Consider the following 72,089-nt stretch of genomic DNA (forward strand, 5'->3'; position numbering starts at 1 on the left):
AGCCGAAAATACAGGGCAGGAGAAGAGCAGAGGGAACGATCCCCCCCATGCTTCTCCTGCCCTGCACTGGATAGGTGGTCATCTCCGAGGTTGGAGGTGGCCGCCTATCTGCACAGGATTGCGCCCTTAATGGAGGACATCAAAGCAAGGCCACCCAGGAAGTGTATAGGTCAGCCCTGCTGTGGCATTCTACAAGGACTCATGAATGTGTTGAGCTCTGGTGAGCAATGTGGGAGGGCTGGGGCAGGGCCCCCAGGGCAAATTGCCCCAAGTAGTCACCCTCTTGTATCAAAGACTTTCCCTCTACTTTTCTTTTCTTTTTAAAGAGGATTTAGTCCTTCCTAGGAGGAGCAGAGCCACCTTGGGAAGTCAACCCAGGAGAAAGGATACTTGGTTTACTGGGGAACCCATGGGGCAGTATCCTATTCAACACTTTTGCTAATGTAAATTACATTACGCTAGCATAGGCAACCAGGAGCGCCATGCCAAAAGTGTTTGCTGGTGTGATGGGTTTCCCTGGAAAACCTGCCATACCAGCACATACTACTGGCAATGCACTAGTGGCCACTTGTGCTAGTGCAATGAAAGTTCCATTAGCAGTAGTGTCAAATTGGATACTGCCTCATGGTCTAGCTTCCGCCTCACTTTAATGTCTCTCCTGTGAGATTGGTAAATGTTAAAGCACTTTAAGGGCTCATTAAACTGAAGTGGGGATGCTTGAGGAATCCAAACATTGCAAGTTATGATGCAGCTTGACCTGTTCTGCACCTCCTGGACTAATGTGTGGACTGGAATGCAATTATCCCTCAGATTTCACACTTCTCTGAATTTTGTGATGCAATTCTCAGGTCATTGAACTCGATGTGGCTTACTTCTGAGTTGAAATATCCAGAATTGCATGGTAAGATTTGTTATACTAAAAAATTTCCTACAGGTATCTTATGTATGAGCCATTCTGCACAATGTGCATTAGTTGTATTAAAGCCAATGGTACTGCTCTGAAGTGAAGGGGCAGAAGATCACAAAAGCTCTAGAGGCTTATTACATTGTCTCTTCAAGCTGGATCAGGAAAGGAATAATAGCAAATCAGGAGGAAAATAATGCATAGTTATCAAGAAGCGCCCAATGCATTATTTATGCAAAAAAAGGAAAATACAAAAAGAAAAGAAAGAAGACTGATGGAAACATGCTCAGTCCCACATCCTGCTAATGTAACACAGTGTTCCATGATGGAGTCATAACTGTTTTTGATGTTCCCACCACATTGCAAGATCAGGGCTTTCCACACATCTTTACAACAACCTCACCATACTGACGGCTTAATATCTCTACCCTATAAACTCCACATTGCAGAACATCTTTGTAATACATTTTAATGTGCGTAGCAGTTTTACAATCCCATTTGTTTTCGGAACATCCTGTGAGGTAAATGGTCTTTAACAAATGGAGGAACTGAAGCCTGAAAGTGAGTCCATGACACAGCTGCACCCCCACCCCCACCCCACTCCTTCTTGGTTCAAGACTAATATTCTCTACATTAGACTACAGCAGCTCTCAACAGCTTTAATCCAGAGCTGCTTATGCTGATTAAACTACAACCCATTTCCTAAAGAAGGCAGCAACCAACACAAGCTCAGCCTAAAAATTGTGTTGCTTTGTATAGTCAGTAGTCACATAACAAATAAACAATTAAAATTGGTGACTACTTGGTACATAAGCATGGGGGAATGCTATTGCTCTCATGTCCTGCTTGTGGGTTTCCAGTTGGTGGCCACTGTGTGAACAGAATGCTGGTCTAGATGGATCTTTGGTCTGATCCAGCATGGCTCTTATGTTCTTATGGGCATTCTTTCCAGATTTTATGAATGATTGTTTTCTCCCATTTGACCAGGTTAGTGTCATTTAACTGTGCATTGAGCCAGTCTAGGCTCCATGTCAACCCTAGATTGACCCAACCTCTTATGAACGTCAAAATTAGCTTATATGGATATCTGCTATAAGGAATGTGCTGCATCTGAGCCATGGTCTGATTTGTTGAAAACCACTTGGGATCTTTGCAACAGCTTCTCTAAGAGCAGCTTCATACTTTATGCAAGAATCACAGGTTCTGGTGGCTACACTATCATTCTATCTGTGTTTATTTTATGAAAGGGAGAGGTGCACCTCCAAGTTTGCAGTAGACATGTACCGGGCAGCTCTGGTCAATTGTGGGTTCCCAGCACATAGGGTGAACCCAAGTGTGAAGCAGCACTGAGGTATAATAATCCAGAGATACTAGTTAAATGAGAAAAAAGAATAAACCTGAGCACATATTACTGAAGAATAACAAGAGTTTACAAGGAAATAATGTAGTTAATGGGTCACATCAAACTCCAAATGAACAGTTTAGGTAAATTAGTTTCAACTTTAATCACAGTACATTTAAAACCAATAGAACCAGTTTCATTTAATTCCATTTATACTCATTGAACGGACAGCTTTGGCCCATTTTGTAACAAATTATGCATTCCTTCCTTGAATCCTTCCACTCAACCTCTAACACTTATTCTCCTTCCTTAAACTAATTCTTTACTTCATTTGCAGCAAAGCGTGAAATAATTTCTCCAAACCAATTAGCATGGCTGTGCGTGAAAAAGAGATTAACAGTGTTCTGCGGTGTAGCAATTTACACCTCAAAGACATCTACCACCTAGACTGCATGTCCAAACAGTGACGTGTAGAATTGTTTATGAAGCTGCCCACTTTGCATGTTATGATGGATTTGGTTCTATTGTTCTTCAAGGCTGCAGCAGGAGTGCCAGCTTCGCATTAGCCATGAAGCATTTGGTCACGTGGATGACTCTTCTGTAATAAAACATAAAGGCAGAAATGTTTTTGGTGGGGGAGAGGCACGAAACAATAAATACATCTTGAGGTTAGAAGGATGAGCTTCAAATTATTTTGGTTTCTGTGACTCTCTAGCACAGGGGTAGGCAACGAGGTGATCGTGGGCACCAATGTACCCCTGGACACCTTTCTTGATGCCCACCAAGTTGCCCTATCCCTCTCACTTAAAGGACATTTTAATTTCCTAATTTGTTTTATGGTTATGAACTGATGTTAGCCCCCCTTTCCTTGCAAGAACCCCCAAAAAGCTATTTAATGGAAAAAGCAATAAATAAACTTGGCCAGTTCTCTTGCCCCCCCCTTTTATTGGGAAGAGGGGAACACATCAATACAGAAGTTAATGAGATTAACTTTAATAAGTTAAAGTTACTTATTTAATTCCATTTATTAAATGTTGGGGGGTTGGACTCGATGGCCTTGTAGGCCCCTTCCAACCCTACTATTCTATGTTTCTACTATGATTCTATGAGATTACTGTGAAATAGGTTTCTATTGGTGCTGAAAACTGTGGATTCAAAGGCATTCTTTAGCATGTTGAGGCTCAGACCCCACCTCTGCCTTGTACTTACCTCTACCTTGCACCTCTCATGGCAGCCATTTTGTGGTGGTGTACAGGAGACTTTTTCAAATTGCCAAATGTTCCCATGGCCCCCAAAGGTTGCCTATCCCTGCTCTAGCAGGTCAGAAACTGACTCAGACTCAGAGGATGTTTCTTTTGCTACCACTAGTTAGCCTTCTTCCCCGTCATAATACTTAGGGTCACATGGTCTTAGTTAGGCCTACACAGTGAGAAGTAGTTTTCCCATTTGCTAAGCATGATTGGATCATAGTAGAAGTCAACTTGGCAAATCTAAACGTAAGCTGTGACACTGCCCAGCTTGGACTGAAAACTAGGGATGGACGAAAGTCACTTACCTGATCCCGAAGCTTGATTCGCGGTCGGGGGGAGGCGCTCCGTTTCTCCCCCTGAAATTCTGGCCGGGGGGGAGGCGCCCCATCCCTCCCCGCCGAAATTCTGGCCGGGGGGGAGCGCCCCGTCTCTCTGGCCGCGAATCCTGTTGTCCTGCTGGGATGCAAATGGCGGCGGCCATAGCCACCGCCGTTTGCGTCCCTGGCCTGCAGTCAGCCGCGATAGGCTACGTAAATGTTTACATAGCCTATCATGGCTGACTTTGAAAAAAAAAAACAAAAAAAGCATGTACGCAAATAGCGTTGCCCTTATTTTCGCCGTAGTCTACATAAATATTTATGTAGACTACCCGTGCCAAAATAAGGAATACAAATGGCGGTGCCCATGGGCGCCGCCATTTGCGTACACACTTTTTTTCTTTCTTTTCAAAGTCAGCCGTGATAGGCTACGTAAACTTTTACATAGCCTATCACGGTGTTTTTTGAAAATCTAGCCGTGATAGGCTATGTAAATATTATTTATTTATTTTATTTATTTCATTTCTATACCGCCCAATATCATGTTTGTTGTTGTTGTTGTTGTTTTTACTTGGAAATGGCGGCGGCAGCAGCCGGTCAGAAGACCAGCCGCTGCCGCCGCCGCTGCACCGCTGCCGCACCGCCACCGGGAGCCGCCGCCACGAGGGAAATTCACCAAAGGTAAGTCCCATCCCGGGGGGGGGGTGGCGGCGGGGTGGCAGACTGTTTCTCCACCAATTTCGGGGGGCTGAATGCATTGGCATTCGGCCTCCCGGAGATTCGTGGAGAAATTCTCTGACATCCCTATAGTGAAAACACAGGGTGCTCCCTGATGAAAGTCTTTGAGAGTTACAGGAGTGCTTGAACCAGCATGCCTGATATAAATCCACAATCCACACTGGAAATTAGCTGTCTTGGTGTTAAGCACTACTAGAAAAAAAAAAAGATTACGGCTGCAATCTTATACTCACTTACTTCAGAGTAAGCCCCATTGAACTCAGTGGGACTTACTTCTGACCCAGAGAGCTTCGGCAATTGGGCGGTGTAGAAATGAAATGAATGAATAAATAAGTTCTGAGTAGTGTAGATTACATCAGTGTGTAGATTACATTGTAGAAGTGTAAACCCCTCTGAATTCCACACAGGATCTGTACCCTGACTAGCACTCAGGACATTTTGCTGCAGTTGTCCAAATCCAAATGCAGAGCTGATCACTCATTTGACTTTCAAAGACATGACCTCCCTGAAGTATTTATTTGGGCTTAAATTGGGAAGGCTAGGAAGGAGATGACCAGCTCAAAGGGCAACGTGACATCATGGGTAGTGATGGACAAATCTGTCAGTTTTGATTTCTCTCAGTTTCTCATTTTTCCAGTCTTAACTATGGTTTATCCTAAACCTGAGAATTTTTCAAAACTTAGGTTTGGTTTGTCCCAAAATTCAAGTTTTTTTTTTTTAAAGTTTGCAGGAAAATCTTTATGCATTTTTGTATGCAATTGGCCCAATATACCATTTTTTTGGCAAGCAACTTTCCTGCTAGAGTGCATTTTTATGGTGTTTTCATTAAAATACACATTTTTATGTGCACTTTCCACTAATGCACATTTTTGTATGCATTTTTGGATTTCATTGGAAAATTCAGAGAAGTGCAAAATTTGAAGGTTAATTGAGTTTCAGTTCATGTATTGGTTCAAAAGTGTGAAATTGGATAAGTTTGCATTAAAATACAAACTCAACCAATTTCTTCCCCAACCCTAATCACAGCAAGGAAAGGACTGTACAGGAAAGGAAAAGGGATCACTTCATGACATAGTACGGAAACAGAGGTAACAATCCTGATTCTAGTCATGCATAGGATGTATAACAGCCTTTCCCAACTTGGTGTTGTCCAGATGTTTTGGACTACAACTCCCATAATTGGAGCCATTGGCCATGCTGGCTGGGAATTATGAGAGTTGCAGTCCAACACATCTGGACAGAGCCAGGTTGGAGGAGACTGATGTGTAACGTGTACAGCCTATTACACATCATCACTTTAGTGATACAGTGTAACTGTCCAGACTACAATTGGATTGAAGATGGTTGGCAAAGCACGGAGAATGATTTCCTGCCAATTCGACTGTGTATATCAAGTAATATCTCCATTTTATCATTTTTTTTGCATCTGAGAGATGAAGAACAATGAAATATGCTCCTGCCATTTCTTAGGAATGGTATTTAAAATGTACAACTACTGCAGTGTATCTTATATTTAACAATGTGCAATGAAGTGTGTAGAAAACAGAATTAATGAAGACCTGACCGAAAAAGCCATGTTGCTAATGAAAAAAGTTAATATACTCACAGAGGCAGCAAAGAACAAGCAAACAAATTCAGGCTGGTTTAGAGAGAGTTAACTACAACTGTTGAGATATTAATAGAGAACATTGCAGACTCTGTGCTTTTTTTTTAACGGACATTTTAATTTCCTAATTTATTTTATGGTTATGAACTGAAGTTAGCTTTCCCCCATTTTCCTTGCAAGATCATGTACAGAACCCAAAAAGCTATTTAATGGAAAAAGCAATAAATAAACTTGGCCAGTTCTCCTGATCTTTTTCTTCTTTTATTTGGAAGAGGGGAACACATCTATACAGAAATTATGACATTTTGTTGTTGTTGTTCAGCATATATATAATATAGATACACACCCACACACAAATATTCAGGCTATTTTCTGCATCAGCTCTTCATACTATTGAGTCAAGACTAGGCCTTGAGAATGCTCAGCAGGTAGAACAATGTCAATCAATATCAATGTCAATCCTTCCCAATGACAGCAGCCATTTCATGTGAGCTTTTATCACCCTTCTTCATCAGATGCATGAAGCAGACAGAGAAAGTGCATGTACATACACATATGTGTCCATTGTGTGTACCTGTGAGTAAGAGAGAAGAAAAAAATAAATGCATCCTGATAGCACAGATGCAGTACATGATCCAATCAACTCAGATCCAATCAACTGCCTCAGACTCAGATGAAAAGAAGATATATGCCCCCTTCCTGCCCTCCCCAACCCCTTCTGAGATTGCAACAGTGATCTCAGAAGAGAAGCTATCATGGAGCTTCCTGCAGCAGCTGCAAGGTGCAGGAGGAGGAAATCCCTATTTGGATTTCACCTCCTGAGTTCCTAGCAATGTCTTTGGCCTTGGGAGGGGAAATCAAAAAAGCATCAGATAGCTTTTCATATTTTAAAAAAATAAGCAGTGTCTTTAATTATCCTTTCATGAGTCCTTCACACTAAAATGTGTAATTTATAGCCTTTCTTATAGCCTTTCTGTATACTTGCATCATACGATGACAAGTGATAGTTGTCACAAAGGAAATCAAGATCAGCAAAACAAAGCTAAACTATGGGATCATCTCATGGGGGCTTAACCTGAAAATCAGTCAAGGGGTTAATCTGTAAATATGTGCAAAGTTAAATTAAATACAGTACTCCCTCCCTCTAGGGTAAGTTCTTATTTTTCCCAGTTTACCCATAAAGTTTCATTAGGAGCACAGAAAAGTTCTCCTCTAATCAACATATTCGTTAGAAAGAAGCCTCTGGTCTTTGTTTTAATTTGCAAAATTCCCATTCCTGTTAGCAGCAAAATCTCTTTTATCCAGTGTGCTCTTTAGTACGTGTTAGATTTCTCAATTATGGTTTGGTTTAGAAACATTCAGATTCTGCTCATAACTAATAGATGAAAAGGAGTTCATGAGAAGGGCCAGGCATAGATCTGACAAGCCATTCTCTGGAATATTGAAATTATAGTGTGGTGTAATGAAGTACAGTTCTTATAACAAGCTTGCCCAAGGTTTGGCCTAAAAAGGATTTGTTGTTCATGAACCAGCAGGTCTGGGAAACAAAAACACACTTTCTAGTTAAATTTATTACATCATAAACGGCTACCCAGCTGGAAAGTAGCCTGGAGTAATTGTGGAAGTCCATTAGGGCAGATGCCTTGCTGAAGGTTTCTTCTTTCTTTTGGCTCATCCAGCTGATGAAGTTTATAGGCAAGTCCGTTTCTGTCATCTGTGGTATACAAGATAATGGTGTAGCCAAGTCCAAGTCATACTGCTTTTGACTTCTCCATACTAGTGGATCACACCACTAGAAGTTGGGCAGACTAAAAGCAGTCACCCACTAACTCAGGGGTGGGGAATCCTAGGCCTGGAGGCCAAATCTGGCCCTCCTGGGATCCCAAACCAGTCATCCTGGGTTTCCCAGATGGCCACGCCACCTTCCTATGGCCACACCCCTTCCCCCAACTACTGATTATTGTGTGGTTTCCTGCTTTTGTGCAGTTTCTCCCCCCCCCCATTCTTAACGGTTGAAATGCCTCTCCTAAGGCTTACTTAGTGCCAGCAAGATCTTTAAGCTACAATAAGTGGGTATTTTTTTTTGTATTTTTGGCCCCACTCTTTTGCCTTTGACCCTGCCCTCTTTGTTTTTGGTCCCACTCACAGCTGGAATACAGCCCCAGAGAGTTTCTCTGAAATGGAATTTGGCCCTTGGGCTGAAAGAGGTTCCTCACCCCTGCACCGTGAGAACACATGAAACCGAGAACACAGTCAAGTAGCCCAACCTCCAACCCTCAACATGGGGGGTTGAGGAGAACATGGACATGTCACTCATGATGATTCATATAATAAACTAGCTTAACTGAAAAGGAATGCTTTTGAGATACTGTGTGGTGGAAACCATTTTAACTCTACAAATTATGTTTTTCCTTATCAGTTCCCCACATCCATTATCTGCCCCTTCCAGATATAAGTGCAGCACCACGATATATCAAAGAATGTATATAATAATATTTTTATACTTAGATAGCAAATTCCTAGAATCATGCTTCAATTGCCAAGAGATGCTGCCAGGGAAATGCTGCTTCTTGACAGCTTTGAGGTAATGGTCAGAACTTCCTGTTCAGGTGACTATTTAGTATGTCTCTCATTTACCAAAGAATTACACTATTCATTTACTTGATATTCTAAGGGGGAAAAGTTTATACAGAAAAATTGCAGAAAGCAAACTGGCTAATAGTTACAGACATCTGCATTCAAACTTACATTGTTTGGTGAAGATTTGTAAATGATGTAGGCTTGGATGCAGAGTCTGATCGCTGCCTGTGGACAGAAGGGCTCCCTCCATCTGTGGAAGGCTTACAGTCCAGTGGAGCATTTTCACTGGTGGAATGGGAGAAGAATCTATCTTTGCCAATTTCCCAGTCCCTCTGCGGTCCCTTAAGCCGTTGAAAATCTGCTCTGGAGGGGGACCATATGGAAGAGCATGAGAAATGGCGCTGGGGGCTGCTGAGGAAGAGGGAATCTGGGAAGATTACCTCCCCCTCTTCCCAACAACCTAGGTATCCTGAGCAGAATTCTGCTCTGGGAATGTTCCCACTAGTGATCGTGGAGGACCCCTGACTCCAAACCATGGTTAGGCGGGGAGTTTAGTGACTGAATATTTCAACCCAACAGAGGGGAAGAAAGATGTTACAGTTAAGGGAATTTGATTATATCTCTGAAGATTGTTTCAGACTTGCTTGATCTACCACAAGATTATCAGTTCCAATCTATTCACTGATGATAACTGCTCCGTTTAGAGCATTAGAGAGTGGTTCTGGCTTGTTGCTTCCTTAAATACCCACCATAATTAGTGAGCCTTACCAATAAAAGACAAACATCTTGTGCTGGAATTTTACTTGTCATTATAGCCGCCTCATGTCCCTCAAGTACATAGTTAAACTATGGAATTTGCTACCACAAGACATAGTGATGGCCACCAATTTGCATGGCTTTAAAGGGGGGTTGGACAAATTCCTGGAGGAGAAGGCTATCAATGGCTAATAGTCCTGATGCCTCTATGCAACTTCCAGTATCAGAAGCAGTAAGCCTATGTACACAAGTTGCTGGGGATCATGGGTGGGAGGGGGTTGCTGTTGCCCTCATGTCCTGCTTGTGGGTTTCCCATGGGCAGCTGGCTGGCCACTGTGTGAACAGAATGCTGGACTAGCTGGACCCTTGGTCTGATCCAGCAGGGCTCTTCTTATGTTGTTAAGTTAACTACCCCACATTCACCTACTAAAGAAACTTCATAGAAGGTAAAAAGAACAACAAAGACTCTTATACACCTTAAAGACCAACATATTTATCATGGCATAAGCTTTCGTAGACTAGAATCCACTTCCTCAGATGAAGTGCCTCTGTCTGAGGAAGAAGAATCTAACCACAAAACCTGACTCCATAATCAGTTTGTTAGTTGTCAAGGTGCCACAAGACTCGTCATTGTTTTTGCTGCAACGGACTAACACAGCAATCCCTCTGCTTCCCCGAAGGTGTGTTCACACACTCAGCATTTACCTCTAATCAAAAAGAAAACAAAAATAGTACTGGAGACCCTAAACGGGTGCGGAATCTTGTGGCCCTCCAAATGTTGGTGAACTACAACTCCCATCATGCTGTCCGGAGCTGAGAGAGTTCAATGACATCTGGAGGGCCATAGGTTCCCTGCAATATATCTGGCCTGTAACATTAGGCTCTGAAAAGTCTATGTAAGTACTGAGCTACATTTCTAACTGAAATTCTAAGGGAATCTAGTGAAAGATTTCCTGGAAAAACGGTATCCTGATTCTGAGAAGAAGTGACACTTCTTCCTCCCAGATGCGATTCCCTTGGACCATTCTTTTCTGACTGACCTCCCACACACAGCTTCAGCAGGGTACTATTCTTTAAATATTAATAAAACAAACTTTACACTTCTTATTGCCAGTGTTCACAGTTTTCAGCAATTATGCCATTAAACTATAATTGTAGTTAAAACTTTATTTTCAGATTGCTCATTGTTTAGCAAGATGAGCCAGTGCTAGTAGCAGGGAATACATTTCTGCTTGTATCTCTGCAGTGATATTAACCATATGTAGTTTTGCTCTTCTCTTTTCTAAGTGAATGGGAGAATATCAGCATGCATCAAAGAAGCCAAATTACTGGCTTTAAATGACGTAATTAAAAATGGTGTTAGCAGAAAAGTAATTAAGAAAGTTATCAACAGCTGTGCATCATTATTACCTTAGTCAGAATAGAATGAGAATTTGGATAAAACACTGTGGTTTCTTTGTGTTTCACTACCCAACAACTTGCACAGGAAGAATTTGCCACTAGATTTGTCAACCAACCAGAACTTTACAGCCCACAGAATTTCATTTCTGAATCTAGGCTAGTTGATGAGGGGTGGGTACGAGTAAAGTCGGGTGGAGTAATTCTTGGGAGGCAGGTATTTTCAGTTGCAGATCTCTTTTTCTATTAGTTAAAGAATACAATAATGTATCCTGAAGAGAAGACTGAGGGGAGAGATGATAGCACTCGTCAAGCACTTGAAAGGTTGTCACAGAGAGGAAGGTCAGGATCTCTTCTCAATCATCCCAGAGTGCAGGACACGGAATAATGGGCTCAAGTTACAGGAAGCCAGTTTCCAGCTGAACATCAGGAGAAACTTCCTGACTGTTAGAGCAATACGACAATGGAACCAATTACCTAGGGAGGTGGTGGGCTGGTCTTGTGCACAAGATGAGGCTGGACAGCCATCTGTCAGGGATGCTCTGACTTGGATTCCTGCATTGAGCAGGGGGTTGGACTAGGGTTGGCGGAGAATTTCTCCCCGAAACTTCGGGAGGCCAAGCGCCAACGTGTTCGGCCCCCCGAACAAGTTTCGGGGAGAAATCCTCCAAACCCCCCTGCCCCCCGCACCCCCCCGGGACGGGACTTACCTTCACCGAATGTCCCTCCCGGTGGCGGGTCCGGCCGGCGGTTCGGTGGGTGTTCGAGCGGGGCGGGAGCGGCAGCCGGTCTTTCGACCGGCTTCCGCCGCCGCCATTGCAATCAAAGAAAAAAAAAAAACGCCCCCTGATAGGCTACGTGACGATTCACGTAGCCTATCACGGCTAGATTTGCAAAGTCAGCCGTGATAGGCTACGTCAATCGTCACGTAGCCTATCACGGGTGACTTAAAAAAAAAAAAAAAAGCACGTACGGATAATGGCGGCCCCCATAGGGAGCCGCCATTCCCGTTCCTTATTTGGTCGCTGTATTCTACGTAAATGTTTACGTAGACTACGGCGAAAATAAGGGCAACGCTATTTGTGTTGCCCTTATTTTCGCTGTAGTCTACGTAAACATTTACGTTGACTACAGCGACTAAATAAGGAACGCGAATGGCGGCTCCCTATGGGGGCCGCCATTAGCGTACACGCTTTTTTTTTTTTTTTAAAGTCACCCGTGATAGGCTACGTGACGATTGATGTAGCCTATCACGGCTGACTTTGCAGATCTAGCCGTGATAGGCTACGTGAATCGTCACGTAGCCTATCAGGGGGCGTTTTTTTTTTTAACAAAAACTTTTGCGTTCGTGGCCGGGCGAGGCGGGAAGCCTCCTCCCCGGCCTGAATTTCGGCCGGGGCGAGGCGAGAAGCCTCCCCCCCCGGCCTGAACTTCGCAGGGGGAGCAGCGAAGCACCTCCCCCCCACCGCGAACGTCCTTCGACGACAGGTAGGGGACTTTCGTCCACCCCTAGGTTGGACTTAATGGTCTTATAGGCCCCTTCCAACCCTACGATTCTATGATTCTATCTGATAGAGAGACGCTTAACCCTTACACTGATTTCATTATAAACCACTAGTGGGGAAAGGCATTTTCAAAATTCTCAGAGGGTGCTGTACCCCCGAGGAAGGAGACTCTGCTCATGCTCAGAGACACCTTGCCTTTAAGTCTTTTGTTGAAGAGATTGTAGCTCCTTTAAGGGGTAGGGTGGCCAGATGCGAAAGAGGACAGGGCATTTGCACCTTTCATAGACAGGGGAATTTCAGCAGCTGTAGCTTGCATGACAAACAGCACCTGCTCAGTGGGCTGGTGGCTCCGATTTTGGTGGGGCTTTGAATCCCTTCTGGGCTTCACTCAGAACCAGCCAGAATTCTAAAAGAGCTGCCAAGGTGCTGAGCCCTACCCACAAATAGGTTCAGCACCTTGGATAGCTCCTTTACAGTCCTGGCTGGTTCTGACTGAAACCCAGAAAAGATCACAGCCCCACCAAAATTGGAGCAACCAGCCCCCACTGCACCCTCTGACATTCCTTCTTCTACACAGTTGCTAAAGGTGCTGGAAGTTGGTCCTCTTTTCTGTCTGCCACTCTGTTGATGCCTGGACGTGCTTATGGGGCAGAATTGTTCAAAGCTAAAGTGAGCAACTCTGCTGGAAGCCACCGTACTGCTGTATTATTCAATGTAGAGCTTATTTGGCCACTCTCTGTCAGCTAACCACACCGACTCAGCCCTATACATGCACTAAATTGTTAGTACAACCTATTAAGCATAATGAGACTCACACAGTTCCTTGTGTGCACAATTAGCAACCACTTCATTGAAAACTTTAACAGATGTAGCCTTAATTAGTCCAGGACTCCTGGGAGGCAAAATGATAATTTATCTCCAGAACAGGGAAAGGACAGAGAGACCCAGATAGGGGCATCATTACTGAGGAACATTTCTTTTCTAAGTAAAAACTTCATAGAATTGCCACTTTTTTTCTGGCATGGCTCCTGTGTCTTTAATAGTTACATGAACAGTGGTAAACCTTTTCCCGGCATGGGGATGCAGTATGGGGAAATGCTTGACCTGTTAAATTTCTGCTTGTCAAGAAGCTGTTAATAGCACAGGAGCCCTGCTAAGGAAGGTAGCAATCCTATATCATTATTTCTTTAATTAGCACATTACAGCAAGTCATAAGATACGGTTGCAGGTACTTATGCCAGACAGCCACATACAACTTCATCCCTAGAATGTCTTTATTTAGATTGGGTTGGGTCCACATTTAGTTCTGTGCAACTGGGCTGGCAGAAGCAGACCTCCCCAAACTCTCCTCTCCACAGCAGCTTCTCCAGCCCCCTGGAAATGCTACATGGAGGGTCAGTGGACCATGCGGAATGGGGTGAGCTATGGTGTGAGGGGAAGGTGAGATGCCTGAAAAGGAGGTGGATGTATCTTCCATGAGCAGAGCCCTTCCATCAACAGAAGGCAAATCCTAGATTCAAACCACTAAAAGGCATAGCGTAGGCTCTGTTTTGTTAGACAAACAGTGGCGCAACCAGGGCCAAACCTCTGGGGAAAAGTTTGGGGTCTTCACAGCCCAAGACCCCCAAAAGACACTGGCAGTGGCAATTCCTTTCTGTCCTTTAATTTTGTTTTACTTTTTCTAGGGTAGGCATGCTGCTGCAGAATGACACTGCCTAGTTGCACCTGCCATCTTCATTTCCTGAGAGTCACTCTGGGAAATTAAGATGGTGGGTGCAACTGGGGAGCCTCATTCTACAACAGTGTGCTCACCTTAGAAAGAGTAAAAAAAGGAAGTCAGAAGAAAAGACTGCTGCTATGATCATCGCCAGTGCCCCAATATGCTCGGTGTGCGTGTGTGTGCTTTAACAGGTCCTTCCTCCTTTAAAAACTTTTATGACAGGTTATGGGGCATCCAATAACTTGTCTAAAGAGTTTTAAAAGCAGAAGAAAGAAGGACCTCTTTGATCCTTTTGTGCCGCCCCCGCCCAGTAAGGTGAGTGAACAAGTGAGTCCCTTTTCTTTCTTTCTCTTTTTCTTTCTTTCTTTCTTTCTTTCTTTCTTTCTTTCTTTCTTTCATCTTTAAAGCGATGAAAACAACATTTGTTCAATCTCTCTCTCCCCCCCCCCCGCTAATAACAAATAGCATGAACAGAAAGAACAGAGCCCCCTTTCTTACTTTGAAAACGCTTTGGACAGATTATCAGGTGTAAAGAGTTTTAAAAGGAAGAAATAGGGACTCCTTTGATTCTTTCCTGCTGCCTGGTGAGGTGCAGGGTGGAGCAGGGGAGGTCTCCTTTTCTTTGTTTTAAAGAAACAAAAAAGGGACCTGTTTGTACTCTCTCCCTCCCTTCACTTATCAGCTGGCAGGAAGAGAACAAATGGATCACTCTTTCTTCCTTTCAAAGGTCTTTGGATAGGGTGTTGGGCATGACTCCAGGCTGGAGCAGGCACACCCAACAACTTGGGTAAAGCATTTTAAAATGGGGGGGGGGATGGACTCTATCCAAGCTTTCCTGCGGCCTGTAAGGGGGTGGGGGAAAGAACAAATAGGTTTCCTTTTCTTTGTTTAAAGACAGGGGGAAAGGACCTATTTGTTCCCTTTCCCTCACCTGGGCCCCATCTAGGGATGTATGAAAATCACTTACCTTTCACGGATTATGCTGATGGTGGTCGGGGAGGCGTTCCGTCCCTCCCTCCGGAATCCTGGCCGGGGGGGGGAGGTGCTCCGTTCCTCCCCCCCCGGAATCCTCCGTGGTCGGCTGTGCTCCGCGGCAGCTCCGTGGAGCAGCTGACCAGGCCCAGCCAGGATTTCCAGCTGCAGAGGGCTCTGGGTAATAATAATTAAAAAAACCCTGCGTATGCAAATGGCGGCGGCTACGGCCGCCGCCATTTGCGTTCCTTCTTTTTGGCCGTCTTAATCTACGTAAATATTCACGTAGACTATGACGGCGAAAATAAGGGGAACGCAAATAGCGTAGCGGACGCTATTTGCGTTCCCCTTATTTTCGCCGTCTTAGTCTACGTAATTATTTACATAGAGTAAGACGGCCCAAAATAAGGAAAGCAAATGGCGGCGGCCATAGCCGCCGCCATTTGCGTATGCTTTTTTTTTTTTTACCCAGTCGTTTTAGGCTACGTAAGTTTTTACGTAGCCTAAAACGTCTGGGTAAAAAAAAAAAAAAAAGGCATACGCAAATGGCGCCGGCTGGCCATAGCTGCCACCATTTGCGTACGCCTTTTTTTTTTTTTTACCCAGACATTTTAAGCTACGTAAAAACTTATGTAGCCTATCACATCTGTGTAAAAAAACAAAACAAAACTGCAAATGGCGGCGGTGGCATGGATGGGGGGACAGGGGAGAGATGGTGGTGCAGGGTCCCCCCAAAAGGCATCTTACCCAGGGCCCCCATAGACTGAGCTGCACCACTGTAGACAAGGTCCTAAAATGCTATGTTATCATATAAAAAATACAATATAAATAAACAATAGCATTTAAAAACTGAGCTGCATCAAAATATCATCAGAGCACAATCCATAGGAGAGCCAGATACAAACCAACATGTGGGTTTTAAAAATAAAAAATCTGTTGATAAATCTATGACAAATTCAACCAGCACACTTACCACATTACTACACATGAATTTTATTATGCAGTTTTATGAACTTTCTTCCCATGACAGGTACTATACTATCCCATTCTTGACTGGTAAAACTAAGAAGTTGGTACAAATGATCCATGCCATGTATCATGGAAAGTCATAGGAATCTTAATTCAGTTTAGGACAATTTAATAAATCCTTTATGATAGTAGATTTGCTTTTAAGATCAAACTATACAGAACAGCAAGTTTGTGATATTTCAGAACACATTTCATACATTACAAAGACCTACTGTATGTTATTGGGTGGCTAATATAAAATACTGCAAATAAAATTAAGATGAACGCAAGGAAAGAAAGCGGGATCATGTGAAGTGGCTCTGCTCTTGACGTCAACGAGTTCAGTGGAACATCTGCATAGATCAGCGCATAGTTAAACTATGGAATTTGCTTGCACAAGATATATTGATGGTCACCAGCTTAGATGGCTTGTTGAGTTTAGATGAATTCACGGAGAATAAGTCTATCAGTGGCTAGTAGTCATGATGGCTGTATACCACTTCTAGGGCTGGCCCTAGGATAAACAGTGCCCTGGCCTTTGGTGCCCCTGCTATCCCATGGTCAGCTTTGTAGGGTTACCCAGAGGGTTTATGGGGCCTGGTACAGGTGTGATGTTGGGGGCCCTGCTGCTGCCCCCTACAAGGACCTATGCATATATGTACAAAGCTGGAGGCCACATGCGAGAATTATTGCATGCACTGACAACCTGAGAAGTCTCGTCCGCAGATCCTTCTTGCTCTGGCATCAAGCAGAATGACAGATGTGCTTAATTTTTTCTTTCATGGAGTAAAGGAATAGGGATCGGGTTGTGTTTCTCGTGAGCACCTCCTCCAAATTCCAAATGCCTTGCAGAGCTTCTTTCTGCTTCCTGGGGCTCAATCACACAGGTCTTCTGGCTGGAAGACCTGCTGTCCTATCCATTGAGAATGACACTGCTCAAAACCTTGATCTCTCAGACACTGTTGTGCAGTTTGCACAAGCCAAAGTTCGAAAAGCCACATTCTGAGCAGTGGGAGTGCACCATGCAACACAGCAGAACTATCACAGGTTTCAACTTTTAATATTTTTTGTTTTGTAGCAGTTCCTATCTTTTGGCAAGCATTCTTTATTTTAGAATATCCATTATTTTTATCTTTAAAAATAATAAAGAAAAGATATAAATAAAAAAGGTACCCAATTGACCTCTTACAGCTTATGGCTTTATTTTATTATTATTTATATACTGCTTATAGTGTTTACAGTATTTGAAGTGCCAAGTGCTCAGTAAGGTTGACTCAAAGCTGCATTCCACTCATTTTTACCTAGTAGAAATGACATCAAAGTGGAAAATGAAATAGAAGTATACTTTAAAGTTAACTGAAAGAAGATCATTTTTGTAGTTAGCATCCAGACAACCTGTAGAACCTTGAAAGAAAGGTACAGACACTTGCTTTTTGCCACCCTAGCTCACTGCAGACAGTACATTAAAAAAATAAATAGCCACTGAGCTCAGCTCGGTGCCCTCCTCAGCTCAGCTTGGCACCCCCTTTAGCTCAGCGCCCTGGGAGACTGCCCAGCTCGCCCACCCCTAAGGCCAGCCCTGACCATCTCCAGTATCAGGGTCAGTATGCCTCTGACTACTAGATGCTGAGAGATAGCTTTTGTGCTCATGTTCTGCTTGCGGACTTCCCACATGCATCTGGTTGGCCAGTGTGGCAACAGAATGACAGACTAGATAGGCCTTTGGTCTGACCCAGTAGGGCTGTTCTTATGTTATGTTCTTACATACGTAGAATTATGTGTAAGCAAGGGGACACAATCATAAATCTTAAAGCATAATATCTGAACGCATAGGTTTCATCCAGCTATTAAACTGAGCATGTGAAACAGTACGCACAACCCCATTAACCCCTTCATTGGAGCCTTAATAGAGAGATCTGTAGGACAAGAGGGCATGGCTACTCCTAGTCCTAGCACATTACATTATAAGTTGAACATCATATTGGAAAAGTGATGATGTAGTGTCCCTGCAGTGGTGCTAAAAGATGCACTTGCCAGAATTCTCCCTTCTGTGAAATACTTATTAAGGTAGTGAAATCCTCTTAAGGTTTGGTCTGGACAGCTCTGCTTGCCCTAATATATACTTATTATATTTGTGCCTAATGTTGCTTATCTGTCAAAGACACAGGCTGGCTCTGGATTTCCACTGAAGCATCCCTCCTCTCTCTCCCCCCACCCCAATTACATTTCAAATTATTATTCAACCCAATACCTCAAGCAATTCTGAGGGAATTATTTCAGAGGCCATTACTCTGGTGGGTTGAATGGGTGTAATTAACACAAATGAGATAACATCCCTTCAGCTAACCTACTGAGATGTAGAGCATCTAATTTACACCTACTCTTTTGATGTACTAATAAATCAAGCTTTTTTTTTTTTAAACAACCTTCACTTGGGTAAATCCTCAAGACAACTTGGCTTCCTTCTTTCCCCGAACTTCCCTTTTCTAGATGTAATAAAACTACTAGCTAGTATTTATAGTAATCCAGCCATTTAGATTCTTTAAAAAACAACACCTTTTTTTCATTTGTAAAGACTTTCAAACAAAGGTTTTCACATATATTTTTTTCAAACAAATATAAAACGGAATAAAAAGCAGATGTGGATATTAACAAAAAGAAAATGATTAGAGCTTCGACATAAAACAAGCAGGCAACGAATCTACAGTACAGATAATAAAGTCAGTGGGTTGGATCCAAACTTAGGATAAAATCCTATGGCCCTGGGAAGGTGGCCCAGGGGCCACTGTTTTTTTTTTTTGGATCTACCTCTCCAAGGAAGAGTAGAGAGGTCTTGTCTCAGGGAGGAAGATCCAGAAACTCTTCTTAGGAAAGGTCTCAGTTGGCGATCTCTGAAGTTGAAACTCTGAGAGAACAAAAAACACTCATGTAGAAGCAGGCTGTGGATCTGTAGGATAAAGCCCTCCAGGACCCCTCCTGTTCCCCTGAAAGATCCCCAAGAATGGTGGTGGTGGGGAAACTATGTCAGCCCTGAGCTGGTATAGCTTAGTTCTCTCTCATTGGGAGCAATGGGAGGGAAAGATTTAAAAACAACTACAACAAAAAGGCAATGTTTTTAAAAAAGGGGGGGAGCTGTGCACCCCTGTTCTGCCTTGCCAACACCAGCCAGCAGGGCAAAGAACCTCCACCTCACTTTCACCTCCTCCCTCCCCCATAGCATAGGATTGTGGTGACTCATGCTTAGAGTAGACTCATTGAAATGAATGGGACAAGTTAGCCATGATTCTAAGCATATCTCAATCTTGTCATATATGTAAATAAAGCAAGTTATGGACCAATGATGAGGAAGGTATGGACTGGTGAACCCTTTTGATAGTGAGAGTAAACTAGAAAGTTACGTCAGGGGCTGAAATTACAGGGCTTTAATATATGTATACATATATATACATATGTGGATATGGTAGGTGCTCCCAATGAAATCATAAATATTCCTATGGGAAAATGCTTTTGAAGCATCTATGTGATTTATGAGAATAACTGTCATTTCAAAATGACTGGCAATACATATTATTTACTTAAAGATAAGCCCTGCTGCCTCCATTGCTTTGCCCTTCCCTCCCTCCCTCCCTCCCTCCTTTCTTTCTTTCTTTCTTTCTTTCTTTCTTTCTTCTTTCTTAATACACTTTTTTTAGGGTTACAACTTTAGGGGCTTAGGTTTATTAAGAAACTGGAATAAAAATTCTGCAACATTTAAACTGAATGGTAAAGTTCAGCACCTTCAGTGAAGCCATATCAGGAATTTATCAGACATCGCTTTTGAAAATGCAACCCATTCATCAGTAAAGTTGCTTCCAGGCACAGAAACAGTCTATAAAGTATAGCAAATTTTAAGGGCCTTTTAAACTTCCTTTGCCCACTTTGTCCCATCCTATATGAGTCCTTCTGTGGTCAAAATCCACTCACAAGAGGGAGGTCTCAGCTGGCTAGAGACCCTTCAAGCTTTGTGGAAGTACAAAAAACATAAAAACAACCCCAAGGGGGAAGGGGAAACCCAAAGCATCCCAATGAGGGCTGAGCATGCTCAATGGCTATGGCATGCTGACTGACTGTTGGAAGTGGGAAAATGGGAAAGGAAATGGAATGAAGAGCTCTAGAAAAGGACACGGCTGCCAGGCTGGAACTCTGAACAGGAGTACTCCACACTGGGATATACTGCTGCAGGTCTACATGTTTTAACTGAAGGCCAATATCTGCTTAGTCACAACTTATGACCCCCTCCCCCATGCCCCCTTTGTATGACTTATTGTGTGGAAGGTCCCAGATTTATGTGAAGGCTACGGCAATTAGTAAATGTCAGATCTGTACAACATGCTACCATTTTGCTAAATCGTCCTGTCATCAGTTGCCTTTGCTCTGTTTTCACTGACAGTTGGCTACTGTAGTGTAGTGACTGAGGGTGCTTCCAGATAGTTGGCTTCTAGGCCTACCAACCAAAAGGCATTGTGCAGCCATTCGGCCTTTTCCTCCTTAAGAGATATTTTCTGGTAAGGAAAAAGATGGCAGAAGCAATGGGGAAACATGGGAAGGTTACAAATGGAAGACAATGATGTCCAACCCCTGTACAATCCCATGTTTGGGGCAGGACGATTGCATGTTAAAAGCTTCATCTCAGATCTGTGAACCAGGACGTGCCTAGTTAAAATCTTATCTCTCTTATGAACTCAGCAAGTGAAGCAGATCTGCTTTCTTCCCAGCCCTGCTTTACATGCACGCCATTGTCTTTACAATAAGAAACTTCATTCTTTATTATTACATTTATATCCTGCCTTTTTTCCTCCAAGGAGCCTGAGTTGGTGCACATAATCCTCCTCCTCTCCATTTTATCCTCACAACAACCCTGTGAGGTAGGTTAGTTAGTGACTGGCCCAAAGCTATCTAGCGAGCTTCATGGCCCACTGAAAGTCCAGGTTCAACACTCGAACAACTACCCCATACTAAGTTCTGTGACTTCTGCGAACATCTTGACAGTGAAGGGGAGGGGTTTGCCTACTCTTCCACAGGTCTCCTTCATGTAACCTAAAAAAATATGCTGAGATTATTCAGAGATTTTAGTATTAAGTTACTGAAGGACACACTTATGGTGGCAGAGTCGAGGAATGCTTTCTTTATGTATTCACAAAGCAAAAAGAAGCAGAGGCTGAAAGCCGATGAAGTAGATAGGGTTAGATAGGAAAGTAGATAACACCCTGAAAGAAAAATATAGGCATGAAGTGGATAGTGGCTACGGGTGACTTCCAGTTAGAGGGGTCCTAACACCAACAATAGGAGGGCATTGGACAGCCATTCCATCTTTTGTTCCTTAACAGATTTCCTATGGTAAGAAAAACCAGTGAGAAAACATCTGGCAAAACTTACTATTATAATTAAAGAAGGATCAACAACGAAATTTTTGTTAGATTGGAAACCTTTTATAGAATTTGTACAAGAAATAGAGAAAAATGAGGTGAGGTGTAGGACAGCCCTGTACTGAAGTCAAATTCAACTAACATTCCTGTCTGCTTCAATTAGGGATGTATGAAATTGGCCTTACCTGGCTCTGCCAGGTTCCGCTGGGGGGGGGGAAGCGCTCCATCCCTCCCCCCGGAATCCACGCCGGCCGGCTGTGCTCCGCAGGGATTTGGCGGAGCCGCCGGCCGGCTCCGCCAGCAGCCGGACATCCAGTCGCTGGCTAGCAGGGATGCAAATGGTGGCAGCCATAGCCACCGCCGTTTGCGTCCCTGTAGTCAGCTGTGATAGGCTACGTAAATCTTTACGTAGCCTATCACGTCTGACTTAAAAAAACAAACAAACGCACGTACGCAAATGGCGGTGGCTATGGCCGCCGCCATTTACGTTCCTTATTTTGGCCCGTCTTAGTCTACGTAAATATTTACGTAGACTAAGACGGCGAAATTAAGGGGAATGCAAATAGCGTAGCAGACGCTATTTGCGTTCCCCTTATTTTGGCCGTCTTAGTCTACGTAAATATTTACGTAGACTAAGATGGGCCAAAATAAAGAACGCAAATGGCGGCGGCCATAGCCGCCGCCATTTGCGTATGTGTGTTTTTTTTTAAAAAGTCAGACGTGATAGGCTACGTAAGGATTTATGTAGCCTATCACATTTTTTTTAACCTAGCCATGATAGGCTACATAAATCTTTACGTAGCCTATCACGTCTTTTTTTTTTTTACACGGGAAATGGCGGTGGCGGCAGCCGGTCGGAAGACTGGCCGCCGCCGCCGCCGCACCACCGCCGCCGGAGCCGCCGCCACCTGGAAGATCCGCCCCAGGTTGTCTCATCCCGGGGGGATCCGCGGGGGGGCGGCCGTTCCGCCACAGATTTGGGGGGGCTGAATGCGTTGGCATTTGGCCTCCCCGAGATCCATGGCGGAATTCTCTGCCGTCCCTAGCTTCAATACAGTGAAGGCTGATGGCTTTGCACCTTTGATAACAACTGAAACCCAGAGTGGATTCACCACCCCACTGACATCGGAGTCACTAGCCTCCACTGCTTCAGTATATGGCATGGAGAGTGTGGGGGAAGCTCTCTTGTCCTCTGATTCAGGCAGCAATATGTGTGGGACGGGCTCTGTACTTTTATTTTGGTGTACATTTTGAAAGGAAATAAAAGTCAGATTTGGGTCTTCCATGAAGAGAACATCTGTGGATGGATTAGTGTTGAATTTTGTTAGAAGTATGCATAATTTAATTTCTTTTTATACTTCTGACAAATTGCAAATCACGCTATGACATTTTTTCCCTCAGAATGACATTTCCATTTGTCATAGAAAAATGCTTGTTTTACAGAAGCACTATTATGTTCTTTCTTGTTTGAGACATGTAGAATTATTCTTCCTCTGGGGCTTTTCTTCAATGAAATTGAATAATGAGGAGCAATCCTACTAACTGAAATCCTTAAATATAGCTCATATGCTTAATTGAAATTCTTTATATGCAAAAATAGTGGGCGTGGGTATGAATGCAGCATTTAAGTATCACATTGAACATGAACAGTAGGGAAGGCAGTTAATTACTTCGGGCTTGCGTAGTGCTTTGATTAGAAAATGCTAAGTGTGATCATTTCTTTTTTATTTTTAAATAGCTCTCAAAGTAGTTTTGTATTGGAATAAGTGTAAAAATCCTTCTGTGAGAGGATCAATAGAATTGCAATTTTGGTTTAGAATGATAACATGCCGGACAAACTGCAGTGCTCCTGTCTTTCCTGTTGCTTATAGCTGATGAGCAATTATCTGATTGTGTTGCAAATGGAAGTTTAGGGGAAGTGCTTAGTCATAGGACTTTTCTACATGAGGCTTTTAACCCAACTACTTTACTAAGGCTTCTGCTTCCGGATTCTTTGTGGGATTAAGATTGGCTCCTTTACACATTTTTTCCAAGGTTTTTCATTCTGTTTTTCTATATATTCCATTACACAACCACTAGGTGGCACTGTGGTAGAGCAGAATTGTGGAAATACATTAGAGTTTCATGCTGACATTATGGATATACCAGACTTTCCTCATTAGAAATACCCCCCCCTCCAGTGGTTGCAAATCACGGTAGAGGCCCTGGAGGATGATGACGCCATGTAAAACTACTGTGAGTGAGGAATCGCAAGTGCACAATAAATGCCTCATGCAGAAAGGTTCATATACCACATGCATTGAGTGCAAAAAGTCTGAGATATTGGTTTGAAGCCACCTGATAAGGTCTAACTTCAGTAGCCAGGTTTGTTTGTTTTTTTAGGGGATGGGTGAGTCTTGCCTTTAGTAGTGTCTGGATCACAAACTAGCATTGTGGATTGGCATCACCAGGCACCTGCCAAGGCCCCAACCCCAGAAGGGCCCCCACTATTGATCTCATGTCCCCTAGTCAGGTTGGCTTCTTCTCTTCCTCCCTCACTATCTTTGTCCGTTCACCTGTCCTGTCCAAGCAAGTGAGCAGTGACAAGACCAAGGAGCAGTGTAGATTATGCCCAGGGAGAGAGAGAATGCAAATGGGCAAGAGTGATGGTGAGAAGGACGTGGGCCCACTCAGGGAGAGGAACCCACTGATGGCATCTTGCCTAAGCCCCCTCCCCCAATCTGGAGGTGAAAGTGCCTGGAACCTCCAATCTAGTCACTGAGGATGCTAGTACTGGCTCTAGGTTTTTGAGGGCCCTTGGGCAAGACACCTGCAATGGCCTCCTTCCCTCAGTGAGTCTACTTTCTCATCACCATTGTCAGCATCTGCTATTGCTCCTCCTCTTCTTTCTCATCATTGCTGCCACTTGACAGAACCAGTGAGCAAGTAGGCAGTGGTATCTACTGCTTCCTCTTTCTCACCATCTCCATTATCTGTGTGAGAGTGAGAGGCAGCAGGTGAACAACCAGTTTGTAATGGTGAAGAGGAGGAACAACTCCAGGGGGCTCCTGTTAGCAGGCCCCTCCGGGGATGTGGACCCTTGGCAGGTGCCCAACCTTGCCTAGCCTTGACGCCAGCCCTGGAGGGAGCACAAGGGAAGGTACATTAAGAATTCCAGAAGATGATGCACATGTTATACAAAATTGCAGAAAGAACTGTATTATTTATATTTATTTATATATTTATATATTTATTCTAAGTATGACAGAACTGAGTAAGCGCTCATACTGTCCCTGAAGGCTGGGCAAGCCTCTCATCCAAGGGACCTGCTAGAAGTCTTTGTCTTGGGGTCCACAAGAGATCTGGGACTAGCACCACCACTCAGCCCACATTTGGGGAAGTTCACAGCGGCCTTCAAAATTTCACGTCCTGCTCATGGTGCGTGAGTCAGAAGACCAGCTTGCCATAAGACAGCAGATACCACAAAAAGACAAAAAGAGAAGAGCAGCCATTATAAACAGGGTAGCTGTGTGCAGTAGCCCTAAGAGAAAGAACACTCCCATGTGGGTGTAGATGGGCCTTCTACCATGCACAGGGAGACATTTATCTTCAGCAGAGAGATTAGAAATGGCTTGCTGTTTATTTAGAAAAATGTCACTTTTCACAAAAGCTGTGGGTTGTTGTGTTGCTTTTTTTTTTTTTTTTAACCGGAGACATTTCAAATTAAACAGGAAAGAATCCATGTAAAAAGCAGATTTAGTACAGCGCAACACATCTGTAAAATGAGAACAACGGAATAAACTCTTTCTGAGTGGTTAAAATATGATACAATGTTCTCTTGGACTGGTACATCTGCCAGATCAGTATTATTATACTGATATTATATATTATTATACTGCAACAAAAAAATGTGTTTCATGGATTGTGCGGTGTCATTCATTCCTGCGTCTGTTCACAGACAGATTCGATTTTTGTTGTTGTTATGCGGAAGAATATGCAAATAATTCTATAAGGGGGTTCGCAACAATTTACATAATTTACATTAGTAGGTAACATTTAGCATCTTGTTCCGCCATTCCATTCAACTTTTTCCTGCATATATTTTCCAATCTCAGCACATTTCTGTACATTTCCAAGCTTGCAATATGATTTGAGGCCCCCCCAAAATGTGTTCGACAGCATGCGTACATTTGGAAAATGTCCATGAAAAAGTGCATACTTTTGAAAAATGTACACAAATACACTTCAGTCAATGAGAGAAGAATGTGTACATTTCAAAGATGCACACAACTGTTGCGTACATTTGGGAAAATATGCATGAAAACACACATGCATTTTCATGAGACAAAAAAAAAAAAAGCTCACAATCTGACATGGACTTGAGTTGGAATGAGCTTTGAGATGGAATTTGAAGAACTCTGGCAAGGTCAAGTTTTGCTGATTTGGACATCTTAGCCTCATTCATATAAAACCATAAGTGTATGATGCATGTCAAGATTAATTTTGATTTCCAAAGCTTAGAAGTCATGGCCTACAAAACAATGAGCTTCTCCTTATACCTTGAACCTCTATATCTATATCTGAGGATTAGATATAAAGCCTTGTTGATATTTATAACCTGTGTTTCTGTTGTTGTTGTTCGTGTCCGACTCTTCATGACCCCATGGACCATAGCACGCCAGGCCTTTCTGTCCTGGCATAAAGTGGCTTACCAATGTAAAAACATGCAATAAAAATATATAAGCAATACAAAATACTAAAAAAGCACAGTTTAAAATAGCAGCCTGATTAGAAGCAGAAAAACAGCAAACTGGAAACTCTATATAGAAAAATGACACTTTTTCACAAAAGCTAAGGTAACTAAAAACAGCCTGATACAAAACGGTCTTGAAAGAGTTTGAAAACTAAAAGAGAAGAGACCCAGCAGATCTCCACATTCTGTTGTGTTATGGGAGGGCTCTATTCTGCTATTTTATGTGCCCCTTCACAAGTACCTTGGATCAAAATGGTTCTACTTTGTTTGGAAAGGAAGGCTGGAGCAGTCTAGCAAGCTAGGACAACATGCACTTGAAAGCTCCCTCCAAAATCCTCTATTGAAATGGACGAGGGAGTATCTTCATCTGATGTACATTGGCATGGGATCTCCTGAAATTGTTAATATTCACTCTTATCACCTGTCGATCAGCTCTAGAGAGCCCAGAGGTGAGTTTCCTTTACATTAGCCCATTCTCCATAGTTAACTATTAAATTGCTATTTTGTTGTATTTTTTCAATTAAACTCCATTTCTGGAAAAGCTCTAACCTTGGGCTTCTCCACATGAGGAAAAATCCCACAGCCTTACCACGGCTTTCTGCTTCCATTTCTGTGGCACGATTAGGATGGGCTCCTTTAGACGACCATATGACATGGAATTGAAAATGCCCTTTGTTAAGAGCTTTCTATGTTTTCAGTGAAACTCCGCCATCTAGTGGCTGAATTGTAGCACTATGCCAGCTGTACGCACTGGCGACATCCTAGTTTTTAAAAAATTCCAGCTTCTCTCTGATCTTTTTGAAAGTGGGGTAAATGGGGAAAAGCAAGGGAGATGTCCTGCAGGTTGATGACATTGTGTAAAGCAGCAGTCCCCAACGTTTTTGGTGCCAGGGACCGGTCTTGTGGAAGACAATTTTTCCACGGACCCGGGGGGCAGGTTTCGCTGGTGGACTTCTGGCCGCTGGGACCGAAATGGCATCCGTGTAGCAGATGCCATTTCCGTCCCTATTCTTTGCAGTAATAGGCTACGTAAAGATTTATGTAGCCTATTACTTGAAGAACAGGGATGCAAATGGTGTGTCAAGGGCTCCTTGGAGGCCTCTCTCAGTCTAATCCAGTAGCCAAGTCCAGACACAGACAAAGGCATTCTTTTCAAAGCTTTATTCCTCTTTTACAACTTCACTGTTAGCAACTAGATATGAGCAGCAGAGTTCCTATGCCCTAAGTTGGAACAGTTGGTCCCCGTTTGAAGGAGAATCACTGGCAGACCCTGAACTTATGGGCTAGGGAGAGTCCCTCCCCTTTTCCCTTGGATCCTCTGGGCGCAACCGTTGTTTGCGTGCCAACTGGGCACTATGCCTCCTTTCCGCGCCCTCCATTTGGCACCGCTCCCTGCGTCGGCGTCGCGCGTCCACCAAGTCTGCTTCCCGTGCTCTCTCACTCCCGGGACTGCTATCTATGCCAGGAATGCTGGTGGGAGGAATCTCTGTCAGCTGTTGGCCCTGGGAAGGATGAGCGCGCTCCTCTCCCAGGAGCGGCTGCTCTTCCTCAGAATCAGAACTAGTCTGGGATTCTATGGGCTCAGTGTCCACCCTGACATGGTGTCCTCTACGCGGACGCCATTTGCATCCCAGTGGCCAGAAGTCCACCAGCGGCTGGAGCCGGCTGGCAGCTCCGCGAACTCGCCGCAGAGCTGGCCAGGGCTGGTGAGGATTCTGGGGGGGGGAAGGGACAGATCGCCTCCCCGCCCCCCTGCGGACCCCCGCAGACCCAAGGTGAGGGGGTTTTGCACACTCCTGCAGCCCGGTTGCTCACAGGCCATGGACCGGTACCGGCCCGCGGCTCGGGGGTTGGGGACCCCTGGTGTAAAGGACCCGCAAACTTCCATGAGTGGCCAATCATAAGCATGCAATAAATCGCTCATGTACAGATGCCCTTAGTATATGTTTCTTCCATGAATATTTTACAAGGCACTCAGTTATCCAGACTTTGACTCAAAGTTACTCATGCTGTGCTTATGTGTATTTTGGTAAATGTACTAGTTTCTGGGCCAGCTTTACCAGACAGACAGCCTGTCCTCCAGGAGCAAATAGATCTAGGGTTGCAATGGGAAATGATTCCCCTGGTACATTTCAGCTAAATTTCCCTCATTCATTCATGTTCTGGAAGTACTGGAATGGCTTATTCCATGAAAAGGGGAAAGTAGTTTGCAGACTTGTGTAGACACACATGCCCAGAGCATGTGTGGTAACAGCTGGGCCAGAGAAAACACAGAGAGTAGGGGCACAACAGCTTTTATAGTGCAATCCTATACCCACTTACCTAGGAGTAAGCCGCATTGAGTTCAGTGGCAATTGCACCCAGGTATGTATAGGATTGGAGCCTGTAACAACCAACAGGAAATAAAACTGAAACTAGACAATACTTTCACAAACTTCCTCTCACCTCCAGATGCTCCATTTTGTCTCTATTGGTTGTATTTGTTGTGCTTGTTCTTTTGGATGGATGGACCTCTTAGTGAGGTGATTTTATGTTGCTTTTAAGGAAGGTATAGTTCTCCACAGTTCATTTGTCTTGTCGGAGCATGGGAACTAGCTTGACTCAGGTGAGTACCTCTGTTAAGAACTATACTGGTTTTGCCCACTGTTGTTGGTATTGGATGGACAATTTGTGACTACAAGTTTGCAAATTCTTATGAGTAATTTGCAATGTGATTCCAATACGTTTCATTGAACGCTTCCTTAAAGTTTGTTGCTCTCACCAGTGCAACAAATTGCACATATTGGTTAAATATTAAGTTTGGTATCAGGTACTTTAAAAGAACTCAGATTATGCAAAACCTATGTGTTAAGCAGTGATAGTTCTAAAGAAAGACGGGACTGTTTCATACAGGGAATAATTGCACTCTAAATTTCGTGGAGCAGGATTATCATCCTGATGTATTGTTATCTCTATGTTATAGATTGTTCACAAAAAAGTTAACAATTAAAGTTCAAAAGTTTGCATTCCTTTCTTTGTCAAGAAGAGTTTTCCATATTGGTGAAGACTTGTTTAAGATTAAAGGGGTGTGTCCAAAGAGGGAAGGGTGTGGTTGGAGAAGGGGCAAAGCGGCTCATTAACACCGTTGTCCAAGGGCTCACAAAAACCTAGACCCAGCCCTGGTTTTGTGCTGCAGTATTCCACTCCTCAAAGTTTTGCTTGCTGAAGGCAATAACTTCTCAGCATAGATATAGTTTATCTTGCAAAATGTACACATTCACCTCCATTAAATGGAAGCAAAGTTATTATTTGAAATATAATTCTGGCAGACAACCAGTAAAATCAGTGATACAGATGGTAGTCTAGTCCATAAATCTGGGCTTCTGGCCAAATAGCAGAAATGAAATGCAAGCCTCAGATGTCAGAGACAAAAAGATAATTATTCATCCATCCACTTAACATGCTTTATACTTTTATGTTACAAATGTGACTACATATTGGCTCACATCATAGGGTGCCAAGAACATTCTGGTGACATGTTCATTAATTAGACTAAGGTAAGTGTAGAAATTGGGCATCAGGTGGATGATTAGATTTATTATAGATTTATTAATTTGGATTTCTAGACTTGTCCATCCCAAGTGGATTACATATGATCTATTAATTATTCTACTGTATCCCATCTTATCCCTGGCTACCAAAATAGTTTAAATAAGAACATCTTATTCCTTTGCCATTGCCCAATCAGATTCCAAGCCCACATATGTTGATTTTACATGTCAAGAAATCTGTAGTGGAACAGACCATCTTTCTGGAGTAAGTTTTGTGCTATGTGAAATTGTGGGGAAATACTTGCAAATGGTTGTTTTTTAATATGGCACTGTTCTTGTTCCTCAGTTCCTTACCATCGATGAATCTTGTTTCCAAAATCACAAGGAGAATTTCAAGGAAAGGAGGATAATTGGACAGTAATAAAACTCTAATAAAGTATACAGAATACCACTGTGGATTTTAGGGATGTACGAAAGTCACTTACCTTTTCGCGGATATGATTCGTGGTGGGGGGGGAAGTGCTCCATCCCTCCCCCTGGAATCCTCAATGGGGGGGAGGCGATCCGGTCCTCCCTCTTGGAATCCTGCCTGGCCGGCTCCGCTCCATGGCGGCTCTGCGGAGTTCCGGCCACGGACGGGCTGATGCGGACGCAAATGGCCGCCATTTACGTTCTCTATTTTTCGCCATTTTATCCTACGTAAATATTTACGTAGGCTATTACAGCAAAAAATAAAAATAAAAGGGGGAACGCAAATGGCGTAGTGGGCGTCATTTGCGTTCCTTCCCCCCCCCACCGTTTTAGCCTATGTAAATATTTACTTAAGCTATTATGGCGAAAAAAAAAGGAACGCAAATAGTGCCTACTACGCTATTTGCATTCCCCTTTTTTTCCGCCGTAATAGCTTATGTAAATATTTATGTAGGCTAAAAAAGCGAAAAAAGAGAATACAAATGGCGGCCGCCGTAGCCGCCATTTGCATACGCTGTTTTTGTTTTTGTTTTGCTTTCCGTGATAGGCTACGTAAATACTTACGTGGCCCATCACGGCAAACAGCAGATGCAAATGGCGGCTGTGGCAGCCGGTCAAAAGACCAGCCGCCGCCGGAACATCCGCCCCAGGTAAGCTTCGTTGTGGTGGTGGGGGAATTCGCGGGGGGGTGAGGGGTGGGAGGCCATTCTGCCAAGGGTTTCGGAGGGCCGAATGCCAGTGCATTCGGCCTCACTGAAATCCGTGGCGGAATTCTCCGCCATCCCTAGTAGATTTTGGAAATGCTCTGATGGAAACCCTTTAATTTTTACCATGTTCCTTTCAATATCATATTGTTTTTGCTGTTGTTGCTTGACTCGAAATTAGATTGAAGTACATGAAAAGATAAGAAGTTCATGCACTGATAATATTCTCTAGAATACCCGTATATGTGAAAAATGTAACTGAAACGGTTACATTTTGGAATCAAAAAACAAGAAAGATGCATTATCCTAATGTAAACACACATTGGTTTTGCGTGATGGAGCCCAATTGTGTGATGTAGCCCATTGGTGGCCAGAGAGCACCAGCTCACCTCCATTTTGAATTATCTCATGATCGTCTTGGTTCAAAAGTCTCCATTTTGTCTGGAAACATGAGCTGGCAAGGTCTAGCAAATTAGGACAAAGTTCATTTGCAGTTCCCACTGACAACTACTAATGAGATGGAGAAAGGAGTTTTTCATCCACCCTCTGTATCAGGCTTCCCCAACTTGAAGCCCTCCTGGCCAATGTTCAGGAGTCCTGGGCGTTGTAATCTAAAACATCTGAAGGCCACCAGGTTGAGGAATGCTGCTTTATACACTGGCCTGGGAGCCTTTGGAATAGCTAATGCATAGTCTCCTAATTCCCTAATCAGTCCAGGCAGTCCAGACCACCACCTCTTTTGTTAAGCAGGGTAGTCAATCACTTCTCTTTTTATTCACCTGGAAATAATCCATTCCAGGAACACCCCAGTATTTTGTATTGCTCCATTTCTAAGATGATAACTGGTCATAGACCAGCCTTCCCCAACCTGGTGTCCTCCAGGTGTTTTTGACTTCAACTCCCATAATCCCCAGCCAGCAAGGTTAATGGTCAGAAACCTGGGCATTGCAGTCCAAAACATCTGGAAGGTACCAGGTTGGAGAAAGCAGTCTTAGACCATGAAACTCAGTGAGGTTCTAGGAAAAATCCACAAGATCACACCAGCAGTGTGATTTCAAGGGCAGTCCTCCTGGCAGACTCTCTGCCTGTGTGGATTTTGGAACTCCTGACTTGGTACCTTCTGTCTTTGGTACCCCTCTTCCTTGCCTGGTAAAGCCTTGTTGTGCTAAAGGGAAGTCTGATCTTTCTTCCTCCTTTTTGGATCTACCCTGTTGCTTAGGTCCTATGTTTCTCCCTCCCAGTGTTTTTGGATAGAACACAAGGAAGAAAGGATAAAACTCTCCCCCCCCCTCCTTTCCACTTCTATTTCTTCAAACACACTAGCACCACAATATAGCCCCCTTTGGCTCACCATCATCTTATCTCTCGTTACCAGGGCTGGCCCTACCATTAGGCAAAGTGAGGATTCACCTCAGGTGACAGGTGTTTGAAGAGAGAGTTTTGTGTGATGAGGCCACTTGAGCTCATTTGTGTTCCAGAAGCCATTATTCCCTGAACATGGAAAGGTAGTTTTCACCTGTGTGTAGAAACACATGTCCCAAGCAAGAATGGTAACCTTAACTGATCCTTGTTTACTCAAGAGTAAGTTTGACTTCAGTGGACTTATTCTCAGGGAAATGTGCATAGGATTTCAGCAAAAGTATTGATTTACGAGAAGTTGCTATTGTTCTAGGCAAGTTATTACTTCTGAGGAGTGCATAGTAGGCACAGGAGTCAAAGAAACAGGTCAAGATGTAAGAGCTTCTCAGGTATCATGACCAAAAGAAAAACAAAAACTTCAGATTTGGGGGAGTACGAAGTATTAATGGACAGAATAATCCAGTCATGCTTAAACGAGATTTATCCTGAATACCTGTAGTTAACTTTTGACAATATTTGTAATTAGAACTGGTCCTATAATTTGTCCAATTTCAGTTATTTTCCTCATTTTAAAAATCCCCTCTGAATTAATATGAATAGAAATTTTTGATGATGTTCCTCCAAATAATGGATATGGAGATGCTTCTGCCTGTCGTGTCTTAAAGCAATTATGGCTTAATTTTCCTGGATGACAACCCTTCATTGTCTGTATCAATCATGTGAAAAACAAATCAAATGCAACCGAACTTTTCAGCATTCAACAGCTGGCAAAATCATCAGTGTCTCTTGGGCTTCCTAAACGTGTTGATCTAGCAGAAATGTAACATACAAACGATTTTCTTCTGTATGTAACTCATAGGGTCATCAAGTGTTGAGCTTAGTAGCTTTGAGCTTAGTTTGAAGAAACATATTAAAATAAAAGCTGTTCACTGGCCAAAGTGAGGTAAGTAGAAATAAACTGAATAATTATAATTGTGGCTGATGAATATGTTTTTGATAAACTGGGCACCTGCATTTTCAGTGTGTTTCCCAGTGAATCCACAGTCCCAATCCACAGTCCTGCCTTGTGATGTTTAGAGAATATGACTTTCTGAAGGCAAACATGTCATAAAGGGGACATGTAAGTCAGGTCTCTTTGTCCATGTCCTGCTCTCTACCACACTGGCTATTCAAACTGATTACATCCCACTGAATGGCCTTTGGGCTATTCTATGTGATAGGTTATTCTTGGGAGTGGGGACGGACACACACACACACACACACCATGGTTTGCATGCTAAAGGATCATGCTAAATGTTTCCAGAGTAGTCAGCAAAATACACTGCAGTCTTGATCAGTTTGCAGAGATGAGTAAGCTCTCATAGTCTGATTCTGACTATGCCTAGCAATTAATAAGCAAAGACCGAAAAGGCCCAGAAAAAGCCTCTCTTTCCTCTCCCTCAGGAGTTCTAAATTTGGTTGTAATTATGGGCCTTGTTTGGTCTAACCTCTATTACTTGGTAGCTGCACCTGGAGGACTCCTGCGGCAGCCGCTACAGCAGTTCTGAGAGCAGGCCCTTTCCCTTAGCTCTTTTGCTTCTTTTTCTTTCTCCCTCTGGCAGCTGCTCTAGTGGTGGAGGGAGACAGGCCTTGGCCCTCCACCCTATAACTCCTCCCTTCCTCCTCAGTGTGTAAAATGCTGCTGGGACAGCATGATTAGGAATCCTGGGCAATTTAATTTTCCAGAGTTATCTGATGTTTGTCAAATCAAATGCCCCAGGAAAATGACATTTTCCAAGGTTATTTAATGTTTGTCAAATGCTCTCAGAAAATTACATTTCCCAGGATTCCCTCTGCATGGGCCCTAATAGTATTTCATGCATTAGGGATGAAAGAGAGAGAGAGAGAGAGATTTAGGGAGCAATCCTATGGCCACTAGTCAGCAGCTAGACGGCCATAGGATATGTGGTTTTCCTGGAACCAACCTTGGAGCCTGTACTCCGAGGTCAGTTCCTGGAGAACCGACTTGGTAGCATGGAACAACCCCATGCTCCACGCTTGGAAGAGGAGCATGGGGTGGCGAAAATGGGGTGTTCTGTGGCGGGGAAGGTGGAAATGGCAGCATAACACATCCTATGTGTCGTCAGGCAGCCTCCTCCCCTGCTCTCCCTTCCCGTGGCTAGACAGCTGAAATTGGCTGTCTAGCCACAAATGCAGGGCAGGAGAAGTGCGGAGGGAACGATCCCCTCCATGCTTCTCCTGCCCTGCATTGGATAGGTGGCTACCTATCCCCATAGGATTGTGCCCTTAGGATGCAATCCTATCATGTTTAGACAGAAAAAATTCCTACAATTCCCAGCATGCCCCAGCCATCAGAGGCGCAACTCCCTTCCTATCAGCCACTGCAGCACTAAGGTAGGTGAATAGGTGGGAATGATAGGGAGGGACAAAAGACTTCATTGGCTTGCATTAAAATAGAAACAAGAGAAGTAACTCAGACTGGTAATGTTATTCCACATATTGAAGGTGAACTATGAGTTTCCAGAGTTGGTATGCCAAGTCTGAGTTTATAAACTATGATGCATCTCTAGTAGTTTGCCTTGTTTGCACTAATAATATGTAAAATCCTGATGTCAAAGCAGCAGTTTTTATCAAGAGCCACTGCGCATAGCTATGTAATGACATCACTATCTCTCTGCTTTTTTGTGCCTGGATTTTTTCTGTGTCTTTTATAAACAAAACAATAGTTTTAAAAATAACACTATGCAATTGAATAGTATCCCTCATTTTTACTGTCTGGATCTGTATGAATAGTTATTGCAAGTAGCTAGTTGTGTGCTTTAATTCTCATCCTTATTACAGAAAACCAATTGATGTCATTGTCTGTGATGCAAAATCGTGCAAAGCCTATGTTTACACTTAAGTGAGAGAACTGGGGAAGATCAATATCTCTATTTGTTTTTCTACATCTTCATAAATCCTTTAAAAAGGAACCCTGGGCAGTACAAAAATGTTGGCTACAAAGGAACACAGTGACTGATTCCAGGCATGAATACACAACATAGCTTGTGCTTGCAGCAACCCATCCCTTTTCTTTGGAATCAAAAGCATTTAAAGGTGAGTATTGGGCCTGAATGAAAATAGTACCAACTGTGTCAAGTGATTATTTTTAATCTTATTATTCTTTTGTCTAACCTATAATAGTGCTAATGATCCTAAATAGAGAGTACTTCCTGGCAATTTATAGCAATCAGTTGGGTTTGAACGGCTCTAGTCAATAGATCCACAAAAAGCCTTTCACCTTAAAGATTATTACTTTACTCAACAACACACATAGGACGCATCCACCAACAGCTGTTCAACTACAATGTGTTGTGGTCCTAGTTCCCAAGGATACTAAGAGCATGGTTGCCAAAGAGCTTCTCCTGCAATCCGGTTCCACTCTTTAGCATCAAACTAGAATGTCAGGAGAAGTACCCAGAAAAATGAAATGCAATTAAAGGGAAAAGTCTTATAGTCCAAGAGCCCATGTCAAAACACACATATCATAAGGTAAAAAAAAAGTTTGGCTACTCAGACTATACAAAAAATGCAAATGTTTGGCTATCAGGTGGCTATGAGGACACTTGAAAGCAGAATTGACTGACAGTCAGGAACCATCTGCTGTTCACAGACTGTGCATTGGTTGATGGAATATTCCTTCTTCATGTCCTAAGTGAGCTTTCTCCAACATTTGGGGGCATCTCAAGACACAGTCTTGTAAAACTGTGCATAATGAGTAGCAGTAATGTATACACTGTTTTTGACAGGACAGTCACTTCATCAGTAAAAGACACTGAATGAGACAGAACAGCCAACATTAGCTAACATGGCTATCAGTCACATGCTCACATAGAATCATAGGGATGGAAGGGGCCTACAAGACCATCGAGTCCAACCCCTCTGCTCAGTGCAGGAATCCTGATTCCCAGGCAGTCTCCCATCCAAGTACTAACCAGGGCTGACCCTGCTTAGCTTCCGAGATCAGATGAGATCAGGCGCATCCAACCCTTGTCTGCAATTTCTAGAGCAGAAACAGAAAAACCTTCTGATTTCATTGGAGCATTAAGCAGTGATAACTTCGAAGAGGCCTGGGTGCCATTTCTAGTAAAAGCATGGAAGTCGGATGATTATGTTATTCTTGGTCCCAAGTCATTGCATGGAACCCTGAAAGGAAACGTTTTCCATTGTGTGGACAATAGTATGCAATGAGGGAAGAGAGCTCCTTGGAATGTACCCATGAAAGGGCAGATTCCCAACTGATTTCCTACCTTGCAAATGCCATGTACTTCACCAAGTAACGTCATGCACCCCAATGAGACAAATGTTCTGGAAAACATTTCAGACTTAATGTTTGAATGGAAGTAGGCTTGCCTAAAGAGCCACTTGTGGTACATAGATATGAGGAAGCTAGCAGATCATTGGAATCATTAATGTGGAAAACCTGGACGTAATTACTCCACTGCATGTTTGGGGCAGAAGTGTGGTGGTGGTGGTGGGAGGGATAGGGATAGGGAATTTTCTGGTGGTTGCATGTTAATTGTTTTCCTTTTTTTCATAACTGAAATAAATACAATGTAAGTTATCCTTTGGTTTGACTAAGGATAGTTCATAATTCCGTACATAATTCAGAAAGTTCATAATTCAGTGCATAACTCCAGTTTAGCACAGTGGAAAGTGTTATGGTCCCAACCATATTAAATAGTCTGATTTGGGATTGATCCAATGTAGAGCAGTCAGATTGGGTATTTTAAAGTGCAGGAAGGTGATCTCTACCAAGGGGTACCAATTTCAGCCATGTACTTTCTGGCATAATTAATGGTTCCCCCCTACCCCTTTTTGCAGTGATCAGAAAGGAGGTAAGCCCCAAGAAAGTCAGTCAGATTGGACAGTCTGGAATTATATACACTATTCTCTAACAAATACTGTTTGTTTCATCCATAGACCTTATGATGTAATTATAGGACCTAGAATGGAGATTTGCGGGGCTGCCACCTCCTAAATGTTCCAGCAGTTGCTCCTAAGACTGGCAGTTTGTAGATGCCACAGTTTTTGTAACAACTATGGATAGCCAAACCTTTTGTACCTTATGGCATATGTATTTTGACACAGGCTCTTGGACTAGGATATTGAATTGTGCAGTCAGTGAAGCCTGTACTGACTTGCATTTTTCTCAGGGCTGGTGCAAACATAATATTTATTTATTTATTTATTTATTCATTCATTCATTCATTTCATTTCATTTCTATACCGCCCAATAGCCGAAGCTCTCTGGGTGGTTCACAGAAATTAAAACCAAAGAGCACACAATAAAACAATAGAAAATATATAAAACATTAAAACCCCAGTAAACAATACAACCAGAATAAAACCAGAATAAAACCTAGCAGCAGTGCAGGGATTTAACGTACAGATTTAAAACAGCAAAGCGAAAAGTCTAAAGAGCTAAAATGTTAAAAGGCCTGGAAAAATAAAAAAGTCTTCACCTGGTGCCGGAAAGAATACAATGTAAGTGTCAGGCGAACTTCACTAGAGAGCTCATTCCACAGCCAGGGTGCTACAGCAGAAAAAGCCCTCCTCCTAGTAGCCACCCGCCTCACTTCCTTAGGCAGGGGCTCATGGAGAAGGGCCACTGACAATGATCTTAAGGTCTGGGCAGGCACATATGGGAAGAGGCGATCCTTCAGATAGCTTGGCCCTGGGCCATTAAGGGCTTTGAATGTTAATACCAGCACTGTGAATCGGGCCCAGAAATGGACTGGCAGCCAGCGCATCTGGAAAAGTACTGGCATAATATGAGCTTGTTGGCCAGTCCCTGTTAACAGTCTTGCTGCCTTATTTTGGACCAACTGAAGTTTCCAGACTGTTTTCAAAGGCAGCCCCACGTATAACGCATTGCTGTAATCCAGACGAGAAGTTATCAGAGCATGGATAACTGTAGCTAGGCTATCTCTGTCCATCTAAGGGCATAGTTGGTATACCAGCCTCAGCTGATAAAAAGTGCTCCCGGCCACTGAGTTCACCTGTGCCTCAAGTGACAGTTCTGGATCGAAGAGCACCCCCAAACTACCAACGTGATCCTTTAGGGGGAGTGCAATCCCCTCCAGAACAGCTTGAATATCACTAGGGTTGGCGGAGAATTTCTCCCCGAAACTTCGGGGGGCTGAGTGCCAACGTGTTCGGCCCCCCGAACAAGTTCCAGGGAGAAATCCTCCGAACCCCCCCCGCCCCCCGCAACTCCCCGGGACGGGACTTACCTTCACCGAATGTCCCTCCCGGTGGCGGGTCCGGCCGGCGGTTCGGCGGGTGTTCGAGCGGGGCGGGAGCGGCAGCCGGTCTTTTGACCGGCTGCTGCCGCCGCTGCCATTGCAATCAAAGAAAAAAAAACACGCCCCCTGATAGGCTACGTGACGATTCACGTAGCCTATCACGGCTAGATTTGCAAAGTCAGCCGTGATAGGCTACATCAGTCATCATGTAGCCTATCACGGGTGACTTAAAAAAAAAAAAGCGCGTACGGATAATGGCGGCCCCCATAGGGAGCCGCCATTCCCGTTCCTTATTTGGTCGCTGTAGTCTACGTAAATGTTTATGTAGACTACGGCGAAAATAAGGGCAACACTATTTGCGTTGCCCTTATTTTCGCCGTAGTCTACGTAAACATTTACGTAGACTACAGCGACTAAATAAGGAACGCGAATGGCGGCTCCCTATGGGGGCCGCCATTAGCGTACGCGCTTTATTTTTTTTTAAAGTCACCCGTGATAGGCTACGTCAATCGTCACGTAGCCTATCAGGGGGTGTTTAAAAAAAAACAAAACAAAAAAACTTTCGTGTTCGCGGCCGGGCGAGGCGGGAAGCCTCCTCCCCAGCCTGAATTTCGGCCGGGGCGAGGTGGGAAACCTCCCCCTCGGCCTGAATTTTGGCCGGGGCGAGGCGGGAAGCCTCCCCCCCCAGCCTGAACTTCGCGGGGGGAGCAGTGAAGTGCCTCCCCCCCACCGCGAACGTCCTTCGACGACAGGTAAGGGACTTTCGTCCACCCCTAAATATCACCTAGCTGAGCAGACGAACCACCCACTAACAGTACCTCCATCTTGTCTGGATTGAGTTTCAGTTTATTGTCCCTCATCCAGTCCATTACCGTGCCCAGGCCCTGATTCAGAACAGCAACTGCCTCACCTGGGTTTGATGAGAAAGAGAGGTAGAGCTGGGTGTCATCAGTATATTGATGGCACCTCAGCCCACACCTCCAGATAACCTCCCCCAGTGGTTTCATGTAGATGTTAAACAGCATGGGGGATAAAATAGAGCCCTGTGGAACCCCATGGCATAATAGCCATGGCACAGACCAATAATCCCCCAGCACCACCTTCTGGAGTCTGCAGTGCAGTGCCTCCAACTCCCAACCCAGACAACCTATCCAAAAAGATACCATGGTCGATGGTATCAAAAGCTGCTGAGAGGTCCAGGAGAATAACAGGGTTGCACTCCCCCTGTCCCTCTCCTGGCAGAGGTCATCCCACAGGGCGACCAAGGCAGTTTCCATTCCAAAACCAGGCCTGAAGCCTGATTGAAATGGATCTAGATAATCCGTTTCATTCAAGAGTGCCTGGAGCTGTCCTGCAACCACCCGTTCAAGCACCTTGCCCAAGGAGGGGATGTTGGCCACTAGCCTATAATTGTTAACATCCTCCGGGTCCAGGTTAGGCTTCTTCAGGAGTGATCTGATTATCGCCTCTTTTAAAGAGGCCAGCATCAGTCATCACTCCCTCTCTCAAGGAGGAATTTACAACCTTCTGGACCCAGCTGAACATCTCCTTCTTATTTGATTTAATAAGCCATGAAGGGCAAGGGTCAAGCACACAAGTGGCCGATCGGACTTGGCCAAGCACCTTGTCCGGCTGCATCCTCAGGCCTCAATAACTGAAACTCATCCAATAGAACTGGACCAGACGGTGCTCTGAACACCTCTACCAATGGAATTGCATTAATCGTGGTGTCCAATTCATGACGAATCTGAGCAACTTTATCTTCAAAGTGCTGCGCAAACTCCTCACAGTGTGCAACCGAGGGTTCCACAGTCTCTCTCCCTGGCCCAGAATGTAACAAGCCGCAAACCACTTGGAAAAACTCCACTGGATGACACTGAGAAGATGCAATGCTGGTGGAAAAGAACTGTCTCTTTGCCACCCTCACCGCCACAGAGTAGGCTCGATAATGAGCTCTTACCTGTGTTCGGTCAGACTAGGGATGCTGGAGATGGACTTCTTTAGAATCCGGCCCCACGGAGTCCGTGGCGGAATGGACTACCCCCCTGCCACCCTCCAAAATCCCCCCCCGGAATGGACCTACCTGGCGGCAGCGGCGGCTCCAGGTTGTCTTCCGGCTGCTGCCGGGCTGCGGCCGCTACGCCGGCCACCATTTGTGTCCCTGCCAAGCCATGGTAGGCTACATAAGTATCTCCTTAATGGCGGCCACTACACCATTTGCACCCCTGCTTTTTGCTGTGATAGGCTACGTAGATACTTACGTAGCCTATCACGGCTTGGCAGGGATGCAAATGGCAGCCGGCGTAACGGCCGCCATTTGCAGCCGCAGCCTGGCAGCAGCTGGAAGTCCAGCTGCGTCCTGCCCTGGCCAGCGGCTCTGCAGCCTTGTCGCAGAGCGAAGCTGGCCAGAGAGGATTCTGGGGGGGGGGACGGATCGCCTCCCCCCCACCATGGACTGCCAGCCAGAATGGGGTAAGTATTTTGCACATCCCTCGGTCAGACTCAGCACAAGTTTTCCTCCACCTGCATTCTAGCCATCTCCCCTCTTGCTTCATTGCCCTCAGCTCAGGTGTATACCAAGGAGCTGGCTAGGTTCTTCTCAGAGGGAGAGGGCACTTGGGCATGATCGTGTCAACTGCCCGAGTCATCTATGCATTCCACAGAGTGACCTGGGCTTCAACAAGAGCACCAGCCATACCAGCAGGAAAATCCCCCAGAGCCCTCTGGAATCCATTGGAATCCATTAGCCTCTAGGGGCAGACCATTGTAATAGGTCCCCCATCTTTGCAGAGTGGGAAGGCTGACGAGAGCTATCCTCAACAGGAAGTGATCTGACCATTACAAAGGGACAGATGTTAATTCCTCCACTTTCAGATCATCCTCCTCCTGCCCAGTCGAGAAAACCAGATCAAGCGTGTGTCCTTTTACGTGCGTTGGGCCGATGACATGTTGGGACAGCCCCATGGTTGTCATGGTGGCCATGAAGTCCTGAGCTGCCCCGGATACAGTGGCCTCAGCATGGAAGTTGAGATCCCCCAGGACCATCATCCTAGGGGTCCTCAACACCAAGTCCGAGACCACCTCCGTCAGCTCAGGCAGGGAGTCTGATGGGCAGCGGGGTGGGTGGTACACCAACAGAATCCCTAATCTGTCCCGGGTACCCAGCACAAGGAGGGAGAAAGCTCAAAATTCCCCATTTGAGTCAGACTCAGCCATTTTTCTCATTCAAAATGAGAATTGTGCTTTGTTGTCACACTTATCACCTCCTTGCATTCCCAGAGGAAAAGAAAAGCTTTGCTTTGGGGGAGTTGGAGGGAAGCATCATCATTTCTAGCAGAGGAGAGGCCTTCCATGGATTGTCCTGTATGGAAGTGAGCCCTTCAGGTCATGTTAGCCCCTTCCTTACCCCAAACTAAGGCATATGTTTTGCTTGCTGAAGACAGGGAGAACTGTCAGGGAATGGGAAGGGACATGGTTGAACTTCAAGAAATCACCACTGTCATGCTGACCCCAGCTATGAGCAGTAACTGGCACAGAGGGAGAGGGGCCAGCTAAGTCAGGAGGGCCAGTTTTAGGAGTGCACGAAAGCCGCTTACCTGGTCTCGCAGCTTTTCGCGGTGGGGGGGAGGCGCTTCGCTGCTCTCCCCGCGAAGTTCAGGCAGGGGAGGAGGCGCCTCGCCTCGCCCGGCCGCGAAATAAAAAGTTTTTTTAAAAAAACGCCCCCGTGATAGGCTACGTGACGATTAACGTAGCCTATCACGGCTAGATCTGCAAAGTCAGCCGTGATAGGCTACGTGACGATTGACGTAGCCTATCACGGCTGACTTTGCAAATCTAGCCATGATAGGCTACGTTAATCGTCACGTAGCCTATCACGGGGGCGTTTTTTTTTTTTTACTTTTATTGGAATGGCGGCGGCGGCGAGTGGAATGGCTGCCACTCCCGCCCCTGACGAAGACCCGACGAACCGCCACTGGGACCCGCCGCCGGGAGGGACATTCGGAAAAGGTAAGTCCCGTCCCTGGCGGGGCGCGGGGGGGTGCGGAGAATTTCTCCCTGAAACTTCTTCGGGGGGCTGAACACGTTGGCGCTCGGCCCCCCAAAGTTTCGGGGAGAAATTCTCCGCCATCCCTAGCCAGTTTCATAGATGGCAGAGCCACTAGACCTGGGCTCCGACTCTAAACCTGAGGCTAACAACCAAGAATCTTCCCAAACCAAGACCCTGAACTGGGACCCCTCAAGAGAGAGGGACCCTTCACCAAGCGGGCAGAAGTGAATGAAAAGATCTACAAGGTACACAGTTACAAGCCTGAAGAGATACAGAGAACCACATTCATTTTTAAAGAACGTGGATTGTATTTACGGTTAATATATGATTAACTTGAAGCTACTACTACTGCTGTCAGTTTTTCCTCTGCAAAATGTAGTTGTTACTCCTCATGGGTTTTTTTCCTCTGAAGGATCAGTACTTTCCTGGAACATTTGGACAGCAATAAGAACAGGTGCTGCCATTTTGTTGAACATTCCTTCATTTTTAAAAAACTACCATTTGCCATTTTTATGGTTTGCTTCTTGCACAATAAGGAAAATAGTTTGTGAATTTTAATTAAAAGCCATAGGATGGCTTCCACCAGCATAAATCAATCGTGTATTCTCTGGAGCACCCAAGGAATAGAATTATTTTTGAGGGGAGAGAGTTCAGGGTCATTGAGGGTGACAATTGATTCAGGGACATGAATCGGGAAGTCAGTGATATGCTGTGAGGCATGCTAATGCAATTTCTGTTTAGTTCTCATAATAAAAGAAAAACATGTGTTTTGTTTAAACAAAATTATAAGTTTGGGGATGTGAGTAAAGAGATTTCCAGCACTAACAGGAATAATGGCAAAATGAACACAAGGTCTAGGTGAGCCCTGAGAAATAATACAATGACCAAAAGACCAGCCTGTGACTTCAGTCCAAGCTGGATCTGTTTCCTATAATACAATCATTGGGCACTACCTAATAAAATCAGCATAATAATATCAAATCATTTTCATAGCAAAGCATACAGATATCACATTTTGTACATTTGGGGCATTGATTATGCTGGCTGAGAGGCTATAGCAGCCTTCCCCAACCTGGTGCCCTCCTGATGTTTTGAACATTAACTTCCAGCAGCTTCAGCTAGCATGGCCAATGTTCAGGAATGCTAGGAGCTGTCAGGAATACTGGGAGTTTTATCCCAAAACATCTGGAGGGCACCAGGTTGGGAAGGCTGGCTAAAGGATTTGGTGGAAGCCCTGCTATTCCGGTGGAACTGAAAGATGCAATGGTGAAACTGCCCAATATGTCTGCAGAATGGCCAAAACACTGTAGAGTCATGGGCAGAACATTGCTGGCATGGAGGAACACACTTACAAACCATGGCCAATTTAATACCAAATGAATTATTTTAGGATATTCACTGCTTATACCAATGTGTAATGTAAAAACTTCTACTAAATGCTTGTGCTTGTTAGCTTGCCAAACATAAGAGAATAAGAGTTTGTCACAAGTTATTTCCTGAGAAATGGATTACTGTCATCTAGAAATACATTTTTAGTGCTTATGACCATTTATGTTCCCAGTACATATGTGCAAAGGTTGTATTTTCTCCAATAATGTGAGATGACATTTATGGAAATAAATACACTGTTTTAAAGCAATTGGACACCTTGTTAACATATTCTTGTTTTTCCTAAGGGTGTATAAACATTTTTAGCCACACAAGGAATCATGGAAGTGGTACTTGACATTCAAGGGTTATTGAGGGTGTCAATTGATTCAGGGGCATGAGTCGGGAAGTTGGTGCCCAGTTCTGGGCACCACACTTTAAGAAGGATGCAGACAAACTGGAGAGGGTTCAGAAGAGGGCAACAAAGATGATCAGGGGACTGGAAACAAAGCCCTATGAAGAGAGACGGAAAGAACTGGGCATGTTTAGCCTTGAGAAGAGAAGACTGAGGGGAGAGATGATAGCGCTCTTCAAGTACTGGAAAGGTTGTCACAGAGAGGAAGGCCAGAATCTCTTCTCAATCATCCCAGAGTGCAGGACACGGAATAATGGGCTCAAGTTACAGGAAGCCAGATTCCAGCTGAACATCAGGAAAAACTTCCTGACTGTTAGAGCAATACGACAATGGAACCAATTACCCGGGGAGGTGGTGGGCTCTCCCACACTGGAGGCATTCAAGACGAGGCTGGACAGCCATCTATCAGGGATGCTCTGACTTGGATTCCTGCATTGAGCAGGGGGTTGGACTCGATGGCCTTGTAGGCCCCTGCCAACCCTACTCTTCTATGATTCTATGAAGGCTGCATGATAATAAACATTACATAGAGGTGTAGGCTGCAAATTGAAATGGAGTCAGCTTATTTCATAGGCGGGGAAGCAGGGGACTCAAAATTTTCCATTAGCACCATTCTAGTAGAGGACTTGAGACACATATGGGCACTGACCTTGAAAAGATTATGTAGACTATAATAAGTTCTCATTCATTATTTAGAATCTGTTGTTCTTCCCTTTAATGATGGGTAATTTTAATTTATTGGTAATCCAGCCATAGGTGTGTTCCCATGCAATGGAATTATTACCTAGATACACAGAGAAGTCACTTTGTTTCAGCCACATCAAGGTACTTGGTAACAGCTGAGATGCTCTGATACCAATATTCAAAGGCCTATAATAAAATGAACTGAAATTCACTGGGGAAGGGCCGTGGCTCAGTGGTAGAGCGCTTGCTTTGCAGGCAGAGGATCACAGGTTCAATCCCAAGCATCTCCAGGTAGGGCTGGAAAAATTTCTGCCTGAAACCCAACCCCGGAGAGCTGCTTCCAGTCAGTGTCAACAATATTGGGCTTAGATGGACCGTTAGTCTGATTCAGTATAAGGTAGCTTCGTACGTTCCATTATTACCTGCTGTCTTTTAATGTGTGGTAAGCATAGGGCTTCACATAAATATGTTCATCACTTGGTGACTGCAACTTCAGGATTTGCATGTGTGATTCGGTCATCACAGATAAAGCATGACAGATAGAATTTCATAAAACCTCACATCCCCATTGACAGTGCTTTTCAATGGAGTCATTTCAGATGTGCATTTGCAATGGAGTCATTTCATCAAGTTTACTGTAATAAAGTAAAGAGGTATCAAGTACATTTGCCTGTGCTAAGATGGTAAAATGGAAAAAGTGACTGTGGGTGCTTCCAGATAGCCAACTCCTAGTGCTACCAGTCAAAATACATTTTGCAGCTGTTCTATCTTTTCCTTCTTAATAGATGTTTTGTGAAAAGAAAAATGATGAAAGAAGCAGTGGGAAGACATGGAAGGGTTAAAAAGTGGAAGATGGCAGTGTCTGAACCCCTATCAAATTCTGTGATTGAGCCAGGCCGATTGCACAATAGAAGGCTCATCTGGAAGTACCCTCTGCTGGGCCTTGAGTTGAGGTGTCCTTGTCCAGTCTAGCTAGCAAGGATTCCCCATTTAAGTGCAGATTACAGTCCCATCTTTGAAAAGACTGAATGGATATATTTCCCTAAATCACCTTTCCTACAGGCTTCTAACCTCCATGTAGCTGGCTCTTTCAAGATTTTTACAATGTACCAGTAAGTAAGAACTTGACATTATGATTTATTTATTTTTTTGTCCCAGGCTGTTTGGACTGAAGTGCTATGCAGGGTTTGGTGTCTACAGTGCCCATTTGCCGCATTTCCTTCCTACCAGAGCTTGTCTAACATTGGGGATTCAGTCTCTACATTAGTCTACATGTGTGTGCACTGTGCATACATTTTGAGGATATGTTTACTTATTCTAGTAATATGTCACTTAATGAGGCAGTTGCTAGGATTGCAGTATGGGTTCCATAAGGCCTTTTGCCTCTTTCTTGTTAGATCTGACCCCAGTGATTCCATTCATTTTATTCATTGATCCGGAAGGCTTTCCCACCAGCTGCTTGTTGTTCAGCTCATCAGGCTGTTTAGTCCCTCCAACACTGTATTAAGCTATTATATTGTGTTAATTTTTTGCCAGAAACCATTTGTTGCTGGAAAATGAACCATATTCCACCCACTAATTATGTATTTTGACAATTTTCATTTGTTAGATGTCCCTCCATCTAAAAAGGGTCACTGAATGGAATTTGCCAGAATCCTACATTTTATTCCAGCACATTAAATAAGTGATATGCCACTGTGACACTGAAAATGCTACTGCTTTTTGTTTCAGATACATTGTTAGGAAAAGAAAACATATTTTATGCACAGAGCAGTCAGAGCTTAAAGATCTAGTGCTATTTTTCCTGGTTTGTGTGATGTAGTGGCTAGAGTGTTATGCTGAGACTCGGGAGACCTGGGTTCTAGTCCCCACATGGCAATGAAACTCACCGGGTGACTTTGGGCCAATCACTGATTCATAGCCTAATCTACCTCACAGGTTTGTTGTGAGGATAAAATGGAGGAGAGGAGGATCATGTATGCTGCCTTGGTCTCCTTGGAGAAAAGGCAGGGAATAAGTGTTAAGTAATAAATAATCTGATAACATAAGCAACACATGCTGCTTAATGAATTGTAAGAACTGCGATCAATCTATTTGGGCTAGGTAGGGAGTTCTTTTGCAATCACACCACACTGAAAGAGAGAAGAAGGCTGCAATATTCCAAGAGCAGCACATACTCACACTTTAATCCTTACTATGGCCATGGAAGGATTATCTGATCCTTCCTTCCTTCAACTGAAATGGCTCCTACCTTGACTAGTTTGTAGATTCCTAAATACAGTGGGAAGAGACAATGGCTTCTTGACATTTACTGAATCTATCCAAATTGACCAGAACAGGATTGCTGGGACCATTTTATGACAAATCTATTAATTTTAAGTTAAAGAAACAGAACAGCAGGTTGGTAACTGGCTACATGCTAGCTTCAGAAAAAGCATCTTATCACTCTCTTTTGCATTTCTTATAGCAAATTTTTCACCTTTCATGAAATTTCCTAAACAATGTTATTGTTTAGTCCTTTTTAGTCCTTGAACTTTATTTTGAAATGTGTTATTGTGTTTTTAGATGCGTTGCTGGCTTTTATTCTGTCTTTTTAAAACTTTGAGTATTCTGTTTTTAAACTTTTAAAGGTTTTATCTTTTATCACTTCATGTTTTTAGATTTTAATGTTTGTGAACTGCACAGAGAGCTTTGGCTATTGGGTGGTATGGAAATGTAGTAAATAAATAAGGGCACAATCCTATGGTCACTAGACAGTGTCTGGACAGCCATATGATTTTTCAGTTTCTGGGAACTGAGCTCAGAGCCAGAGGTTCAAGCTCAGTTCCAGAAATATGACTCCCCTTCCCCTCCACCACCACCTCATAGGCAGTGCAGTTTGTCCCCAGCTCTATGCTTGTAAGAGCAGTGTGGAGCAGCCAAAAAGGGGGCATTCCACAGTCTCCTCCCTCCCCACCCCCAGGAAGCGCTGTTACTGTCAGGAGCGCTCTGGCGGCTTCTCCCAGTAGATTCCAATAGCCAACTCAAGACACAGACCAAAGGATTTCTTTTAATGACTCTTTCAGATGCTAATCACCAGCGACTAAGCAAGGAATAGCAGGGTAGCCTACGTTTCAAGTAGTCAGTTGATCCCCATTTGAAAGAGAGTCACTTGAAGACCCAGAACTTATGGGCTAGGGAGAGATCCTCCCTCTTTCCCTTGGGTCCGTGGGAGAGGGCCGTTGCTTGCGCGCCAAATGGGCGCTACACCTCCTTTCCGCACCCTCCATCGCTCATCGCTGTTTGCATCTGCGTTGAGTGTCTAAGAAGCCCTCCTCCCGCATTCCTTCACTACCCGGGTCGCTCTCTATCTCTGGAATGCTGGCAGGAGGAATCTCTGCCAGGTGCTGAGCCTGTAAGGGATAAGCTGGCCCCTCTCCCACGGATAGCTGTTCCTTCTCAGAATCCGAACTGCTCTGAGGCTCTCTAGGCTCAGTTTCTACCCTGAGGCTTCCTATGTGCCATCCATCTTTCCCCCCTGCTCCAACGTGCCCTGGCTAGACAACTGAAATCAGCCATCTAGCCACAAATGCAGGGCAGCTGGAGTGCAGAGAAGATCTCCTCTGCACTCTGCCCACCCTGCATTGGATAGTCGGCTGCCTCCAAGTTTGATGGAGGCCAACTATCCCCATAGGATTGAGCTCTAAATACATTCAATCATTGGCAACCATTAGCTATCTAGGAGCTATGTTTGCTAAAACAAAGTGTTTCACTTATTTATTCATTCAGTCATTGCATTTCTTAGCCATCTATCAAGAAGATGGTGGTCTTCCCAAGATGACTTATAATATAAAGTATACAATTCTATATCAATATAACAATCAGAAGTCAAGTTGAAACAAATTTACAAATGAACCAGTTAAAACAAGCCAAATCCCAAACGTAAATAACCAACAAATGCAGTATATATACCTGTGTTTCTATTTTTCTGCATATCTGTGTGATGGAAATTAGGTTTCATACTTTTTCCAGCATGAAAAATGTTGGAAGGAAATGCATAAGCTTTAAAGAAGATTATGTCCCAGATGCTCGTATCCTGCTCCTTTTTCTTTTTCTTCATTGTACAAGAGTGTGACAGTAACTTTCCCATAAAAATGCAACTCATAAGATGTCCCTAACCTCCTGTGAACAGACTTCATTTGGACAGGAATTTTATCTAGATATTTCAAAGAGGCCACTAGTCTTTCTGAAACTGGTCTTTAAAAGCAAATAAAACATGAAGGATTGCCAGAACCAGCTCCAACCTTCCTGCAAAGTAAGACCACTCCGGAATTGATTACAGTTCTCCTACCAAAATAGGACTGGCCAAACCCTGCCGACCAGTCCCCTGAAATACCCAGTAACCCTCCTCCTAGTCCTAGGCTAAAAGGCACTGAAATTAGCACTGAGATTATGCAGATAAATCACACCAACTAAAGGTTGGATAAAGGTTTGTTAAGGTCAAAATAAAGGAGTAGAGGGAAAGGGAAGAATGGAAGTAGCAAATTGGATGAAAAGGTAGAAAGCCAAATTACTTAAACATGCACAGAGAGCTTTATGAACGTACACCCAAGTAAAATAATAACGCTGTCCTTAACATACCTAAGTATGGTCTCCTAGGATAGCAGCCAGCCATCAGCATGTCCAGAACCACCAGGACAAAGGGAGACAGCATACCTCAACCTCAGCTGTCTTTTAAAGCCCAGCCCTGGCAACCCAGGGTAGATTTTCCTTTAGCCAATCACTGGTTGAGCCCCTGGGTGGACCACCCTTGCCTCCAAGAGGCTGGAACTCCCCACTAACTCCAGTCGTTAGCACTTCCCAATTAACAGGGACTGTGCCTGGCCTTGAGCGAAGGGCTAAGGAGCATCTAGATAACATACAATCCCAGGTGGCTACATTAGATGGGATAATACAGCCTAATCTCCTGAAAGAAAACAGGCTGTCATTCTTGACAACAACCTTGGGTTGTTTTTGTTCTTGTAAAACAACACAGCATTGTTCTTCCTGAGACCAAGCATCACTTAGATTTCTGAAATACTAAAAAGAGAAGGTCACTCTAGACCTTTAGTATTATACTTATAAGGTTTGTGTGTGTTAGGTAACTTTTCAAATGATTTCACCTTAGGTTTCTTACTGTGATCATGTACTGTCCTGCAGTATATGCTTTCATGCACATTTCTCTTCCACAAAACAATGAAGCAGTTACCTTTGCGTGACCAAAACCAACCGAAAAACAAGTAGGAATAGAAATCTCAGCCAGATAAGAAAGAAAAGGGGCGAAGAGAACTTGAGGTTCAACTATACATCTTTTAAAATATTTAAATAGCAGCGACATCTTTTTATATTTTGTTTACAGTTGGGGCAGGGAGTTATTTTTTCTAAGCGGTGTAGCTGTGTGTGTGCATGTTATTATCAGTAAAATTGAGGCTGGAGAGGGAAATATTAAACCTTCCTTCCCTGTATGTGGAGTCCTAATAAAAGACCCACCCTCCAAAACCAAACCTCTGTAAATGAGCAAAAAAGATAGGGATGTTGGAGAAATTCACAATGGATTCAAATAAGTTTGGATTTCTATGAATCTGACCCACAGACTCTGCAGTGGACTTTTTCCAAGTTGCGCAGATTCTGAAGATTTGTGGACTTTTTGTTTTTTTTTACTTTTCAGAATTTTACACAAATTTAGTCATACAAAAATACGTAAAATAAAAAACTGGGCCAAAATGTGCTTTTCCCCCATAGGCTAAAGCATGAAAATGCACATTTGAGGGAGATTTGCACATTTTGGGGGGAATTTGTGAATTTGGGCAAGTATGAATTTGCACAAATGCGAATTTGTGCAAATACAGGAAATTGGGGAAAAAATGATTCCATCAACGAGCAGATGATTGAATGAAAGGCACCTCAGACCCCACGAAAGGCAGACGTAATGGACTTTACAAAATCCATACATCCCTAAAAGAAGTTGTAGCTGCTAGATGAAAAGATGAGCTCTTGTTTTGAGCCTTTAATAGAACCTCTGCATTCAGATGCCTTATATCTTTCTCTCACCCACCAATGATGTCAAACAAAATCAAAGTCATGCACCTAGTATGAGCACTGGACCCTCTGCCCCTTACAAGTAACTCAGCAGCCCCTTCCCTTTATGAGAAGGTTGGAGAGTTGGTAAAAGCAAAACAGCAGCATTGAGGCCTAGGTGTTTTGAAGTAAATATGAAGCGAAATGAATATGGCCACTCTCAAATACTAGTGGTCAATTGTTGTAGCCCTCTGATACACATGCATACATGGGTACAAGGAGAAGAAATTATGATGATGATGATGATTGCTAGTTTAGAAGACTGCTTTAAAAAGCCCACTAACATGTTTGAAATAGCTCTTCCTGCAGAAACCTCACTGTCTTCCAACTGCCTAAACTGACATAACTCCCTCCTCATCTGCTTCCCTCCTCCCTTCTATTCTCCCTGGTAAACAGCTATATTCAGTCCTATACTAACCCCTCCCTCCTGCAGGATCGTTCTGAGCATGCCCAAGGACAGAAGTTATGAAGTCCCATATGATAAAATGGGTTTAAAAATTGCATTTTTAATAAAAAGTACGAACATGTTATGTAAGGACAAATGGTTTCCTGAAAAATGCTGTACAAATGGAGAAATCAGCCCATAAAGCTTGACCTCAGCAAAATCTGTGAAAAGAAAACAGACAATACCTGTCAAAGTCTTGGATGTCACTTATCAACCTTTAAACTCCTATAAACAAGCCGATTCGTACCTCTTATACCTCAAAATTGGCATGGACTATCCTGAAACTGACCTCTCCTACGCTGCCAAGTTTCACATCAGTCCCCTGAGCCATTTTCTGAATATAAGAATCTACTGCCCCCTAATTTTTGGTTATAATGGCAGAATGCAATTTGTCCAAGTCACCCTTAACATAGGGTCACAACTGTGGTCCTATAATAAAAAGCTAGAAATAAAACACACACAAAGGGAAGAGACAAGCTGAAGGTGATGGAGCTGTTAACATTAAAGACATCATTTAAAGCCAATTTTATTGTTACTGAATGGGTTGCCTGAATTACTTATAGGAATATCGCCCTTGAAAGTGCAACACAGCCTGCACAGCTAGCTGTATGTTGGTATAAACTGTTCCCATGATGATAAGACTGAAAAGAAACGGAGCGGTGATAGACCAGTTCAACTCAGCATCCTAGCTCATGTCATGATAGATTTCCAATGTAGTCTAAGGCTTGCATGGGGCTTCAGAAACCAGCTACGGTTAAGAATCTGGCTGTGTTAGAAATTGATTCCTTTGAGTTCCTTGAGAACAAAATATAATAAGCTTTTTCTCCTTGAAAAATGCTTATTAAAGTTATTTCCCAACCATTCTACTCTGGCGTTTTCCCTCTGGTTTATTGTTCTGGTCTTGCAGAACTATAAGGATACTTAAAATAATATGTGAACATGGAGAATGTTTTTCACCTTCTATTGTTAGGCCTTAATATGAATTATTAGTGGATCATTTAATCTTATTAGTGGATCATTTAATCTGGATGCATATTTATTAATATATGTTCTGATTAGCCTATTAATATTAATGCTATAATTAATATTATAGTAATTCAAAACTGCATTCTGCCATTATAACCAGAAATTAGGGGGCAGTAGATTCTATGGCTTATATATTCAGAAAATGTCTCAGAGGACTGATCTGAAACTTGGCAGTGTAGGAGAGGTCAGTTTCAGGATAGTCCATGCCAATTTTGAGGTGCAAGAGGTACAAACTGGCTTGTTTATAGGAGTTTAAAGGTTGATAAGTGACATCTAAGACTTTGACAGGTATTGACTGTTTTCTTTCCATAGGTTTTGCTGGGGTCAAGCTTTATGGGCCAGTTTTTCCATTTGTACAGCATTTTTTCAGGAAACCATTTGTTGTTACATAAGATGCTTGTATTTTTTTTTATTAAAAATGCAATTTTTAAACCCATTTTATTGTATGGGACTTCATAAGGTCTGTCCTTGGGCATGCTCAGAACGATCTTGCAGGAGGGAGGGGTTAGTATAGGAGTGAGTGTGGCTGATTACCAGGGAGAATAGAAGGGAGGAAGGGAGCAGATGAGGAGGGAGTTATTATGTCAGTTAAAGTTTTAGGCAGTTGGGAGACAGTGAGATTTCTTTTTTGCTGGGGGAGCTACTTTAAATATGTTAGTTAGCATTTATATTTTGTTATGTTTTGTAACTGTTGGTGAACTACCTTAAAATGCTGAAAAAATGTTATTCAGTGCTGGCCCTAATGAAGAGAACCCCATTGCATGAGGAGAATGGAAACAGCTGGTGTGGGGTGGTGACCTTTCCACCCATTTCCTAGGGAGGGAGCATGTTGCAGGCAGTGGGCTGCCACTGGCAGGCCAACTCTGAAGGAGTGATGCCAAAGGTGGGTCCTCTTTGGATCATTCCTTTAAGTTTAGATGAGGATGAGGGCCTATCCTTTATCCTGTTGGCCTTAGTGAAGAGGGTTTACTGTGTGGTGGTAAGGGCGGGAACTCTATTGTTTTGGGTTCTGGTGAGAAGGGAACCTTAGGCAGAGATGTGTTTGTTGGCAGGACTGGTGTGACTTCATTCCCTCTACTATGGTACTGTGCTGCACCTTACTTTGATTCTGGTTCAGTTGTATATTTATAACTTTATCTTGCTTTATTATAATTATGTAAATGAGGATTGTCTTGTTTTACTTATTTTGGGTTATTGTGAGACTTTTTTTGAGAGCTACTATGTGTCACAGTGTTGATGGAGGGGAGGGGAGGGGAGGGGAGGGGAGGGGGACTGAGGTTGGGTTTGACATCTGGAACATTTGGGGGAGGGGAAGGAACTGTGGTAGGCATTTGACAAGGCAGATGAGGGTTGGGGTTATAGCTATCTGAGGCTTATTACTTTGCCTGGTCTTTCACCCAACCAAAGTTTGCCATTGGGTCTTAACTTTTTGCTCCAATGCCAGGTCAGTAAAAAGGGAATCTGCTGTAATTTGTGATTACTAGAACAGCGTGCTGACCTAGCATGTACACTAAGACTTGGGCAAATGAAGGTGGTGGGGGTTATCTGAGGCAAATGTATTCGCAAGGTTACTCGGTGATATAGGAACTCAGAGCCATTGTGTATTTTGATACCATATCCCTTTCCAGGCATCCTTTCCAACAATTTACTGGGTTTGAGCGTTTGCATCTAGGGATAGTGGAGAATTCTGCCACAGATCCCAATGAGGCCAGATTCTAAAGAATCCGCCCCCCCCCCGGAGTCTATGGCGGAACGGAACACTTACCTCCGCCTCCCTGCCGAATCCTCTTCGGCCGGATCCTCTGGCTCTGGAGCGCCAGTGATACGGCTGCCATGCCGTATCGCTGGCTGAAGGGGATTGACTGCGGACGCAAATGGCATCCAGGATGCCATTTGTGGCCAGAAAGGTCTTAGTTTAAGGTAAATGCAGCCATAAATATAAGTGCTCCTTTTGTCATGGAAGATCACTGCTTGGTTAGGTTTAGAATTTTTACAACCTCTAAACTATGTAAGGATGTAGGGCCTATTTGGATGGTCTGCCCTCAGAGACTGATGGGTCTAGATGGACTCCTGAGGGCTCTGGAGACTTACCACCCAGTGGGCCAGTTTGCACAATCAAACAGTCCACCATGGGTTAAATAAACCATGGTGGCTTGTTTTAATCCCCAGGCACCATTTCTTTAATTATCTGCCCAGGCACAGTGTGTGCTACCCAGGTTTGGATGTTGTGTCATCCAAACTCAGGTGGCATGGTTTGTGTGAGTGGGAAACAACCCTCAAATAAACCTACAATAGGCCATGGGTTATTTGAGGGTTGTTTCCCCCTCAAACAAGCCTTGCCACCCAGGTTTGGATGACACAACGAACAGCTCCCAGGAGGGTAATTAGGGAAATGGCACCCGGCATATGCTGGCACGCACTGGGGATTAAAACAAGCTTGTTTTGATTGTGCGAACTTGGTCACTGCTGATACCCTTGTTAATTTGTGGAATACAGAGATGTCCTCCTGGGCAGTTGATACTCTTAAGCATAGTGTTCATCTTGCAGAGCTCATAGGGCTCCCTGGTTTACTGCAGAGCTGGGATTGATGAAGCAAGCATGAAGACAGTGGAGGAAAACTTAGAGCGAGTCTGACCGAACACACTGAGTTTATTATTGAGATGATTCTGTGGTGATGATGACAGCGAAGAAATCTTACTTTTCCACCACTATTGCATCTGTACAATGCCATCCAGAAAAGTTATTCTGTGTGGCAAAGGGCCTATTATAGCTGGGAAGTGGAGGATTACTAAAAAATCTACTGTGAATTGTTTGCAAAGCATTTTTTCAGATAAAATCTCTCAGATTAGTCAGACTCAGAAGCAGTTCTGGAGGAGGCTAGGGACTCTGTCTTGTTTTATTGGATACTTTCCACCTTGTTGCCCCTGAAGATGCGGACAGAATCCTTGGAGAAATGTGACCAACCATTTGTGTTCTTGACCATTCCCTAGCTTGGCTTGTGAAATCAATACGGTCTGGCTTGAACATTTGGGTCTGCGAAGTAGCGAATGCTTCCTTGAAGGAAGGACTAAGGCAGTGAAAGAGGTGATGGTATGACCTCTGTTGATTCCATCCCCATCTTTGGATTCTTCAGATCTTAATAACTATTGCCCAGTTTTAAGAATACCTTTTCTGGGAAAACTATTTGAATGAGTGGTTCTGTCACAACTTCAGTGGTTCCTGGATGGAATGGAATATCACTCTGGTGTTTGTCCTGGTTTTGGGATGGAAACTGCCTTGGTTGCTCTGGTGGATGATTTGCCCCAGGAGATAAACAAGGGGAATGCAATTCTGTTGATTCTCCTGGTCCTCTTAGTAGTGTTCATTAGCAGTCCCTGCATCCCTGCTTTTATGTGATAGACTACGCAAATATTTGCGTAGCCTATCACATTAATCAAAAGCACAGACACAAAAGCATGGACGCAAAAGCACGGATGCAAATGGCGTCCAGGACGCCATTTGCGGCTGTAAAGGCCTTAGTTTAAGGTAAATGCAGACATTTATGGCTGCATTTACCTTAAACTAAGGCCTTTATGGCTGCAAATGGCGTCCTGGACGCCATTTGCATCCTCAGTCAATCCACCCAGCCAGCAATACGGCAATGGCGGCCATATTGCTGGCTCTCCGGAGCTGGCCGGCGGGAAGGATCCGGCCGGTGAGGATTCTTCCTGGAGGTGCAGATAGGAGATCCAATTCTCTGTGGACTTCGGGGGTCCGTGGAGGATTTCTCCAACATCCCTAGCCTATGGTATCCTTCTTGGCCACCTTGAGGTGATGGGTACTGGTGGTACTCTGCTACACTGGTTCCATTAATTTCTGACAGATAGGATCAGAAGGTGGTGCTTGGGGACCACTGCTCCTCCCCTTGGTCAGTGGCTTATGAGGCTGTGCAGGGTTCCATCTTGCCCACTATGCTATTCAACTTCTACATGAAACCACTGGGTGAAGTCTTCCAGGGATTGGGGCTGTGGAGTCAAAAGTATGCAGATGATACCCAGCTCTGTCTCTCATTTACAGATCCTAGTGAGGTGACAGAAGCACTGAATCACTGTCTGGGAACTGGATGGGGCAAAACAAGCTGAAATGTCATCGTGACAAGATGGAAGTACTGTTAGTAGGTGGATTACCTGACTCAGGGTTAAGTATGCAACCTATCTTGAATGGGTTGCACTCCTTCTAAAAGGAGTTTGGGGTGCTCCTTGGTCTAGTACTCTTGCTAGATGTGCAGGTGGCATTGGTTGCAAGGAGTGCCTTTTCTAGCTCTTTCTGTGTCACCAAATCAACTGTTCCTGACAAAGGCAGACCTAGCCAAAGTCATTCATGTCTTGGGTACCTCCAGATTAGACTACTGTAATGTGCTCTACATGGGGGTGCCCTTGACGGGTATCCAGAAACCACAGTTGGTGCAAATGTAGTAGCTATGTTGGTGGAGGGAGCATTCCCATTCTATTTACCTGGGAGTAAGTCCCACTGAACTCAACAGGATTTAGGAGCAGACATGTATACCATTGCACTGAGTTTCTGTAGAGGGTGGACTAAGGGTTTGTGCCAAAGGATTCATGGAATTTGAAGAGGGACATGGAGGAATACAGAGAGTCAGCATCACACAAGTGACTCATTCAGAGCATCCATGTGAAAAGGTATAGTCATTTATCCTGCAGCTAGTAGGGGGCTGCACAGTTACCAGGTGCTTGCTTCAGAATTAGCCTTTGAGGGCTCTTACTTAGCTCTGTATGAGCTGTACAGAACTTGGATAAAAGCCTATTGACATTTTGAGGAGCAGTTTAGAACTTACTGAAAAGGCAGATGTTCTTTGACAGTAACTCAAAGGAACAAAAATGAAAAAAAAAAACCAAAAACTTTTGTCTCTATCTGGGTCAATTTTTTCTTGCAGACTTGGGGTTGCTGTCCCTGCCATCAGATTGAAAACCCTCTCTTTGTCCCTGTTGCATTTGTTTTGGCACGACAAGGGTGGCTGAATTTCTAGCTGGAGCTCAGGAAGGGCAATATGATAAAATCTGTCAGTGAGCCAACATTATGAGCCAGAAGAACAGTCTCAGAAAACAGATGAGCTTTTCCCTTGCTTCCCAAGAAAACTTGTTATATATCAAGAAGATTTTGACAAGCTGAGAGAAACTGACCATCTTTTAATTAACTTGGTATGGCATTGTGTATAGTGTGATCCTTGGGCCCTTGATGCTACTTTTGTGCAAACAATACAACCATCTGGAAGAGTCATTCGATACTTTTCTTTTTAGACAACGTTCATTTCTTCTGTACATACATTCTGGCTGCAAATCTTTGGAGTTTGCCTTTGACAAATGAAAACTCTCTCCTACTCCCACCCCTACAATTAAACTGAGAGCCTACAGTGGGTAGTTTGCACCTGGCATATTAGTACTGCAATATGGTAGCTTATTGTGGCATCATTGTGTATTATGATATTTGGGGGAAGAGCAAGATGGATTGTTCACTTTACTTCTCTGGCTCCCTATAGTACAACTTGCATCAACTGTGTGTTGTTATTTTTTAATGGCTAAGGAACATATTTTTTCATTTGTAGATTGTTCCAACAGTATAACAAAAAGTGACTAAGACTATGTCTGCTGAATTACAAATAGTATTGGGAAGGGCCTTTAAAAGAATCAGGTGAAAAACAGAAGGCAAGTTTATATAATATTTGCTTTGAATAATGGCTGCAACAAAAACAGCCCTGAAATCTGGCTGAAGCAGCAGCAGCAACAAAATCAGCAGCTGTTATTCAAAGCATCTGTTGATCACCCATTCTATCCTTTGACTTCTTCATGAGGAATGTCTAATGAGATCCAACACATCATTACATAAAATATGAGAAAGTAAAGTATAGGGCACGGGTGGGTAACCTGTGTCTCCTCAGAAGTTTTGGCCTACAACTTTCATCAGCCCAAGCCTGCATAACCAATCGTGAAGGCTGATGGGAGTTGGCCAAAATATCTGGAGGGCCATCCAAGTTGCCCACCCCGTGGTATAGGGCAATGGATAAAGAGTGGATTTACACAAATGTTAACACATGCAATTTCTCTTTTCATTGGTATCCATATCCATGTTGCCAGAATTGACCCCTAGATGTGTAGGCCAAAGCGGTCTGGTAACTGTTTTCCTGCAATATAGTCTTGAAGATCCTCACTAATTGGGCTGAAATGAAATTGTTAGAAATCTATGTCAAACTCCCCATGCTGAAAACAAATGTGAAGGCATTTAAGAGGTATGAGTGACTTGAGAAACCAAGGGACCCATATGTAACATAGTCTTAGCAGAATTTAAATTTATTAGAACTTGTTTTAGAGATCAAAGCTTCCCATCTGGCCAACTTTGCTTGCTTGCTTTCTTTCTTTCTTTCTTTCTTTCTTTCTTTCTTTCTTTCCTATATGTTGTTAATAGCAGACATGGCTCAGTGTTTTCCTGGCTACAAAGTCTTGACATTTTAAAAGGTCCAGATTTATCAAAGCTTTAGGAATTGGAGCATCCCACCACTGGCAGGATCCATTTTTATATGAATTGATGAAGTTCGTTTGCACTGGGCCATACCCATCTATGAAGTTTAATTCTGGTGAAAGTCTAAGGCCAAAACCATGAGGCGATAGAACAATCCAACAAAGCACATGCTGCAATGTTGATTAAAACAACGTTATTTTAATATTGAAAAGTAAATTGACAAGAAATGAAACAGAAGATTTATTTTTAGAATTTCAGAGGCAAAAATGAGATATTGGACCCAAATCACCTGTTCACAAATAGAAGTTCTGTATTCCCATCTTTCTTCCGTTAGCACTCACTTTCTGGAAGAAGTCAATCCATGCTTCCTCTGTACGGTCTTCATCAAATACAGACTATATTTGTCAGCATTCCAAGCTGATTGACATACCAGAGATTGAGGATTAACTTGTCATTGTCAACAGCAGTTGTCACTGCATGTAGTTTATAATTTCTAATATAAAACTACTGGGGCACAGGTGCAAATGGGGGTCAGTGGTGATCATAAAGGCCTATGCTGGATGATGATGGTGGGACAGGGATGAGTGGGGTGTTTCTAGAGATATTACTTGCAGTACAAGCCTTGTTGTCCAGACCTTGCTTTTTAGAAACTCCTAATTATCCAAATTCAGTGTTTGTGCCAAACATCGTTTTCTTATCAGTGGCTTCTTTCAGGTATAACCTCCATGTGTTTACAAGGATCATGTAGATGTCCACTAGAACCCATGGATATTGATGGTAGGATATGTAATGTTGGGGGTGGATTCAGTGGAGGTGGTTCCACTCCCACTCCCATGTGCAGAAGAAATGTGTGGAGTGAACACCTGCATTTCTCTCCACATCCATCCCACTGCAGATGGTTTAGTGAAACACTGCCCTGCAGTTAAAAGCCCCTCTAAAACTCATGATCTTGAAAGCAAAGCAAAAGAAGCCTCTTATTATTGAAATCATGGACAAATAAAGGAGATTCTTATATGCTCTGTGACCTTTGCCCTGTTCGTGCTGCACCATGACTTTTTTTGTTGAGTTCCATGTCACATAAACACTAACAGCTCTTCTCAGTCACATTTACACGTAAACGCAACAGCAAGGTAGGTGAAAAAAGTTATCAGCGGTTATATGTGATGTTAATGTTTTATAGAAGCATCTTAAGGCTGAAAATCCTTAGTCCAAATCCTCTAGAAGTTTGGAAAGTTGACTCATTCCTTAGGGTATATTGAACATTAGACTATTGATCATTATTGTTCAATTTTTATTTTGGTCTTTGCTGTATTGGTAAGTCAATAGCAGGTAACCAACGGGGGAAAGCCACATCTTTACCTTTATAGAGAATCCTGAATAGCTGAGAATGGTTTTTAGTGGGGTCGTACCTGCATGAAACTGGCATGTCATTACAGTGCAGGAAGTCACCCCTACTGTACTTCAGGCCAACTCTGCTTTTTTAAGTTGAGAACAGCTGTTTTTGTATGCTGGAGTTCAAAGGCATTTCTACCTGAGGGTCTGTAATGTGTGTGTATTGCAAAGTGCCACTATCTACTCTAGTTGCCAGGCAAGACTTGTCAGGGCAGAATGATCCTGAGGGCAGAGAACACAGGGAAACAGCAGAGATGGGACAGCTGGTGAGCAACATTCCCTGAATACAAAGCACTCATCAAGTAGCACCCAGAAGCTGTTTCTGGATAAAAGACAGTGAGAAAGTACCTGCAAATTTCATTGTTTCTTATTTGGTCTTTTTTCAGCTCTCAGAAAACTTTGCTTGAAAGATAAATGAATGGTAGGAAAAGTCCAAATAACAAGGATTGTTAGGGACACATCTCACCTTGCTTTGGCCATGTACTGTCAAAAAAAGTGATAATTAAAGGTACTGTCATATCATTTTCTAACCAAGATGTATTACTCATGCCAACCAATGAAACTTTGAACATCCGAAAATTGAAATTTGTGCATATCTGGGTGTTCTTAAAAAAAAAAAAAAAATTCATTAGGCCATATTCTTGTCCAAAAGAAATTGCCACAGTTGGCGCACTGATCAAAGCTGGTGAAAGGCACTCCTAACCTCTGCTGTCACCCGAGTGTACAACAGCAGCCAGGATCAATAAGCACACTCAGATCAGACCCCTGAATTTTCAGACCATAGAGTCATAGAATCATAGAATCATAGAATAGTAGGGTTGGAAGGGGCCTACAAGGCCATCGAGTCCAACCCCCTGCTCAATGCAGGAATCCAAGTCAGAGTATCCCTGACAAATGGCTGTCCAGCCTCGTCTTGAAGGCCTCCAGTGTGGGAGAGCCCACCACCTCCCCAGGTAATTGGTTCCATTGCCGTATTGCTCTGACACTCAGGAAGTTTTTCCTGATGTTCAGTCGGAATCTGGCTTCCTGTAACTTGAGCCCATTATTCCGTGTCCTGCACTCTGGGATGATCAAGAAGAGATCCTGGCCTTCTTCTCTGTGACAACCTTTCAAGTACTTGAAGAGTGCTATCATATCTCCCCTCAGTCTTCTCTTCTCAAGGCTAAACATGCCCAGTTCTTTCAGTCTCTCTTCATAGGGCTTTGTTTCCAGTCCCCTGATCATCTTTGTTGCCCTCCTTTGAACCCTCTCCAGCTTGTCTGCATCCTTCTTAAAGTGTGGTGCCCAGAACTGGACACAGTACTCCAGATGAGGCCTAACCAGTGCTGAGTAGAGGGGAACTAGTACTTCCCGGGATTTGGAAGCGATGCTTCTATGAATGCAGCCCAAAATAGCATTTGCCTTTTTTGCAGCCACATCACATTGTTGGCTCATATTCAGTCAACAAGATATGTAATCATAAGAACAAATTTATTGGATCAGAAGATAAATATGTATATTCCTATTTTCTCTTTGGCCATTGTCAATGTTAGTTGATGGAGGGAGCGATCCTATGGCCGCTAGACAGCGGCTAGATGGCCATAGGATATCTTGTTTTCTGGAAACTGACCTTGGAGCCTGCACTCCAAGGTCAGTTCCTGGAGAACTGACCTCCCCAACTTCTGCGCTGCCTTGGAGGCAGCGCGGAACAGCCCCATCCTCCACACTTGCAAGAGGAGTGCGAAGCAGCCGAAAAGGGGCATGTCTGGGGGCATTCCAGGGCAGGAAGGGTGGAAATGCCTGTACAACACATCCTATGTGTCATTCAGCAGGCTCCTCCCCTGCGCCGCAATTGGCTGTCTAGCCGAAAATGCAGGACAGGAGAAGCACGGAGGGAACGATCCCCTCCGTGCTTCTCCTGCCCTGCTTTGGATAGGTGGTCACCTCCGAGTTAGGAGGCGGATGCCTATCTGAATAGGATTGTGCCCTCAGGGTACAATCTTATGCATGTTTAGACAGAATAATGTCCTACAGTTTCCAGCATTTCCCTGCCAGCCATGCTGGCTGGGAATTGCTGGGAATCGTAGGACATTTTTCTGTCTAAACATGCATAGGATTGCACCCTTACAGACACCAATAGGGTACTGCAGTCTTCATCAGTCATTCCCCCTTTTCAGCAACCTGTGGACATTTCAGTTTCAGGTTGCTCTTCCATTACCATTCCCTGTGAAGTATGGACCTATGGCCTGTATAAAACATAATGGTCAAAAGCTCTGGCAAATGGAGAGTTTATGGCCTGGTCGCATAAAATGATTGTCTAAATTTATCTTAGAAGCATCACTCAGAGAATGCTAGGGTATGATCTAGAGATATCAAGTACAGGTTCTTTGTGATTCTTAATCTCAAGTGGATACATCAAGTGCACATCTGAAGTAGGGTCTTATGGATCTCGACCGTATGAGATCCATGTGCATCCAAAGTGAACAAACATTTGCTGAAACTGGGAGCTATAAACAACACCTTGGATGATAGATTAGAAGTGGAAATTTATGAGCACAAGCCATCTGCAGTTCCCACTTATTTCAGACTTTTAAATTGGCTCTTAAACATCAACAAAAGCACTCTGGCTTTAACCAGTTTAACCAGTTTAACCAGTGGCTGCCATCACTAAATAATTTTTAACATAAGAAAACACTAAACCAGTTTGCCTAGAGATTCTCCCTCTGTATTGGAACATTTTATCTTAAAAAGAACAGAAATGGGGTTCAGAACAATCAAAGTAAAATTACTTGTGGATTCAGTAGAGGAAAATAATCTAACAACTGTTGACTTGTTTTCTAACTTTGTTCTCTTCGAGGTATTTTAAAAAGATATTCTTATGAGTCACTTCTGCTTTCTTTAGTGATTTGTTTGAACACTAGAGGGGATCTAATTTTTAAATTAGTTTTTGCATAACATTGGGGGTGGTAGTTTTGTTGAAAGAAAACACAATGATGAGTTTGGTCCTTTAGATTATGAGGTACTGCAGTACATTAAATACCCATAGCAGCAATATGTCACTAGAGAATCATCTTAACAATCTCTTCCTTTTGCATTGATCCTTCTGTACTCAGGTGGGGAATGGCAGAAAAGCCTATCAATTGATACATAAAGAGGCTGAGTTCCAATGGGGCTTGTGAATGGATAAATGAATATTTATGTTGTCTAAAAGGAACAGAACCATATTAAGTATTTAATGTTCAGAACATTATGTACACTTTGGAACCATCTGATTTTACATTTTCACCAGAGATTTTTTTTTTATTGTTTTGATATAAATTGACCTGGTTTGTTCACTGGAAACATTCATCAAGATGTAACAGAATCTGACCCTATTATATTTATTTGGGAATTTATTAGCTGTTCTTCAGCTGGAGCTCTCAGAACTTACAGCTCAGAATAAACAATAACAACTACAATAAAATAATAACATAACAGATCACAATAATTGTCCCATATTTAACAGAACTATGATATTAACTCTATTCCAACATATTCCCCCCAACCAGTGGAGGTTAGTGGCCAATCTGACTTGAGGGCGGGGGGGGGGGGAGTCAGCAGAGCTGGAGCCAAGGAGTCACCAGAGAGGGAACAGTTTTTGAATTCCCAACAGCTAGCACCCTATGCCACAGAAAGAAAGAACTGAGGCACACAGACTTTAAGATGATGCATGCAAAGGAGGGGATGGGGAAATCACGTAGTGTTGTCATAATGGGTGACTCCAATTACCCCCACATTGACTGAGTAAATGCACATTCCAGTCACAACAAAGAGGTTAAATTTCTTGATGCTAGGGATGTACGAAAGTCACTTACCTTTTCGAAGGGTGACATTCGCGGTGGGGGGGAGGCGCTCCATCCCTCCCCCCGAAATTCTCTCTGGCCAGCTCCGCTCTATGGAGATTCTGTGGAGCCGCCAGCCAGGGCCACCCGCAGCCAGACATCTGGCCGCTGGGCAGCCTGCAGGGATGCAAATGGCGGCTGCCGTAGCCGCCGCCATTTGCGTCCCTGTATTTTGCCGTGATAGGCTACGTAAATATTTACGTAGCCTATCACAGCAAAAAAGCAAAAACAAAACAGCAAACGGAAATGGCAGCAGCTACGGCAGCCGACATTTGTGTTCCCTTTTTTTGCCGTTTTAGCAAACAGCAAAAAAAAGCAAAAAAAAGTACAGCAAAAAAAAGGGGAATGCAAAAAAAAAACAAAAAAAAAGGGAACGCAAAAAAAGTACAGCAAAAAAAGGGGGAACGCAAATGGCGTAGTGGCCGCCATTTGTGTTCCCTTTCCCCCCCATAATAGCCTACGTAAATATTTACATAGGCTAAAATGGCAAAAAAAGGGAACGCAAATGGCGGCCGCAGTAGCCGCCGCCATTTGTGTTCGCTGTTGTTGTTTTTTTTGCCGTGATAGGCTACGTAAATACTTACGTAGCCTATCACGGCCTCCACAGGGATGCAAATGGCGTCCCTGCATTAGCCGTGATAGGCTACATAATTATTTACGTAGCCTATCACAGCTATAATGAGGAAGCGAATGGCGGCCGCAGACACGGCTGCCATTTGCAAAGCAGTGCGAATGGCAGCAGGGAAGTGCTCCGTTTCGCACGCTTTTTGTGTGGTGGGGGGGCAGGGGGCTTCATTCCACCACGGATTTCAGGGGGCCGAATGCACTGGCACTCAGCCTTACCGAGATCTGTGGCAGAATTCTCTGACATCCCTACTTGATGCCCTAAATGACTAGAGGGGAGGTGAATCTAGATTTAATCCTAAGTGTTGTCACTCAGACACCGCTTAGAAACAGTGACCACAGTGATATAAGTATTAATATATATTTAAGTAGAAAATTGCCAAGGAAGTCCAACACAGCCACATTTGACTTCGAAAGAGGAAACTTCTCTAAAATGAGGGACCTGGTACAAAGGAAGTTGAAAGGGGGTGTCAGTCCTTGCAAAATGCTTGTGGTTACTCAAATCCACAATATCAGAAGCTCAGCTATAATGTATACCACAGGGTAGGAAAGGTAGCACCAAGTCCAAGAGGTCACCAGCATGGTTAATGAACAGTGTCAAGGAAGCTGTTACAGAAAAGAGAGCTTCCTTCAGAAAATGGAAGTCTTGCTCCAATGAGGAAAACAAAAGGGATCACAAGCTTGCACAAAGGAGATACAAAAATTTTTTTTGAGGAGAATATCACTAATAGCATCAAGGCCAACAATGAAGAATTCTTTAAATATATCAGAAGTGGGAAACCAGTTGGAGGGAGTTGGACTGTTGGATGACAATGGAGTTAAAGGAGTACTAAAGGAGGACAACTCCAGCAAAGGAGATCATTACCTTGCCGTGGTGCTGGAGCTTGAGCACCTCAATGACACCATGAGCTAAACCATGAAGGGACACCCAAGACAGGAAGGTCATGGCAGAGAGGTCAGTCTAAATATGATTCCTGGGGAAAGTAATGGCAACCCACCCCAGTATTCTTGCCATGAAAACTAAATGGATCAGTACAACCAGAGATATGTCGGTATTCCATCGGAAGATGGGACTCCCATGTCGGAAGATGGTCAAAAAGCTACTGGGGAGGAACAGAGGATAAGTTCAACTAGCCCCAGATGTGATGATGTAACTAGCTCAAAGCCGAAAGGACGGCTAGAGGCTGAAGGTGCTGGTGGTGAACGATGAATCCAATGTTCTAAGATCAACACATCATAGGAACCTGGAATATAAGATCTATGAGCCAGGGCAAATTGGATGTGGTTATTGGGGCGATGTCAAGATTAAATATAGACATTTTGGGTGTCAGTGAACCCCCCCCCCCAAGATTATGGCAACCAGCTTGATTGATAACTGGCAAAAAGAGGGAGAAAACGTGGAGCCAGTGACAGACTTTGTCTTTCTAGGTGCAAAGATTATTGCAGGCGTTGACTGCAGCCAGGAAATCAGAAGACGTTTACTTCTTGGGAGGAGAGCAATGACAAATCTTGATAAAATAGTTAAGAGCAGAGACAGCACACTGACAACAAAGATCCGCATAGTTAAAGTGATGGTATTCCCCGTAGTAACCTATGGCTGCGAGAGCTGGACCATAAGGAAGGCTGAGCGAAGGAAGATAGATGCTTTTGAACTGTGCTGTTGGAGGAAAATTCTGAGAGTGCCTTGGACTGCAAGAAGATCAAACCAGTCCATACTCCAGGAAATAAAGCCAGACTGCTCACTTGAGGGAATGATATTAAAGGCAAAACTGAAGTACTTTGGCCACATCATGAGAAGACAGGATACCCTGGAGAAGATGCTGATGCTAGGGAAAGTGGGAGGCAAAAGGAAGAGGGGCCGACCAAGGGCAAGATGGATGGATGATATTCTGGCGGAGACAGACTCGACCTTGGGGGAGCTGGGGGTGGCGACGGCCAACAGGAAGCTCTGGCGTGGGCTGGTCCATGAAGGCACGAAGAGTCAGAAGTGACTGAGTGAATAAACAACAACAAAATGAGGACAAAGATTGCAGAGAAGCTGAGTGAATTCTTTTCTTCTGTCATCACTGTAGAAGATGCAGAGCAGATACCTGTGCCTGAATAGATCACAGAATAGTAAGGATCATAGAATAGTAGGGTTGGAAGGGGCCTACAAGGCCTCGAGTCCAACCCCCTGTTGTTTTCAGGAAGAGAGCCTGAGGAACTGAGGCAATCAGTGGTGGCAAAAGATGACATTCTCAACCTTGTTGAGAAATTGCAAGATAATAAATCACCAGGCCTGGAAGGTATCCATCTTAGAGTTCTTAAAGAACTCAAATATGAAATTGCGGATTTTCTAACAAAAATATGTAACATGTCCCTAAGATTAGCCTTTGTACCAGAAGACTAGAGAATGGCCAATCTAACACTAATTTTTAAAAAGGGATCCGAGGGAGATCCTTTTGCATGTTGTAACAACGACAATCCATGCAAAAGCAGGCCTTTAAACCCACATTTTTTTCATTCCAGTAACAACCCACTTTGCACAGAGAAGGAAACGGAATAAACTATCTTTGACATAATGGATACCAAGTGTGTGCAAAGCAGGGTGGGTGGGTGGGAAATCAGACAACACAGCCCACGAGCTCATGGTGAACATGAGCAGGAGGTCACTGTTGCACTCATGTTCTATTTGTGGGGTTCCCGTGGGCAGCTAGTTGGCCACTGTGCGAACAGAATGCTGGACTAGATGGACTTCAGGTCTGATCCAGCAGGGCTCTTATGTTCCCTTCCAATGACAGAAGGGCTTTGCTCACAGAAGGTGCTTCCACCTGATTTCCAGGGATCCCCACATATCACAGTTCATCCCATTCAGCATAGTTGCCTTACCCTCTGTATAGCTTTTTCAGGAGGCTAGAAGGGCTACCATGGGGAGGATGGGTGTGGAAATCCACTTCTGCCAGCACAGTTACATGCGTCTAGATCCAGCCCATAGTGTTTTCACTATTTGTATGACAACGTAACAATGGTCTTTCTCTACTAGCCATTAGATCAAGTTTACAGGCTGTTGTGCCTCCACATTTCACTGAGCAGTGAGAAGCTCCGGGGCAGTATGACTGAGGTTTGATTTCTTCTGGAGCACACAATACTGGGGGCTTAGGGTCTTTTGGTAACATTTGCTCTATTTACAGATATACGAGCAAAGCAAGGAGTAGAAGCAACTCCTTTCAGGCAACAGATCAGATGCCAGAGAGGGAGTTCCTTCATCTGCCTCTCTGTCCTATTTCTCTTGACGTCTTTCTGTTTCTTCCAAGCCAATCCTTTTGTTTCTTAGTGCATACACCTCTTCCTTAGCTGAATATCTTCCAAGTATCTCCCAACATTTCCCATCAAGAGACACCACCCAATTATCTTTTGCCCAACAATTCCCATCAGCTCTAGCCAGCATTGCCAATGGTGAAGGATAATGGGAGTTGTAGGCCAAAACATATGGAGGGCCACAAGTTGCCCACCCCTAGCCTAATTCTTCATGAGAATGACTTTTGCAAACATAGGAAGCTTGGGATAATTTTGTAATATGCAGATGCACTTGTGCAATTAATTTCTTAATTGTAAGCCCTTTGGCATAGGGATTCTTATTCTATCTATTCCCCCTCCACTCTCCTATCTCCTTATTATATTTATATGTTTCCTAATAACATATGCTCTCTGGGTGGCTTCCAATAAACAGTAAAACAAATAAATACAAAACAAGGTAATAAAACTATAGAAACCACTACAGCAGGAAATACAGTACAGCATAAGATGAGAAGCAGAAAATAAAATTAGTACAACACATATCATAGCAGCATCAGAATGGCATAGATTTAAAAATTCCCCCAAAGACTGCAGGGCATAGCCTCTGATGCAGCCTTGCTCAATCTGGTGCATTCCAGATGTTTTCAAGTATAACTCCAGTCAGCCCCAGCAAGCTTGGTCAATGGTCAAGGATGATGACAAATTTAGTCCAAGACATCTGGTATGCACCTGGTCATAACTGAGCAGGTTATTTAATAATACGGGTCAGTTTTATATTCAGTTGCAGTTGCTCCTCCTCTTCCTTTTTATGGCATAAACATTATAACTCATTGATCAACTTGCTGTTAAAAGGGCAGCTACAGGGATGGTTTCAAAAGCTGGGAACCCATTATATGAAAGTTGTCAAAACTGTACTCCACTGTGCTGGTTGGTACAGTACTGAATTGTGTGCCTTTTCTTCATAAACTCACCCAAAGCTGAAATATGATTGTCACTTCCTCACGCCCCACTGATAGAAGCTGTATGTCCTTAAGAACTGAGCAAAGCAGGTGCCACTTTACTTTTTGCTGTATCTGTGTGCTAGGGAAAGTAGCACCTGTTGAATTTCTGCCTAACATGCAGTTAAGGATACAAAGCCCTGAGTATTTAAAAAACAGGTGGCAACCCTTAATAGAAATGATTAAAGAGAATAATTTAATCAGTCCACTGAATGAAAAGAGAAAGACAGCTGCAAAGTGAATAGAAAAACAACAGAGCAGTGGTTATAAAATAATTCCTGGGAATTGCAAAGCTTGCTTGGCTGCTCATATATTTCGATTATAATTTTTTAAGTATCACAATCCCTGTATCTCTTGTTATCTGACTGGTGATGCACTAGGGGAGAAGGGGCTAGTTAAAGCATGTCAGAATCTGAAAAGTTTGGAAAGTGCTATCTGTAATAACAACACAGTGTCAAGGTATTCCTTGTAACTGAGAATAATGATGATGATAGCATCAGCAGAAACAGCAGATCATGGGAGAGAATAGGGAGAATGAGTTTTTGGTACTCATTCTATTCCTGAAATAAGCCATGACCAACTGGAAATGGGTGCTACTCTCCAATAAACTGGTCCAAGATTAGACATCCAAAGAAAATCATCTTTCCAGGATATATGACAGCGGCATTTTTATTCTATGGACTTTAATTTCAAATTTGTAAATAAATACAGTTCTTACCTTTCCTAGCAGTAAAATTATTTCACTTTGGCCCGTTTATTAAACTCAAACCTCACCCATGTGTGCGAGATTTCCAGAAAACAGAAATCTGCCCTATATATTTATATGCAAATAATTCACCTGAGGCACTTTATTTCTTTGGAAAAGTGCAATAACAAGATCTCAGACAAGGCTATGTAGTAGAGGTTACTAATGTCACTGTCATGACCTTGGATCAAACTCCTCACTATTGTAGGAATTCTCTCTGAGGAGGGGGGGTGGGGAAGCTAAGCACCAGGGAACTACATACCTTAATTGGGAGCTGCCTTCTTCAGCTACCTGCGAGCTACAGTTCTTAGTTGGCGCATCATTTGAAATTGCTCTGCTTCGAACTAGCTTGGAACTTTGCCTGGCTCCAGTTAGTTCTCCAATTCCCTGAATTCCTACTCTGTAGGAATTCTACTTTCAGCCCTGCCTGTGAACTCCATCTGGAACAGGATACTTTCCAAGGCTATTCTCCTTTGCTTGAATTCCCAGTCTGCTCTTCTGGTCTTGCCTACAAACTCCACCTAGAACAGGTTAGTCACATCTTCCACAACACTTGTAATATTGGAAGGTTTTATTTCAGGCCCTGAATTTACAGATACAGATAAAATGAAAAAGATCATTCTCGTTTTATGATTTGTATGGGCATGAAAGTTCATCCTCATAAAGGTGTTAATTAGTGTTTTAGAAGTCATATATCTTCATGAAATGGCTCTGTCTTTGACATACTTCTGCAGATTATTTGTCACAACATTCTTGCAATGTAGATGTGGAATTAGCATTCATGTATATATTTTTGGTACTTCTCCTTTTGGCCCCCTGGAAAGATGTCTGGGGTTGAGTGTGGGTTGAGATGTCTCTGTGATATGTGACACGTGTTTTGCCTAACCCTCCCTGTTTTGCAGGCCTTGGAATATGTGAGTTTAAAAAAACAAACAACCAAACAAACATGTCTCTCATGGGATTACTTTTCCTCAGAATGTGGGGAAAAGTATACCAAACAAACAACCCCTGCTTAGACTGTCAGATACAAGGGGAGTGGTGCCAAAAAATGATTATTGTGTGCACACAGTGTTGTTGGGCTGCAAACATGTCCCCCCTTTAAAAAAACACTGCCACCTCCTATCCTCAGAGCTAGGTACATTTTACACTTGATGGCCCTTTGGTAAATGCTATCCTAGCTAAGCTAGGCCTTGCTCCCTGCAGCTAACATCCATTGGATCTCTTGTTAAGAAACTGCCATCACAACTCACCTGTATCTCAGACTGCCAGATAGTGACTCTATCATTGGGGGGGGGGAGGATTTTATTTTTATTTATTTATTTATTTGTTTGTTTTTCTTGCAACACACACTTCCACACCAGTGGGACTCTGCTTTTAACCTCTAGTGAGTAGAGGAGCAGGCACAGGCTAGTCTAGAACAATCAGAAAGCTAGACACAAAAAGGGAAAGAGGCTATGGAAGGACAAGACAGTGGTGGTGACATGCAAGGTGTGTACAATGTTTGTTTTCCTGCCTGAGAACAACATGGCCTACACCTGCAACAAATGCAAGTTGATCACGCTGCTGGAAGAAAAAGTAAGAGGACTGGAGCGGCGACTGTGGACCCTCCGGGGAATAAGAGAACACGAAGAGTTCTTGGACAGAATGGGGGAACTACAGCAGCAAAGTGAAGACCACAAGCTTGAAGAGCAACAGCAAGCTGAGGCAGAAGTGGGAAATGCTGAGGTGAGGAAAAATGCAGTAGAGGATACTCCTTGGAAAAGGGTGACAGTTAGGAGAAGAAGAACTAGACGTCACTCTGCACCAGTGGAAGCAGTGGAGCTATGGAACTAGGGATGGCAGAGAATTCTGCCACGGATTCCAGTGAGCCCGGAATTCGTGGAGGAACGGCCTCCTTCCCCCCACTCCCGCATGAAATCCCCCCAGGACAGAACTTACCTGGGGCGGATGCGGTGGATTCGGCGTCGGCGGCGGCGGCGGCGGCTCCAGTGGAGGCGGCTCCGGCGGCTGGTCTC

At 43.6% G+C, this 72,089-nt stretch overlaps 1 long non-coding RNA gene across 1 annotated transcript; it reads right to left on the reverse strand.

Moving 5' to 3' along the window:
- Positions 1-1,362: 1,362 nt before the first annotated feature.
- On the reverse strand, positions 1,363-49,970 carry LOC146351027 (uncharacterized). The gene is made up of 3 exons (XR_014788884.1): positions 49,720-49,970; positions 6,504-6,731; positions 1,363-2,844 (listed from the first exon to the last, which is right to left on the reverse strand). It is a non-coding gene; the product is annotated as an uncharacterized LOC146351027 (long non-coding RNA).
- Positions 49,971-72,089: the final 22,119 nt, after the last annotated feature.

The sequence above is a fragment of the Heloderma suspectum genome, chromosome 3, assembly GCF_057233095.1.
Source record: "Heloderma suspectum isolate Gila_16-S chromosome 3, 16-S_ref, whole genome shotgun sequence".
NCBI lineage: Eukaryota > Metazoa > Chordata > Lepidosauria > Squamata > Helodermatidae > Heloderma > Heloderma suspectum.